Source organism: Strix aluco, chromosome 13 (genome assembly GCF_031877795.1).
Source record: "Strix aluco isolate bStrAlu1 chromosome 13, bStrAlu1.hap1, whole genome shotgun sequence".
NCBI classification, from domain to species: domain Eukaryota; kingdom Metazoa; phylum Chordata; class Aves; order Strigiformes; family Strigidae; genus Strix; species Strix aluco.
The window spans coordinates 15,464,149-15,536,237 of record NC_133943.1 but is presented as its reverse complement, the minus strand read 5'-3'; positions in this window follow the sequence as shown (position 1 = coordinate 15,536,237).

Here is a 72,089-nt window from a genome sequence, read left to right as displayed (position 1 = left end):
AGAACTATGAGCCAGCAATGTGCGCTTGCAGGCCAGAAAACCAACCATGCCATGGGCTGCATCCAGAGAAGTGTGGCCAGCAGGTCGAGGGAGGGGATTCTCCCCCTCTACTCTGCTCTCGTGAGACCCCACCTGCAGTACTGGGGCACCCAACATCAGAAGGACATGGACCTGCTTGAGCGGGTCTAGAGGAGGCCACAAAGATGATCAAGGGCTGGAGCACCTCCCCTGTGAGGACAGGCTGAGAGAGCTGGGGGGGAGGGGGGTTCAGCCTGAAGAAGAGAAGGCTCCAGGGAGACCTTAGAGCAGCCTGAGAGTACTTAAAGGGCTACAGGAAAGCTGGGGAGGGACTCTTGATCAGGGATGTAGGGATAGGATGAGGGGTAACAGCTTTAAACTGAAAGAGGGCAGATTTACATTAGATAGAAGGAAGAGATTATTTCCTGTGAGGGTGGTGAGGCACTGGCAGAGGTTGCCCAGAGAAGCTGTGGCTGCCCCCTCCCTGGCAGTGTTCAAGGCCAGATTGGACGGGGCTTTGAGCAACCTTGACTAGTGGAAGGTGTCCCTGCCCATGGCAGGGGGGTTGGAACTAGATGATCTTTAAGGTCCCTTCCAGCCCAAACCATTCTCTGATTCTACACCTGCAGCTTGGTTTTAACCATGGCATACCACAACTTTATGAATAATCTGGAAAATCTATTTTAAAGTCACATTACTTGGTGCCCCTCCAGTAGAACAGAGGCTGTAATCCACTGTACATACAGTTGTATGTGAGATATTTCATCTGGCATATACTCAAACTCATGAATGGGTGAAGCACTTCCAATTAACTCTGAAATTTCTTTGAACTTCAAACTGTCAGGAGACCAGGAGTGTATTATGGCAATTAGTGCAGTGGTTAGGATTGAAGGACTTTCCCCCTCATACTATTCTACTGAAGATAGAATCTTTATACTTCTCAGCAATTAGTCTCACAGTGCTTGAAGACTGGGAGTGCTCTTCCCAATCGCTAATTCAGCCCCTTGCTGCTGCAGAGAAATACACCTTATAAACACTTTCATAAACATGTTATGCTCCATCTTAAGTGTTATCGACTATGCCAGTTGCAGAGAGCAATACCACTTATAGTTAGAACTTCTCATTTCCACCAGAAATTTTCATGGGGGGCTTCTAACGTTGTTGTGAGAACAATATCCTTGAAGGTAAACAGTTCATCACATCTACTGATCATGCCTTTTTTTCTTTCATTTAGTTCATACAGAAATACAACCTTACTGGGCTGGACTCCCTACATTGGTTTATAGGCATTTTCTGCAATTACATTTGCCTCTTATGCAGGCAGTCCACTTCAAAGCTTTGTTCTGGTAGCAAATGAAGCAATGAGCAAATGGGTCTATCAGGTCCAAGGTTTATATCCAGCTGAGAAGGTGCTGATTTTGTTTTCAGTATAATAAGGTGTTGGTACTGATTGTGTCAGCTGAGACTTTGTGCTTTTATCTTGGATCTCTCCCAGCTCCACTTGGTGATCAAATAAGAGCCACTGACATTAACGTGGCTATATCTTATTTAGCAACATAAGAATGCATGGTGCTTTACAAAGGGACAGAAAATCTTTTCCTTCCCCAGTGACATTAAAATCTATGGTGTGAATGTGTGAATAAATGCAAGGATAGACAACAACAGATAAGGAAAGTAAGACTAGAAATTTAAAAGTGTGTGTTATGTCATACTAACTCAGTTTTTATCCTCTCCAGACTTTTGTAACACAATATCACTAAGAATCCATTGCTACTGGAACTGAAGCTGGAAAAGCTAAATCAAATCCAATGATGTCTCTAGTATGTGAATCTCTATTAAGCTTGGTGGCTACTGTAAGCTTTTAAATAGAGCTAGATGACTTCTGATGAACAGCAAATATGCCAGAAAACATGGCTTTGGTCATCTTGAAACTCTTTAGAAACTTGACATAAAGCTGCTGAAAGTTTTGCGTGAAAATAATTAGAGCTAGATTTTTCTGAATAACTTCCCATAGCTGGTTCTCCCAGCTTTTCAGTGGGTGTCACTCTCCTGCAGTTTCCTGCAGCTGATTCTGAGGAAATTACTTTACAGATGAGTTAGGGTACTGCTGGAAGGTCTTTCCCTGACTTAGCACATGTATTTGAACCCACAAATATCCCCTTTCTTGAGATTAGGGCCCACTGTGTCGAGCAGCACTTGAAGATAGGAAAAGAATTCTCCATATGACATTGACCTTGTCATTCTCCATATGACATTGACATACGTGAAGAAGATGATATGCATGAAAAAAAAAAAAAAAATGCAGGCCCAAGTTAGGTAAGCAGGATATTCCTGGCAAGCACCCAGTTCAACACCAGTGCTATTTTCTAAGAAACTGTGTCAGAAAGTATTCATCATTTGACAGGGAAAAAACTGCCAGAAATAGTGAACAGAAAAATAAGAAAGCAGACAGAGAAGCAAAGAAAGACATATGAGTTGGAAAATGGACAGATGAAGCAAATAAAAAGCAGCAAAAATGGTCACAACTGTCTAGAAATCCACTCTAGTGAATAAGCAATGGCTCCCAGATCCCTGCTCTGCATCCATATGGGGCAGGTCATGGGAGTGAGAAAGTCTGCTAAGTGTTATGTTATGCAGATGTTGTACTTCAACAATAAGCACTTCATTTTTAGATAATAATGGTTTTGTATGTTTTTTAAAATGGAAAGATTTCTAGAAGATTTCTTTGTACTATTTCTAATTCATAATTTAACACACTTGTTCTGCAACAACAAACACTATCTGAATGTCATGAACATGGGGTTTTGGTTTGTTTGGTTGTTTTTTTAAAATGTCAACAAGGTCTTGTCTGAGTTTAAGATTGAAATCAAACATCATCTAAGTTCTCAAGTGTGAAATAACAGCAATATTTGAAACATAAGGAGGTTTTTTAACTGACACCACTGTGCTAATACCACTGTCTTTGTCATACATCTTAGACTCCCAAATATACAAGGCAAGGGTATTCATCACAGATGACTCAACTGCTCTTCGGCCAGCTTTGTGGCATATTAACCAGTCCTTGTACACCATAAATCCTTGTCCTTTACCATCAATAGGACAACTGAAAAAGCTAAATACTTGAAATCCCATTTTTTTTTAATAGTAGTATTTTTCTTCTGGGTAGCTACAATACATAATTCTTTGCATTAGGCATTGCTTTTTAGAAAGATTTTTTACGATGTATGATATCTTCTTACCTTTGATGTTCAGTCTTTTGTAGGGGCTAATCTGTGGATGAGCTTTTACAAGCCCCTACTATGAAAGTCAAATCAAGTGCCCCTATGAATATGTATGAGCAAAACAACTAATATAGTCATTTTCTATGGTTACGTACTGTGCTGGGTGGCCCTGGAAGCCAGTCCAAATGGTTTTGATTTTGTGATTGAGATTCTTAATGGTAGTAATTATCTGTTGCAGCCATGCAGTACCAAACGTGATGGGTGATAGAGATACTTAAAAAAAAAAAAAAAATTCAAAAAAACCCCAAACGAGCAACCCTGAAGATGCTAATGCTCACATTTTAGTTCCTACAGGGCAATTAGCCTCTACTAATGATGTTTATATTTATATGCAAATGTATAAAAAAGAATCTTAACAGACACTTCATACTTATGCTCCTAGGATATCTGACTATCCCATCTGTCTGTAGAAAATATTTTCCATTATCTGTGTGTGTTGCTGATTTGGCAAAAAGAAATATTTAATCTCTAGTAATTTCTTCTTGAGTTTATGTTTTTCCATTTTCTTCAGCTCTGTTGTAAAAATGTCTACTTGAGAAGATGAGAGTTGCATAGTGCATCAGCAAAGGTTACTTGTTGAAAATGTACCTAAAACAAGTAATGCATTTTGGTTTCCGTTTTAATATTTTTTTTTTCCTCATTTACTCTTTAATAATAATAATAATTCGGTAGCCTAAACAACCCTTTTAGAGCCACTCACTAAAGAGTTGGTGCTTGCTTTCTAGTCATCTCCATTATATGCAAGCAAGAGTGACAAGGCAAGCAACATATAATACAGGATCTTTTAAAATGAGATAATAGTTATACTTTTCTCCTTGGGAGCTGGTCTTCTGAGACCAACCTTCTGAACATGACATAATGTAAACCCATGATATCACAGCAAGTATTTTATTTAGCCTTGCACTAATCAGTCACCTAAGTCTCCTAGAAACCAAGTAAATACATCCCTACACAGTAATCATCTTACTGTTTTACATTACAATGATTAAAGATATTAAAATTCTTAGAGTTGGATATGTACAAGTTATCGAGAAAAGTCTGTCAAGAATTAAAAATCTGAATTAAGTACCTCAGCCCAATATAAAAAGTTGTCTGATTCATGCTTTGAAAAGTTTTAATGAGAATTATTCAAGCAATAATCATAGGAAGATAACCTAAAGATCTTTTCAGATCAAATGATTTTATTTTTTTTTTCTGGGAATACCAATATGTAGAATAACCAACCAGCTAATTTCAGGGAGTTTTCCACCATCTTCAGTAGACCTCCTGCATACCACACATTCCATCATTCATTTCTGTTATTAAATCAACACAGTATATGTTTTGTATCTTTCCTGAACTTTGTTACTTTGTGTGTGGGCCGACCTAGAGGACAGCTCTGAAGCATGCAAAGCTAACTCTGAGCCTACCCCCATTTCCTGTGCTCGCCTCCACCAACTGGGCTTTCTTACACACAACACAACACAGTGTAACCCACACACTTGTTGTTGAGCTTTTTTTTTTTTTTAATTATTAATCCATATTCTAGGAAAACATTAACAGCCAGCTCCCAGTATTCCTAAATAATAATAAAAGCAACAATAATAAGAGAGAAGAGGGTGCCTCAGCTATGGCTTTGTTACACTGCAATGTAACTGTCTTATTTTTCTGTTATGAATTCTCTATATACATGTCTACTAATCACTAGAAGATGATTTGTTTCTATTTATTATCCATACTTTAGGAGCTTAGGAAAAGCACTTGCCTTGCAGGTCCCTCATCCAATATCTGAACAATCAGAATGCATGACTAATTCTCATTAAGCTCAATGGCTTTAGCTGCAATTCCCCCACCTGTTCCAAAGTTTAAGACTGAGATTTTTATTAACTCTTCCAGCACAAGAAACAAGAGTAGCTGTTTATTTTTTCCTGTATTTTAATTACTGAACTGTAACAAGTCAAAATGTTCAAATGCTATCAAGTCTGTCTCTCTTCCCCTCCCCATTGCCCATTGTTGTCTTCACATATTAGAAGGAAAAAAAAAAAAAAAAAAAGGCAGAAAGATCTTGCATGTGAATATGTCCTCTTATAATGCTTTTATTCAGAGGAGCCATGGTCTAATTTTCATGATCAGACTTCTCAAAGATTTCACCTTCACCCTGAATATAGCTGTGACAAGTAAGTCAAGGTCCAATGATTCCAATTAGAGAGGTTTTCTCATGAAGGTAAAGCATACTGCATTTCCTGACAATACTGTATTACAGCAAAATTATTGTGAAAGGGCTTATCTTTAAAGAGGGCAGTAGTAGCTACACTCATCTTATTCAGTGACTTAGAATTGTGACATAAAGCAACGGATAGCACAAAATATGTCCCAAGCAAAATCTTTTTCTTCTAGCAGTGTTCCACAAAGCAGAACAATTACTTTAATTTGTTTTTACTCTTAAAAAAAGTGGAAATGGTGACACATTTTCAGCAACAACTAGAATAATAGTTTCCAATATTGTTTGCAACTCTCTATACCTAGCTTTACCTTTTTTAAGATAAAGGACCAAATATCATTTAATAGTGATAAAATATTAATTGATATAATACAGACTATACATGGAAATATGTCTGTAAAACTGGAAGATTAAAATAGGATTACATTTCATAATTACAGTGGAAGGATTAAGGAAGCAAAGTAGCAGATACTGTCTACACAACCACGTTTAGCATTCAGTTTCTATACAGTGCCATCTGTAGGCACAGGATAACTCTCAAATGACAGGGTGGTTTACAGATGCATCAGCTTTAAGTTACAGAACTCAGTTTACACTATGATAAGTCATACAAATATCAGATTCTTCATAACTGCGGGAGGTAGGCAGAAAACTAATCACTTTTAAGCCAGTGAAACATCTTAAAGAGCGAGAGATTCATGCCACAACCTTAGGTGTAGTGCCCAGGTCTACGTCAAAGCTTGAAGTCCCTAGTTCACTTGACAGTCAGTGAAGATGTATTCTGTGTAGTTAATGGACTGTTGGTGTCAGTTACCCTATCAGAAGTCTGCATTTTCTTTAGGGTGAGATATATGAAGTCCTGGATCAATTCTCAGAAGACTGCATTAATGTCATATAAACCCCATCCTTGAGAGACCATGGACCCTAGGCTATTTAACCAATCAGGTTTTAATTTATTAATTTTGATTTTCTATCTCAAAACCAGTGTATTGATCTCATATTGATCTTTTAAAGCAGATATCATGCACCTGCCTTTTATTTTGGTAAAAACCTCTAAAGCGACAAATCGCAAGAGACACTTTCTTAGGCATGTTAGTGAGAGAACTAATCCCAAATGGAACAAGAGAGCAAGAAAGATGACGTGGTCAAGTCATGACACTTTAAGAGAAACATCACGTACAAAGAAAGATTTTCAGTGGGGATTTTCTCTGGCCAGAAGAGGCACCAGAAACATGAACACAAAATTCCCAGGAATAACTAACAGTATTTATAAACCAAAACCAGTTTTAGTGGATACTGGTCTACAAGGGAAGAAAATGTTGCTTTGCCATTTATCCAAGGAATTAAAATTGCCTGTTGAATACTAGGAAGAGTTTGCTTGCACTTTAACTAGTGGCATGGAGCACTGAAGAAGAATTGAACAAAACCCCTGAGAAATGGAAACTAAGGTAAATGGCAGCATTAAAACTCTTCAGTAAAGGGAACACTCCACTGCAGAAGAGAACCATTCAGACAGCCATGCCAGTGTCCCCTTTCTTAATAATCCATCAAATCAATCATGTTGCTATCTGAGGAATGACTTTTTTCATTATTTCACTAGCACTACAGTTCACCAAATAACAGGACTTGAACAACTACAAATAATGTAGTGATTGCAAAATCAGTGTTTGACAAACCAACTTCATCTACCATTTGAACAACTTCATGGATGTCCAAGGACTGGGATCCTGGACTGTTTGGTAGCTAATTGTGATGCTTCCTATGACTTATTTGAGATTGCCTATGAAGATACTCTAACTGAATTGCTTGGAAGAGTGCTTCCATTGCAAAATATATAGTAGCTTCTATTGTAAGAGATTGAAACTACAGCAGCACCAGAACTGTGAACCACTGTCAATTAATAATAGGAATGAAATTATTTTTCCTATTTTATTATAAATATGTTGTCAGTGATAAACCTCAATGGCTATAAGCTGCCTTTAAATGACAGAATAGAAGACTGAGATATTATGCATAGGTTTTCAATGACTTTCCATATACACTAAAGCCATGCTAACTGGAAACATAAGCTTACATTTTCCAAACAGCTACTTAAAATATAGTAAGACTTCTTCACCCAAGAGGCCTTTTAGCCATGTATGCTTACAGAGGAACCCACAAAAAAGTTACATAGTCATTTTCTGTAATGTTTGCTTGGTCAATACTTATCTTTGACAGAAGAAACATAGGAATCAATCGTTTTTGTAAGGTTGCCTAAATCTCTTTTATCTAATGAATGACGTGATACCTCTTTCAAAATTATTCTGAATGTCACACGTTACTTAAAGCTTAGCACAGCTTTAAAATGTTATGGTGCCTCACTCTGGTTACAGAAATTTTACTGAATTCACTGGTATGATTACTGCTTTGCTGATATTTAATGTAGAGGAAGATCAAGGTTTTCAATTAGATCAGTGTACAAGTGTCTGCATAAGCAGATATGTGTATTATGAACGGTGTTTTCTATTGCAAAGCGGGCAAAAAGTATTTTTCTCTTGGGCTTTTAGTTGCTGAAATTTCTGTACAAGCTTTTTCTTTATGCAAGCCCAGTACAGTTAGAAATAAGGAGGCAAAAATCTATAACCAACATTCACAAACTGGAAAAAAAAAGGCCCAAAAAATTCCTGTAGTATGTGTAATAACAGAAAACAAGTGTCACATCTTAACAAATTCTTTAAAGCTTACAAACACTATATCCTCTATTTTCAGTGGTCCTGTATATAACTTGCTTACACATTTGTAAAAAGAAATAAATGACATAACCCATTTTTAAATATTATTAACATACTACCATTCACTGCTTTGTTTAATCAACATGCTGAAAGCTGAAGGTTGTGTTCTAATGCACATGGATAAGATGTGCTTATTGTAAATGGAAGAGTATAAACAGATATGAACAGAGGAAATAAAATATTTTCATTAATGTGGAAGAAATGTATTGTTAAATTTGAGGTAAAAGTTTACCTGAAGATTATCTAGATTTTTTTTTTTTTTTTAATCTTTTCAGTCTAAAGAACATACCATTTACCACATTACACCTGACCCAAAAGAAAGAGCATTCTTTCAGGTAACTTTCCTGTGTATGATGGATATGTAATAATTGGTATTTAATAGGAATAATTAATTGTGTGCCTAGTGTACAATTTCTGGAGCTGCTAATTATTCATTTCCTTGTTTTAAGTGCTCAGATGTTGTGTATGATGTGACATACTGGTAGGCAGCAACATTAATTTGCTTTTAAACAATGCTTTCTGAGAAAGTGAAGCTTTCCAATTTTAAAAGTTGGCTTTATTTCAATTTCTCTTCTGTACTAAATTAAGGAAAAACTTTGTAAATCTATAACAGAGGGTATTAAATTCCAGAAGGAATGAGTAATGCTGGCCAAACTCATAATCATAGCTGTAGAGCTGCTATTCTGTTCACTCATAACTAAAAAAATACACAGCTTCATCACTTGAAATATCTACATATGCAGTCAGGACAGCTCTCCTCCCAGTACAAAACACTTGAAAGCATCACACTCAAGATGAAAATCCACGTCTTCCAGCTTCATAGTCAATAACTACTCCCTGGGTCACAGCATTTCCCAAATAAATCACTCAGATCTTCCTTCCTACTTACCCCTCCAGGGAAGGAAAGAACCAGTCTGTCTTTGCGTAGCATTCACATAGTGCTTTCTCATATGTAGACCTCAAAGCACTTTACAAGGGTGGTTAAGCTTTATTAGCTGGATTTTACAGTTGGTCTAGCTAAGTAAAGAGATTTTAAGCAATTTGCACGAGGCAATGTGGTCTACTGGATTAGACATGTGTCATGTACCTCAGTCTTCAAAGCCCTGTTCCCAGCTCTGTATCAGACTTCTTACACAACCTTTTGTGACTTAATTTTGCTTTCTTTCTTTTACCTTGAAAATGGACTAATCCGTGTTTTTTTCTAGGGAAACAGAAGATATTGGTAAGAGGGAAGCTTCAGTTTGATTTGAGGGTTTCATCTCTTCTGGGAAAAAACAGCCTGACACAGGATAATAGTGGCACTATTTTCTCACTATGATTTCTGTACTTCAGATTTACTGAGAAAATTGTTTCAGATGTTATTAAAAATTATTATAAACTCTTCCACAAACCAATGTTAAAAAATGGATATACTTCAAGTCTTGTAATATGTGATGTGATCCAACAATTCAAGAGATGCACAGAAATATAACGTTCCTGGCTGATCCTACACATCCCCCTAAAAACCTCCACAAACCAAAACAAAACTAAAATTTATCACAAATTGTTTACTTGGCATATTAGCAAACTACTGTAAGGGCTTTGAAACTTCAGTCTAGATACTTTAGAGGATTAAATACCCAAATAGAGTGAAACTGACACCAAAATTCTACCTCAAAATGAAGCACTGATTCTAAAAGTATGTGTTGGCAAACACCTCTGTAAGAAATCACATACTCTTGCTTACTATTCAGTTACAAACATGGAGAATAGATCTCATATTCTTATTAAAAACGCTATAAAGTTATCAAGTAACTACTTGTTAGTCAAGAGAGGAATGGTATATTTTAGTTACTGCATAGATAAAGATACAGGATTCCCCCAAATACATGGGTACCAAAATAAGATAAAATTTTTAGGAATTTCTTGCTGTGGAGATCTTGTGCTCTTGTGCAGAGGGATGAATTTCAACCAGAAAACTTGCACAGGGATATGAATATAAGAGATGACATCTGATTTTATACTTGCATTGTTTGCCCGCTTTTTAACACTTATTGGCAGCTCTTTGCTACAATGCGATTCAGTTTTTTAAAGCTAGTATTCAACGAAAATTGTGTTATAAACAAAATAAATTCCATGCCTTGTATACCAAAATTAAACTATTTGGACTGAGTCACAAGATACCTTTAAGGCTGCTACTTGATTGTAACTGTTGGGAAAGACATACTAATATAAATTCAAACATCATGTAATCAAAGTGAAAAACAAGTTATCAAGATCAACAATTTTCATAAACCTCTCAACAAAAGCAACATTAAAAAAATCCTTATTCAGAAATTGAATTGCTTTAAGTAATCTTCTGGAAACTTCTCAGTTTGAAAAACTTCAAAGTCCAGTGCTTATGAATGGCAGGTTTTGAGAGCAAGGATTATTAAATACTCCCACTGATGCTGCATTCCAGTCATGTTCTATGGAAGCCATGGGGATCCTGCACTGATAGTTCTGTGCCAACTCCGACTTAAGGCAGCCGCTGTACTAAAGCTGCTTTGAGTATAGTTGGTGAAACAGCTTGTCATACTAACAGCACTTGAACCTTCTTGTGACTTTTCATAGCCTATGTTTAAAACAAGAATTAAAGAAAGCTTCCAAAGACTGGCTTCTAATTTATTTGCAGAATAGATTATACATCATGATGCCACAGTAAACATCCATGTTATTCTTATCAATAGTAAGCACATTTCCCTTCCAATCTAGCTAATAATTTTCTTCCTGACACAGGTTGCTCGAATGGTTTCTGAACATATTTTAACATGAAACTGAACAGAAAACTGAACTGAACACTGGTAATCAAGATAGGCAGAAAGGTAATCTGATACTAAAATAGCTATTGTAAAATAAAAACTTTTCAAGCACATTTGAAAGTGCAAGGTGTTTAACTAATTTATCAGAAAAAAAACCCAAAAAACAACAACAAAACCCAGGAAAAACTTGGAGTATAAATTCTGAGGGCTTTCAGCTGAAAAGTGCTGGGACACTTACCATGATTTCTTAGATCAAATTTAGACTCTATGTAAGACTTTATTCTGCTATTGGTTTGCTATTTTCATATTTGACCCTGTGTAATTTGATCATGCTTTGTTATTCTTTTCTTGCACTTTCTTCAAAATATAAACATGATTAGGAACATGAGACTGACAGTATCATATTACCACTGGCAAACCTGCTGTTGCTACTTGCACAATATGGTCTTAGTGCTTTTCCTGCTATTCTCAAAACATTCTTGCTACCCCCTCCCTGCCTGCACTTACTGTAAAGCAGCCCCAGGTATGCTAGAACAAAAACTGAAAGCCTCTAACTGTGAGCTGCATAACTCTCAAAAATGCAGCATGGTGCTGGAACACAGAAATAGAAATCAAGTAAACTCCCATCTTCTTAATTGTGCAGAGTGGCCAAATTATCCCAGATAAAAGCTTCTGTAAGTCTTCCCAATAGCAGTCCCTGTCAACCTAACATAAGAGAAAATTCACTCCTGACTGGTGAACAGTTTATCCTTGGGCATTTGAACACAACATCCCCACCAAACACATGGGAAATTTCTTTACATTGTGAAAAGCAGTACAATACCCTGCCCACAACCTAGCTCAAATTAATCTCGAAAGGTCAGAAAAAGACCAAAACCCTCCATAAAATTAACAGAGCACAATGATCAAGATATTTCTTCTTTTTCTCTACAAAGAAGCAATTATTTTCAAAATACATATTGAATGTTCAAATCATTGCATCACAAACTTACATTTCTAAGGCCAGTTTCACTCCCACCCTCTCATACAGTCTCACACAATTGTTCTAAAACAATTGGGGTTTCTTGTGCCAATTTTGGTTCGGAAGGCTGTTCCAGAATTCTTTTCTTCTAGTGATTAAAACCCCTCTCTAATTTCTAGTCCAACCATACATATTACCAAATGAAATGAATCTATTTTTTAAGGAATACTCATATTCTTCTCTCAGCTTTCAACTTACTAGTCTTTTCTCTGCAGAAGTGTTCAGACTTTCTTTGGTGTAATCATTGTTGGCAGCCCTTCTTCTCATTTGTTCTGGCTTCTGAATTCTTTTTTCTTTGTCATCTTTTTTTCATTTTATCATATGAGTGATGACCAACACTGGGCACAATATCCTAAATGAGGTTTATACCAACGCTTAGTACAAACAGCTTTTGTTGCTGAAAGCCTTTTATATGCGTGTCATACTGATGCCTTACAGTTACCTTTTATAGCCATTGACAACCAACAACAGCTTCTTAGAAAAATTCTTGTTAGAGATTCCTTAAAATATGCCTGAACTCCACTATTTTATTTCATTCAATTTCTATTACACCCTTTTAGGCAGCATTTTATATGAACATAGTAATTGTTTTTACTTCCTCTTATGATACATACTGAACACTGAACATTGCATTTGATTAGCCTTTATGTCTAAAGTTGGTCAAATGATCATGTTGCAAAGAAACATGGAGACATAAAGACTTGTGGGAATAGGATTCATTTGAAAGAATGGCAATATGAGAGTTAATGAGAACTTAAGTTTATAGTCCATGCCAGCAGATAAACAAATTAATTAGCATTAAGTGATGTCGTAATTATGATGCATTAAGTGATGGTAATTGCCTGGAGAAGGTAAGAAGAGGCTGTTGAATGGTGATAATAAAGAATTTTGGCCTGGATTAATAATATTGGTAGGAAAACTGGTAGATTTCAGGAAACCTACATCACTGGCAAATCTTACTGTATTTGTGACTACAGTGAAAGAAGATCATTAATTCAGTAAGTACATTTTTATATTATCGTAATTTTTACTCGTAGATTTTTATATTATCCATGTCTTAGAAATGCAGAACTACCATTCTACAGTTGTAATAGGTAGCTTAGGCCATCTTGACCTAAACTGTCCTTCCTGAAAATTAAGTTTTATCATTGCTTTTAAGATATTCTTACCAAAACAGAATGGTAATGAATGATCAAGTTGATACAGGACCATAGCATAAGAGCAGGGAAGAAATAACTTCAAAAGAGGAATTGGGATTGAAGAACCACTGTTGGAAATCTGTCAGACTGGAAACCACTGCAAGTCCATCAGAACATTAAAGAAAAAAAAAAAGTATAGTACAGTGAAATAGAAAAAAAAAATCCAAGAATTTTATTATCACACTGCTTTGATTTCTCTTATTTTTCTCTTTCTGTAAAGATTTGAGTCTTGTTATTCTTTTAGATCATTGCTGATTGTATTTTTCTTGATTTTAAAAATGTATTTTACTTTTGCCCCTTTTGATTCTTCAAGCTAGTCCATTTCTTTATATTCAGTCCTACACAGAAAATCACATGTATTTTCTGAATTAAGAGATATGATAAAAAGATACTTTGTCTTAGCTATGGGTAGGTGACATTAAAAGGGTAATTAAAGTAAATGAGGCATATAAAAAAAGCCTAGAGACATGTCCACTGGGGAAAGTCTATCAGCATATGGATGTCTAGAATATGATCATCATCTAGGCCTCTAGCACATACTTGGGCTGCCAAACACATCACATGTTTGATGACAAGATAAACACAGCCTCACTAATTAATTGCCTTGATAATTTCCACAAGAGGAATCTTAGGTCTCTTCTTCATTGCCCTTCATACACTTGCTCCTTGAGTGTGTATAAACCACCTCAACTTGTGTAAAATATTAACACATCTAGTTACCCTTCTTCCTGTGCAGTGAAACACCCACAGTAGCAGCAAGGTTGTAGTACTCCCCATAATTAATTGCTACATATACTTTGTATCCCATTTTGAGGAAAAGACTGCTGTCCCATGGTACCCACATTTTCACCACAATCCTACATCCAGTCATATTTTCATAACTGGATTATTTGCAAACTTCACATTTACAGGTCACAAGGTGTTGTTTCAGAACATAGATCTGGCAAAAGCCAAATAAATAGGTATTTCATTACAGTTTTGAGTTCCAACAATACACCAACTTTTTACTAAACTTACATTAATATAACTATCACATGCAAATTAATATTAACAAAAATACCAGTAACTGGCAGTAATGACAAGATGCTTTACTAACTTCTTGTACTTATAAGTGACTATGAGGAAAGAACTGAGTAAACCTACATGACTAACCAATATTTCATAATTATCTCCCTCCCTGTTTCACAACTGCATTTCCAAATTATTGCAGTATTAAAATTGATTGTAAGTATCAAATAGTAAAATCAATGTATTGTGCTTTAAATTTTAAGCACCACGTGGTGTTTTCTGTCACTTAAGTTAAATTTTATTACATTTTATGACATGCAACCTGACACATAAAATTTAAATGAGTATAAACAACTTAGCTGAACTGTCTGAAACATTCAAGGAAAGAAGGGCAAAAACTTGATTATTTTCCAAGCAGATAATACAAGTAAGTCTGAGAAAATAAGCCTACTTTAGCTGGAACTGAGCAAATCATTCACTGTGAACATGAAACATATTCTGGCCAAATTTTTGATGCTCAGAGATTCTTTTGCTTACACAACTGTTTTTCTATGATTATTCCAAAGTGCTGAAATACATTCCACAGAAAAGCCTACTGCTGCAGTATAGAACTTTGAATCTGCTTGAAAACAGTAAACAGCAGATCTCACATGAAAACTTGCCTTGCCAGAAACAAATTGAACCCTATATGAACAAGAAGTAGCCTGAGTTATACACTTATACTGAACGACATGATGTAGACCTCTATGCCTCCAGACAATTTAGACTACATAATGGGATTATTAAGTTTATGCACAAAGATGTAATAATTTAATAAATTTAATTGCAATTTTCATTACATCTACATGAGATATATTTGCAACTTCAGAATTAATTTTCCTATAGACATACAAATCAATATATTGAAAGATTCTGAATAAATATTACAAGTAAAACTATTTGGCGGAGTAGTGATAGAAGGGGAAGCTCATTTGCCACTTAAGCAGACTGTATAAAAGAAGTTGACTATATCAACGTTGTTTCTGCTTAATTTTTTTTCCATGACAACAGGAGATCTATACTTACTAGCTCAGAGTTACAGGTTTTGTAAGCTGAGTTTTAAGATTAGCATCTTTTTTAAAAGGCTTCTGACCAGTACAATTAGTCAGAGAAGTCTAAATGCTCTTTTTGAATTGTGTATCTGTTAAGTTAGTTATAGTGTTCAGAGATGAAATTTGTTAATATTCACTGTCATCACTTCTACCTTACCCCTTCCCAGTCTTCCAGTATCAAAATCACTTAAAATGGTGTGTGTGTCAGAAAGAAATGAAATAATTTGACTGCCACCAGATTACTTCCACAATTGTTTGCGTAGTACAATCTAGTAATGCCTCAAATTCAGAATGAAGATTACTTTGAGGTATCAAGGTATTAAAAAATCATGTGCATGCCAACAAAATGAAAATGTAATATTTTTATAAAATTCTTATGATCCCTTGTCACTCTAGACTGTCCTGAAAGCAATGATATAACAAATTCAAAGAGAAATACTATTGTACAAATACTGAAGTTTCAGCCTTTCATTCTTGGCATTTTGTAAATAAACCTAGACATGTACTTTATATGCCTCTCCCAAAATATCTCTCTCATTCTCACACACATACATTCTCTCTATGTATATATTTATGCTAAACTGAAACAAAGCTTTAAGTAACTTTTTTTCTGCATCAGGATTTAACATCTTCAACACATAGCTGCAGCTTTCCCCAATTCATTTTGCTGTGAACATCATGTAGAAAAAACTTCAAGAAGTACTTCTGCTTACATGTTTTTACGTTGACTTTGAAGGAGAACTATCTTTTGCCTATCCATGATTCTTTATGTTCTATTTAAGATTTCTATTATCTTAAAGAAAAAGGTACTTCATAGCTTGGATAGTAGGAAAACGTTCAACACATAAATCTGTGTTTAGTTCATGGGTTTTTATTGTAATTGTTGTGACCACGCTTGGATGACATCATCCTTCATGCAATGATCTTAACACATAGCAGAAGTTTTCAAGTCTCTATATTCCACTGCAACAACACTAGCAGCATTGAAAGCACCAGCATAGGACGTCCTCTGGTGTCCCTCTGTTATATATCAATTGCACATCCAGGAAAGATTTCTTCTGTAGCTGCTAACAATACAAGGTTTCAGGAAATCTCTTTGCAAGGGTAGCCAAAGTCACAGAGATATACAAATGTCGTTGGTCAGTGGCTATAGAAGGCAGCTGCAAATGAATAACCTGTCTTCTCGAAATTGTCACTGAGATGCTAACTGTAAAATTAGACAATTAACATGAACTCATTGCCTCTGTCCCCCTCCCCACAAAGGGTGAATAGTATTATGACATCTGTAAAATATTTTGAGATGGCTGGATGGAAAGATGCTTTATACCTTTGACAAGACAAGACAAAGTACTGTTCTCACCTTGGGAAGATGGAAGAGAGAGCAGGAACCACACGTGGCACATATCCGTCAGGCTATCGGAGGTACTGCTGGAAGGCATTCAGTGCTGAGACTGATTTAATGATCAATAGTGAAATATAACCAAATTGCCCTCTGCCAACATATAACTACGTGATTGCTTAGTGCACTGGGCATAACAGTACTACAGCCAATATTGAAAAACACTTCTCTTGATAAGCTTGTTTTAGAGCAAGTAAAGACAGAATTAAATCACAATCCATAGACATCAGCCAGGTGTCACCTACTAGGCAAGATAATCTTCCCCATGAGGAGCTGAAGTACTCTTTCCTTGACTGAAAACCATTTTACAACCATTTTTGCATTAAGTTGCCCGTGTTTAAAGAGGTTTCCTCACTAGTCCAATGGGGATTCTATAGTCTACAATGTTTCATTTCTAATTAATTAACATTAATTGTAAATACTAAGGAAGCCTCTTCTTTTCTTATAAACTCACATAAATGCAATTAAAAAAAAAATGAAGATGTGCAAACTTTTTCACCAAGAGAAAGACCAGAAGATAAAGTGACATTTCCAGAAACTAACTGTAGAAGGCATTAGTGGCAATGAAGCTGAGAAAGATTTATCTTAAGATTAAGTTTGAATGTGTTACAATCCAAGCTTACTTCCAATTAGAGTTATTTTCATAGATTTTCTAGCCCACTACTCTCATAAAGAAGGTTTGAGAAAGTCACTAAAAATACTACATTCTAAGTGATATTCTGATACCTGGGTGCCAGATGGTAGCTGCCTTTGATATACTTCATTTTTTTTAAGATTAGTCATTGATTCTTTTTGCCCTTGCAACTGCACCCAGTAATCATGTTGTAGAACATAGAGCACTTGCCTGGCTATACCAAGTCATAAATGCTACAGACATCTACTGTACTAGGAGATACTGACAAAAAGCCTTTTATAATACACCTTACACCTGCAATTCAACACATAAAATTATGTTCCTCTGATTTGATTTGAAAATGTCCTCAATGAAGCTGGCAAACACAAGAACTGCCCTTCCTGTGAAACTATTTTGCTCATGCAACACAGCTGCATCTCTTTCAAAGTGACCTATCTTAGGATCTCTAACAAATTCTGATGTCTGTTGAGGATTGTATTTTGCCAGTCCTTTGTGTTACTTTGAGTCATTTTCAAGTGCTACTTTTCCAGCTTTTGTGGTATGGGCTGACTTAACTCTGTTCCTTTTAATATCCTACACAGGGGCAAGAGAAAACAGGGAGAGGAGAAGAAAAAGGAAACTATTCGTCACATCTCGTATTTCTAATGGAAAGAAGTCTATGATGCTTGCACTGAGTATTTCTAGTGCTATATGCAAAAAGTCACTGGTAACATTCTTCTGCACTCTGTGAGGCTCCATTTCAATCTCTCTTTGCACACTGTGTAATCATTGTCTTTCACAAAGAACATCTGCTGGTACCTCCACATCAAAAGCTTCTTATCCTCTTGTAGTTCTCTCATTTGAGAGTACCCCATATGATGTTGACACTATATTTTTTAATGTCCTCTCTGATCTCTTTCCTCAAGGTCTCACATAACTCATTGTATTTGACCCACTCCCCTCTTCTGTTGTAATCTTCCTTTATCTGCCCTCTTCAATCATATGTGTTTTGTTTCAGTAGAATGTGGCTTTTCTCTACAGCCTATCTGCTTACCTATGATTTCCTCTTTTGTTTTAAACATTCCTTTCTTTGATTTGTCATTCAAACTTTATGTTCCTTCAGTCAGAGCTTAAAATCTCATCTGGAACCGGGGACCAAATCCTCTCATTATTGTAGAGACAAATTTTGTTGCTGTTATGTTTGTGAGGTTTGTCAACTTTACTATTGTATAAGTCATGAAAACCTATATGTTGCTGTACTTGCATCATATTCAAAAATCTTGAAGGTAGTAAGGACTCTTTTTTTTTTTTTTTTCAAAAACCATGTCACTATATTAAATGCAAATCAGGTAATCTGTTCATATGTTTGACATCAGTGACAGATAACTAATCCATTAACTAAATTATTTAGTTAAATGCTTTGATTAGTGCTGGTATTTTCAGTATTAAAGAAGCATTAATAATCTGTTGATACTTTCATTTAACATAAGATTCTGTTGTCATTTTTATTATAATCCTATTTCTTCAGCAATTCATCCAGTAATTTTAATTTGCTTTGGGCTAGTTATTTGCAATTTTCCTGTGATTTTCAGCAGACAGGCAGACACTTTTTTTCCATTTACAACAAAACTTAACTAGGAGATCTTGCTATGTGGAAGGTGTTGCTTTAACCCTTCAGCATTTAACTATACTTAAAGACAGGTCTGCATTAGTATCAAAAATCAGATATAGCTGATTCCACATTTAAATAAAGAAAAACAGTTAGAGGTTGGTGACTCTGCATGCATCGCATGGAGAAATGCACCTTGGAGAACTCGATTGAGCTTGTATCAGTTGCTGAAAAGTATTTGTTAAAAACTAAGGGACTTTTTTGTCTCAGGACAAATAAACATTTAATCTGATTTCAAGCTGATTTTTTTCACCTGGCAACAAAGTTAAAATCATTTGCATGAGTATTATATTCACTTGGGTTCTATCCAAAGTGAGAATGTCAGAATTATGAGAAAGGATACACGTGTATTTCTTTTCTCATATTCATTTTCTAATGAGTGCCTTGCCTGGATTGTATGAGAAATTTTGTATTCTCTTTTAAAACTGAGGTCTTATTAATCATGATTTAGAATGACATCAGGAAAATCCTTGACAAATTCTCAGCATCTTTAAACCACTGTAATAGGAATTTATTCTCAACAAATTTGTTTGGCAAATTGCTGTAAGGGAAGTTTGCCTGCTGTTTTCAAATCACTTATGCTTACAGCTATCTGTGATTCACCTGGCAGATATCTGAATTTTCATGAGAGCTGTCCTGCAGTGCAATTTCTCTTCATGCACATCTAATGATAACTCTATAAGTGAGAAAGAGTAAAAAATTTAATTCCATTAGACACACTGTCCTGTGGTTGCCTGCTACCCTGCAGAGCTACATGATCAACAGGTGTTTCCTCACAACACTGAAAAACCCCACTCCCCCAAAAAAACAACCTATGCAGCATATACCTGCTATATAAACCATTGAATAGTTAGGAAAAAAGTAATTTTCATGCAAGTCATAATGTTTTCTTAAATGCAAGCTATTCCAATAGCATGTTCTTCAAAAGCTTCTGAACTGCCAACCATTACACAGTATATACCATGTCTGTACTTAGACTACAGGCCTAAGTCCATGTAAACATGTATCCAGACACTTTGTAGGTACTGTTGAGGGTCATTAGCTGTAAAATTTCAATGAAAAAACTATTAAACACAGCTGTCACCCTTGAAACATCCTTTTCACTTAGGATTCAAGTTAAATCCTAATGAAGTCAAAGGAATTCAGTAGGAATTTGATCTGCATAGTTAGGATTCATAATGAACCATGCCTAATACCTTAAGAAATCTCCCTACAGTTTATCCAGCTGCCTTATGCAGCTGCTATTTCCTCCACCATGTAAGACAGGAGAAGAAGGAGAGCAGGGGTAGGTTTCTTGCATTTACTCAGCAGACCAACCCATGCCAACGTAAAGGGAAAAAACAAGGCTCAGAATATTATTTCAGAATTCACAGACGTGTTCTGCCCTTCTGGTATTCCCAACAGTCCTCCCTTCTCAAGTGACACTTCACATTTACTTAGGGCAGAGAGAGCCAACCTGTCTAAGCGAGCAGGCTTACTGTAACTCCACAGGAAACCTGTACATTTCCCTCTTTTTAGCTTTACTGTGTAAATTACATTGTTTCTAACTGAGTATATATCTAAATGTCATTAGATATTTTGCAAAAAATATTGATAAAACAGCTGTGTGCACTTCTCATTCATATTAATAGTTAATTAATTGTGAAATAGGCCTCTCTTCACAGACGTCATGTGCCTTTTAAATTAACGTGTTTGATCTCTCATTTTGCATAGAAACTTTCATTGAAAGTAAAAATAGTTTCATTGGCTTTGGAAGAAAAAAGTTCAGAGGTCAGTCTTTGCGCATACAGTTAATATGTTAGCGATAATTATAAAATCTCTCAAACTATTAATAGAGAGCTGATTCATTTTAGAAACCTAAAGCTCTTTTTTGTTATTATTCAGCACACAGTATGTGAAACATTACACAGTGCTCACACTATTACTGGGACAACCATGGCATGGTGTATTTGGAAGTGGCACAGAATAGAGAAACAAAAGGAAACTCTGTGAACCTGAGAGAGGAAAAACATCTTTAAAGGCAAGGAGAGTAATCCCTCCCTCTGCCTATTTTTACTTATTACCCTATGCCATAAGGGAAATGGACAGGGCCAATGACGATACATGCATGAATCTAAAATACAGGAGGGGAGCCTCAGAATAAGACTCATCTCCTCTCCCTGTTACACATTCAGATCCACACCAGACAGGTTGATATAAAGGAAAAATTCAAACTTTCCAGCAGAATCGATTCCTGCATTTCTGAGAACTGGCACACATTTGCCACTTCTTTGGTCTACTCTGCTCTTTTAAGAAGCAGCTCTCTTGCATGCACACTGTTTTGCTCCCAAGCATACACCATTGTTTAGTTCACGTAGATAGAGTTTCTGAACTAATTTACTGACTGTTATGCTAATGACATAAATGAACGTGCTCGTAACAATGTAGCTGTAAAAGAAATTCAGTTAGCAAAATGAAGCATTTGAGTTTTATGCAGATCAAAATCTGTACCATGTTCAGACTTTATTAGATAAATGGGGGTCTGTGAATCAATCAAGGAAGACAATGAAAACAAGGTGGGGAAGAAGACTGTGAAACCAACCCAGAAACTGTATCATAAAGGTAGCTGGAAATTCATTTTCTTTTTCAAGCAGTGAACATTTAACCCAGCAAAACAACAACAGAAGTTAGCCGGAACCCTTATGCCTTTAATAGAAGAGAAGCTCTTATCGAAGGAAATTTAATGTGTATTCTGAAGCTATCTTAAGTGACAGAAACAGTGTAACACTGATCTGGTCTTTTATTTATATCCCAATTTTGTCAAAAATTAAATCAAGGAGATAAATCCCATTGAAGTTAGAAGCACATACAAACCAGAGTATAAAGGAAGAATGTAAGGGGTTCTTCTGACAAGTCTGTAAAACTGTGCTGTATCTCTTCCTCTAAACCATGAAGTTGCATATTGTTGTTTAATGTTTATGCTTAAGCTTACATAAAATGGAAAACTTAAAAAAAATTATCTGCTTTTGAAAGTCAGACATTTATGCTGCTAAGTCACACTGGTACATTTAAAACTTTTGTGAATATTTCACACTTGCATATAAACACAAGAGATTGATTTCTGATGTGAAGTAAGTCCACATTAATTTTGACCTGCGCTTTGGCTCTCCAAGTTTATGAGAGCAGAACTTCTTTCTACCGTGTCAAGCAAAAGTGTCAAGTAATATGTTAAAGACAGTAGCTGCTGATATTCCCATTTTTATGTTTTGAAGCACTATGTGTAAATACATCCATTTGTATCACTGCTACTCCCATCTTCTTACTTGGTTCTTCTTTAGTTGTATAGCTAATTTTCATGTCATATATTAAATTTTGGTCAAAAAAAGGTCTTTAATATCTCTGTATAAGTATTTGTTTACTCGTAAATAATGTTTTACTCATGCTTGACTCAATTATAAGTTTTGCTTCAAAAGGACTCCAAATCAAAAAAAAAAAAAAAATCAGCCCTTATCTTCTTATCCTAAGAAGCCAAATAATATAATACTCAAGTTAAAACAAAAGAAAAACAACCATCTCCATCCCCTTCTCCTCCTCTTCTCCCTCAAAGCCCCACACTTGTTACAAGGCAGTAAATCAACAACAGCAGCTGGTATTTCACACCGCTGGGTGGATCCAGGAACCCTGCCTGCCATGAATGACTGTCAAATATCAATTAGGTCTACACAGGAGTTGAGGACCACATGCTACAAGGTTCAGATTCGGCAAATTTAAAACTACCACCTATGTATTCAATTAAATCAATCCCTTTCCATCTTAACACTTAATCAAAATCTTGGCACAGAAATACCAGTATAAAGCATGAATAACCAAAACTGAGAAAGCATTGGATGAATCTCTTTTCCCAGTCTATTTCTGTTTTTTCTTTTTCAGAAGAAATTGGAAAATAACGAAAAATCGGGGTTATAATTTTCATAGAAAGGAAAGCAGAATACCAGAGAAAAAGGAGCTCAAATCCCTTGACTGTACTTCCAATCTAGCTATTTCTTAATACTGTCAACATGAGTAACTAAAATTTTGCTCTATAGTATGACAGCCACAAGGGATTCAGATTTGTAATTAAATATCAACAGTATGAAAGAAATACATTACAAATAAAGGTCACTATCTAGGGGAGAAAAAGAAGGCATTATGCATTCCTGAAAACTGTCCTTCAAAATCTGTTATCATAAACAGCAAAAATATGGAACAGCTTGTACAGATAGAGCTTGAGAGATAAACCTGCAGCCCTCTGAAGTCTTGGTGGTGACACCCCATGCTTTAAGTGTACAAGGATATGCAAGTGTATCTATGTTCATGAGAAGTCAGTGCTGCAGTGTGGAACTTCACCTTTAGTTGCAAAACAGAAAACATTTGGGTGTTCAGGATTAAGGGGGGGGGGGGGGGGTGGGGTGGGAAATCAACCCCACCCAGCTGAAATTGAGCAGAAAGGCGGGTTAATAGCAGACCTGGGATGCCAGCTACTGGACAAGAATTTTGCATTAATTTTATTTTTTGTTTAAACCCAAAAGGCTTTTCATATTACACTATACTGACAGGTTACTGTGATTTTGGTTTAGCTAAACTTTGTATAAACTCAAAGGTAACATTTAAAGGCTACTTTTCCCTTAGACAGCTATCTTATCCTTAGCCTGTGCTGCTTTACATATCAGCTGCGAAGCCCATCTGTATCTCCAGTCTATTCAGATTTAGTTCTAGCACTAGTATTATGTTCTCTGGTTCATATTTATTGTTGTCTTCTAGCAAGATGTAATATTATTTGAATTTGCCTTTTCATATAATGGGCAATGCTATCAAAAGAAACAGAGCAAAAATATTTACTCTCAACACTTCAAGATGGAGCTTAGCAAAATATCTTTCACTTTCTCAGGACAATTTCTAATGCTTGAGGGAGGTGGGGTGTACGAACCACTATTTTTATGGATCTTTTTAACCAACATGTCTGTTTTCATCTAGTATGTTAAAACTATCACTCCAATAAGAAACACGGTGGCAGCCACTATAAACCTTGACTCTCCTGTTAAGGCTCCTATCCTACATGGAAGAATACATTTTCCGTTTGTAAACCCGAGCTAGTATTCATTACCTCTGAACATGAATAAGTTGCTATGCTCATATCCCAGATCTTTCAAATTCAGAATGGTGAACTCAAAATCATATGTCTGGTAGTCCCAGAAAACTGCACATGTACGTAGATGGCATTACTGAAATACACGATTCCAAAGTTGTACCCTTTTATTTGCAGACATTTTTCAAAGTATACATGTTTCTGTATTTCAATGATTGAAATTCATGAGATGATGTATGTGTTTAAAGAGTTGCAGGTTAATGTTCTAAAGGAACATAAAGGTGTCATTGATGTAGTGTATGCCTTCTCATGCAGTAGACATAAAAACTACAATGTTGTGCTGATCAAAAAATGAAGGCTGCTTTTGGGGCTTTAGGAATACATATGAGCACAGTGGTGAACTATAGCTTTGCATGGTGATTAGTTAGTATAAAAATACTCAAAAAACGCAATAATCCAATATGATACCTTTCAGGATTTCTTTTCATTTCAGCTTAAGCAGAATGTAGTGTGGTATACTGCAGCAATATTAAGAGTTATTCACTAATATCCTTAGCTGCACAGATGAATCCTCCAATTGAACACAGCACAGATAAACCTTTGAGACTCTGTAGACCTTTAAGGGGATGTAATGGTCTATATATGCAAGACCTTACTGAATAATTGGGACATACATTATTGATGAAAACAGAAGTAGAAGGGTAAAAGGATGCATAGAACAGATGCTATGGAGAGGAAGGAAGGAGAATTAATAGACTGTATTAGTACACTAATAGTGTATGTACCTGTAATAGCAGTTTACCTCCAGGTGGACCTCCTTTGCAAAGGACGTTAAGGGAGAAGGAAAGCATCACATGCTTGATGACAAGTGCTGTTTCATATCACATCAAATGTGAAATTCTGTGAGTACGCTAGCAAAACCATTTTGTCATACATGTACTTTCTGTCAATCTGTGCATGACTGTCTCTTAGAAACAGACTAAAGTAATGCAAACACCAGGGAAGGGCGTTGCTTGGGAACAGAGACACTCATTCAGCATACCTTAATAGAAATGTGATTTTATTTTTTTTTTTTCCAGAGTCGTATAGATACTATAATTTCAAAAGACAAGCAAGTATATTTATAATCAGAAAAATGTTCTTTACTCTTAAAGTATTAAAATATTATTTAATAACATTTTAAAAATATTCATATCCTAAATCAATACAAAGCTTTATCACATTTAAAATTTCCTTTTTAGACCGAAGAATAAATATCACTCGGTAATCATTAGGTAATTGTCTTCCTGTTGGATGATGAAATGTACAAAAAGACAAACACTCATTTGAAGACTCTACAGAATAGCAGAGCCTTTTGAAACATTAGACTTTACTGAAAAGGACAGTTATACTACCTTAAAACACAACAGCCTTGCATTTTTATTGCTGCATGAAGTTGAAGTGATTAGTTTGCAGTATCACCTTTTCTGAATCTGTGAATTGCTGTAAATCAATCACAGATATTATATTCAATAGCAGACAAACAGAGTTTATGAGGTGCATATGTTTATATTTACAAGCACAGTAAGGGGCCATTCAGGTACTCAGGCACTGTTAGAAATTCCTCCCAGAGCATAGGAAGTTATCCATCAACAAAAGGGTTGATTCCCTGCATCAGTCTTTGCACTAAAGATTACCTTATACTTACTAAAAACATGTCCTATATACATTGTAGCCTTACTTCTGCTCTCTGTTTTACAATGTGTATCAGAAATTGCTCCAGTAAACTTAGAGGAATAATCAACACACATGTATATATCTGCCTTGACTTTGGCTGCTTTCTGGCTAGAAAATTGGCTTGGAAAAAGTAGCAGCAAGCCACGGTAAAAGATCCCATTTAATGAGAACTAAGACTAAAAAGAAACACCACCTCCCCTGCCCACTCCTATGATTAACAACAACAAAATTATTTTTTTTCAAATGCTCATATTTTCAAGAACACTTCCAAGAGTGACACTAGGGAAAGAGAATATCTTTCATAAGAGTAACTGATACTGCAGGAAAAAAAAAAAAAAATCAGGAAAGGATGAAAATGGGTCCAAGAACAGGTTGATGATACTAAGGTGGTTAGAGCCTTTCCATACTGTTTCAGCACCTTATTCATGGTTCTTCAGAGACTCACTTCTATGACAAGGCTTACAACATTAATAATTTCTCCATTTGCATCATGTAAATAAAATATACTGTGAATGAACTTTGCTTCCAATTACATTATTTAACTCAACGTGGTGACCACAAGTGATGGTATTTTACATGAAACAGAATATTTTGGAACTATCTTCCAAAATCCCTGTTGAGACCTCAATACGAGAAGAAATCTGCCGTTTAAGTATATAACTCTCTGTCATGATAGCATCTCTCACTGCAAAATGAGCAAATTAAATCACTTGAGAATGCTACAAAAGACAGAAAACTTTAAACTAAATGCCATTCATAATGCTACAAAGCAAAGCAAATGATGTGTTCCCTTTGATATAGCAAAACATACTTACAGCATTATCTATCATTAAATAGAGGAAACTGTCAGATACATTTTTGTCAGGATGATGGGTCTTTCCCAGTGTTAGAATGTGCTGTTCAAATAATAGTACACATTTATATTGGAAATTTAAGTTTATTATACCTTTTTTGTGTCCTATATTAGCTAGCTAAATGAAGTTCTAGTTCACTATTTTTCAGCAACCACCAAACTGGTTATTAACAGGCTATCACAAGACCCTCAAGCATTTCTGTGGTTACTTTCAGAATAGCTAAGTATTGGTCAACCTTTTTTGAAGAGATTCAGGATTCAGTTACTAACCATTTTAGGTAAGTAAGCATGCCAAAGGGCTCATTTTTATGTGCCTGGTCTCCAGCTGCTTCTTCAGAAGATGCTAATCCTGCTTTCTATCCGAGAGGCCTATGCAGATATCTTGGATACCCTGTGGCATCTCAAGATGCACAAAGTGTTGAGGCATAAAAATTCCTCCCTTTTTGCTTTCACATAGAAGACTTCATTCCAGCAGGGGTCTCTACTAAAGGTAATAAATACAGGTGACAGTGGGTGACCCCAGCCTAAGACTGCAGAGTTGCCACTTGTGTGGCACAGACCATCGTTTCTTTGCTAAACAATTTGAAGAGTGGCTTGTATAGCAAGAAACTGCTGTTTTCTCCAAATAGAAAAGGTACCATGTCTAAAAGCCGTGCCTCACTTTTTAAAATATTGCATACAATCAAACAGCTTTTATGACCTAAATTATCTTTTCTGAGTCCTACCTGGAATTTCTGTATCCCACCTTTAAAACTCCTACCACGTCCATCCATAACACAATTCATGTCAGAACTTATAAGAGATGCCTACCAAATGTGAAAGGTGTTTTGGTTTGTTTTGGGTTTTTTTTCCCCATGTTTTTTGTTTGTTTGGGGTTTTTTTGGTTTTTTTAGCAGGCAGCTTTGTAGCTTTTTCACTGTGTCCCTGCTGGAGAAACTGTGGTCCAATTAGATTCAGGGCTTTTAGAGCTCTTTGAACTAATGTGCAAAGCAGTCAGAGCTGGAATGAGGTTCTGCTTTTGCACCCTACCCTTGATTTTATCCTTGGCTATTAACTTTAGTAAGTCACTTCACCTCTTTGTTACAGAGAACAGAGCTGGTATAAGGACACTTTTTGTAAAAAAAAAAAAAAAAAAAAAAAGGTTTCAGGTAAAAAGCATCAGGAAAATAATTAAAACCAGGTAACATTTCCTGAAATACAGTATTTGTGTTGAGATAAAATTTCAGAATTACCAGATTTTACCCTGCATATCTGTATAAACTCTGATAGCTTATTCTTCCAGCTGAAAACAACAGGATGAAGTAAAAAGTAACAGACAAGAGATATTTTCTGAACCTGACTTGATAACCTGACTTCCATTTCAGTCTGTTAAAACAAACTACTTTTCCTTCTTTCATAAGTTTTTTATAAGGAGTATCCTATGTTTTTTTAAGGAAAAATAAACCTACAAGTGTCATTAATTTAATTTCTTGGAATATTTAGAGCAACTGATGAGTGACTTCAGGTGATGTCACAGCTATCAAGACAATAATAATATTGAACAGATATGCTGCATTTCTGATAAAGCTGTATTCCTCAGCCAAAAGTCAGTTTTCCCCAAGAAATGTTTTCCCAACATCCAATCTTGGGAACACAATGTATTGTAGAAATACTGATAAAACTTATCTAAAATTTCAAGACTCTCCACGCTGCTTCTGGCTCCCTGTCAGCAAAAAAGTCCATACATATATATATATATATATATATGTGCCTACTATTAAACTAGACATATATATGTCTATTACTAAACTCGGGCACAAACTGGCTTGTTTAGGATTTTATTTTAATACAAGCTTCCTTTGGATTGGCCTTTTTCTTTGCGCTATATATTTTTTTTTAATGAGTAAAATAATATGTGCAATATAGATATAAGCATTAGTGTGTGAGAATTGTTTAGTGGTTGATCTAGTGAGAACCTTTTTCCTGGTCCCTTATATTAGTTCCAGATTTTTCTGGGAGTTACTATAGCTGCAAATCATTATTTGCAAGTCAAGTAATGAATAAAGTAATGACTTTTATTAACTAGACCAATACGAGTTCTTCTGACTGGGCTGAAGTTAAACAGTTTCACCACTGAATCTAACTTAATTAACTGTGGTAAACAGAGAAATCTGAATCATTACTGCCTTCAATCTGTGACTGTAGGTCCTTTCAACAGTACATCTCAAAGACTGCAAATTTTAGCTTGCTATTATTGCCTACTTGCTTGCATAAAGAATTCCAATTAATACATATACTGTGCCCCATCAATGTATTAATTTTTGTTCCCCCAACCAATATTAGGATTTTCGGTATATTGTATTTTCTAGGAGCCTGCAAATGTCCAGAGCCTGTAAAATTGCCAGAATATCATTACCCAGTAAAGGTAGGCTATGCACACAGTACCTCCTCTATAGCTTGTTGCGGAGGTCTCAGCTGAGTGAGCTCAGGTCCTCCAATTCAACCCAGCCATGCAAGTATATGTTTGTTTTTGCTGACCAGGGAGACAGAAACAGCTTAGAGAGTCTTAACATTTTAGACAAGTTTCATGAGTACTTCTATTGTGTTCCCAACATCGGATGTCAGGAAACCATTTCTTTGGGAAAAGTGCACCTAGGTTGTAGATTCTAATGTTTACAGGATAAAGTTATGCCTTTGGATGTTCATATATCATAGAGCAACATTTAGTTCATATATACTTAGGAGTTATGTGTTACTTTTAAGCAGGTGAACCTGTTCATTGACTGAAAGTTTTTAGAGCAATATTTTTCTTGAAACAAATTCACAGTATTCCTTCACACTGAGTTGCCCAATTATGCATTTACTAAATAACAATACAGATGTTTATTTTCTTAGTACAGAAAAAATGGTACCAGAAATTGGGGGGCAGAAATTTCACACAGGACCCATGGTCTTGCACAAAGGAGTTCAATTAAATATTCAAATTGGTGTCATGCAAATGTAATCCTCCTTTTTTTCCCCATATGTTATTTTCCTTTCAAAAATCTTAAAAAGAATAAGTATATACATGCTCACATATACTAGAAAAGATTGAATAAAACAGAAGTACTGCTTAGCGATAGATGACAGACTAGTTAACACAACCATATATCAATTTCGTGAAAACTAATTAAGAAAAACTCATTTACAGAATGTTTGCTGTTCATACATAAACAGGAATTTGACTCCAACTGTATTATATTCAGAACATACTTGCAGACTACATTTTGCCACAATTTTTCAAGTTCCAATTTTGAAACTGAAAGGACAGTTACTGGAAATTAATATAAAACGGGCCCATATAATAAAACATTAGAAGAACACAGTCAGAATTCAAATATATTCTTCATTGAGTAAACAGCCTTTATATCCATTACCATTTATAAACTTTTCAAATTTTTAACAGCCAGTGCTTTAAGAGAGAAAGCAACTTAATGAGAAAAGCTTATAAAACCAAGACATTTCTAAGTGATGTACTAGCCATACCTTTTTCCAACAACACCATTTTGGAACTTCTCAGCTCCATGATTCAGTTTTTACTCCCATAAATAATTTATAATAGCCACAGTGAGCCAACTTCAAGTCTATGTGGGTCAGAGGTAAAATTAGCTCCAAGATGAGGGACATCTCTCACAATGAATGACAGTTGAGAAGTTTGCCCTAAAGTCATTTGGATTTCTAAGCTATCTTCCAGGGGTTAGAGCTTATCTTTTCTAGTTACATGCATGTGCGTTGGGATTTGGCATGGACTGTATGTCTTATTCTGTGGGATCCTGGCCCTGGAAGTGTTTGCTTAGAACGGCCAATAATGTTTGTAAGTGTTACATGTGTATACTGAGCAAGGAGTAAATATCAGCAATAGCAAGACATGTAATTCCCCCTGCGCCACTGTGGGGAGGGAGGTAGAGATATTGGGAACAAAGCTGAGCCCAGGAAGAAGGGAGGGGTGGGGGAAGGTGTTTTCAAGATGTGGTAATGCTTCTCAAGGTCCTACTCTCTCTGTTACATATTGTTGTTGTTAGTGCCTGCATTAAATTTTATGTTCTTTGTTTTCCTTCCACTAATGAGGTTTTTATTTTGCCTGTGCCTTAAATGATTAAGTCATCCCTCTCTGTCCTTATCTCAAGTTTCTGGGCCTTTTGCTTCCCTCCTTCTCAGTGCTGGGGGGGAAAGGGGGAGTGATAATCTGTGTGGTGCTCAGTTGCCCTCTGATCTCAAACTACAACAGGGGCCCTACAGGAAAGATGGGAAGAGACCCTATCAGGGAGTGTAGTGCTAGGATGAGGGGTAACGGTTTTAAACTGAAAGAGAGTAGATATACATTATATAGGAGGAAGAGATTATTTACTGTGAGGGTGGTGAGACACTGGCACAGGTTGCCCAGAGAAGCTGTGGCTGCCCCCTCCCTGGCAGTGTTCAAGGCCAGGCTGGACGGGGCTGTGAGCAACCTGGTCTAGTGGAAGGTGTCCCTGCCCATGGCAGGGGGTTGGGACTAGATGATCTTTAAGGTCCCTTCCAACCCAAATCATTCTGTGATTCTGTGATCATTATATAGCAGAGCCAGCTATATAACCTCCAGTCAGAAGTCTATTCAATGTGCGAATTGTTAACTGCAACCTTCTTCTTTATAAAGGACTTTAAACTATGATTTTGTGACTCAGATACCATTTTTTTCCCCTCCATATTCTAAGTAGCCAGGCAATTAGGTTAACAGTCAAGCTACTTGGGCATAAGAACATCAGGAAATACCTATGTTCCTGTTGTATACTATTACTGTGTTTGTGATATGTTTGGTAATGAGAAAAATAAATACCAGAAGCATATGATTATTTCTGCAATTTAACTTGCATTTTTCTAAAACCACTAATAACTAGGATAATTTAGATCTCATAAAAGAGATAGAGATGTGCTACTGAGTCTAAAAATCAAAGACCATGAAAGCCTTTTAATACAAGATTTAATCAGACATGTTCAATATAAGCATCTGCCAACTGAATCTTATCATTCTTATTCATATTTCCTTTTCGTCCACTTAGCATCATTGGATGCAATAATGCAGAGAATGAATCAGCACAAACCAATTCCATTTTGCCAGATGTGTTCTGTGACGCTTGCTCTAAAACAAGAATTTAGCCTAGTTTGCAGTAAAATGTAAAAAACAATTAAAAAAAAATCCCTACCCCAAATCACAAACAAATCCCCTCCAAAAGAAATTAATGACATCACCACCACAAATTAGCAATGGCAGTTTATGAAAGACTAGAAAATTTTCACCCGTGCCTAGCAAATATAAATCCCACATGTGAAGTCATCTTCCAGATTTTCATAATTTTTAACCTCTATGTCTGTAAGATGAATCCAAGCCAAGATAAAAGTTTGTTGACTCAGGGTGAGGCAAGACGTGGAAATTGTAAAATGAAGTACAAGTAGTGTTTATCTCAACTCTCAGCTTATGAAAGTTGGTTTATAGAAGTCAAACTGGAAGCATATGAAGTATTTCTTTTATAAGTATACTCTATTATGAAAGCAGCAGTAATCATAGTTCAACAACCTCTTGGTGAAAGGAGCACAGCACACCAACCAAATTTTTAGATATGTACTTCCCAGTCAAATGCACTGTTTAGTAGTTTAAGGCCCTGTGACAACTTCTTTGATGCCAAACCTGGTGCCTTCATATATCCTGGCAGGGAACCCCATAATGCCACAACACAAAACATACACATAAACTCCAGCTCTATGGAAAAACCTCACTCATGTTTTTTTCTTTTGGGAGTCTGATTAATTTTGTCATTAGATGGTCTTCTTAAAACAAATTATTTAACAGCATAAATAAAAAAAAGCATTTCAACAACAGCATACGTTTCTCAACTCCAAGCCTACTATTCCTCAGTGACGTCTTATGCAGGTCTAACACCTCTTCAGACATGCTAGTAGATGTTTATACCAGAATGAACAGTACTGCACAAGCAGTTTATCTCCTGAAAAAAAAGACTTCATTTTCTGACTAGGTAGTTGCACAGGTATGAGAAACAGAAGAAAAAAACATACTGAAGAAAACCAAAGGTCCATGTAGCTCAATGTCCTGATCACTAATTATCACCTAAGAAAATTAAGAATAGGATAAACAGGTACCTCCCCCTTGCATGTTCTTCACGCAGGACTTACTGAGATGGATGGGCTTTTTTCTATATATCAGTTCTCAATTGATTTCTCTTTTATGTCTCTATCTCAGGTTCCTTCAAGATACTTCTAGAATTTTAGCAACATCCTTTGGCAATGATTTCTACAGCTCCTGTATCCATTATATAAAGAACCTCTCATTTCTTCTGAGCCAGTTCGCTACCCACTCTCTTCTGATTTCAATTTTTACTCATCAGTTTTCCAAGTTGAAGAGTCTCAGCCTAATCAGTCATCTTCTGTAAGGAAACTCTTCCAGAGAACACTTTATTCCTGCTTCTTACCTCTGAAGCTTTTCCAACTTCAGTACCAACTTTCTGTGTTCAGGGGACTAACCCCGCACCCAGTAATCAAGATGTAAGCAAATCCTGGATTATTCAGACATATACTGACATTTTATCCTTTATTCCTTTCATAATAGTCAACCAGGACTTAATTTGATTATTTTTACTCCTATTCAGTCGTGCTGGTTTTGGCTGGGAGAGAGTTAATTTTCTTTATTGTAGCTGGTATGGGGCTATGTTTTAGATTTCTGCTGAAAGCAGTGTTGATAACACAGGGATATTTTCATTATTGCTGGGCAGCGCTTACACAGAGCCAAGGCCTTTTCTGCTTCTCACACCACCCCACCAGCAAGCAGGCTGGGGGCGCTGTGTTGGGTTTGTGTGTGGCAGGGTTTTGATAGTGGGAAAGGGGACCACTGTGGTCCCCTGTGAAAGCTTCTTGAAGCTCCCTCAGCTCCAAGTCAGACCCACCTCTGGCCAGGGCTGAGCCAATTAGTGATGGTGCCTGCACCTCTGTGATAACTTATTTAAGAAGGGGAACCTGAGAGAAGGAGGGGCAGTTGTGAGGGAGACACCTCTGCAAACACCAAGGTCAGTGGAAGAAAGGAAGAGGAGGAGGAGGAGGAGGAGGAGGGGGGGAGGTGTGCCAGAGCAGAGAGCCCCTGCAGCCCGTGGGGAGAGGGCAGGGCTGTGCCCCTGCCCCCAGGGAGGTCACTGGTGGAGCAGATGCCACCTGCAGTCCGGGGGTGACCCCATGCTGGAGCAGGGGGATGCACTCGAAGAAGGCCGGGACTCTGAGGAAAGCCCACCCTGAAGCAGTCTGTTGCTGGGAGGAACGCAGCCCGTGACAGGGACCCACTCTGGAGCAGTTTGTGAACAGCTGCAGCCCATGGAAAGGACTCACGTCAGAGGAAGTTCATGGTGGACTGTCTCCTGTGAGAGGAACCCCACACTGGAGCAGGGGAAAAGTGGGATGAGTACTTCCCTTGAGGAGGAAGGAGCAGCAGAAACAACATGTCATAAACTGTCTGCAACCCCCATCCCCTGTCCCTGCTGCAGGGGAGGAGGTAGAGAAATAGGGAGCAAACCTAGGCCCAGGAAGAAAGGAGGAGTGGGGGAAGGTTTTTTTAAGATGTGGTTGTATTTCTCACTGTCCTGCTCTGTTTGATTGGTAAATTAAGTGGTGGTGGTGTTCAGATTAAATTGATGTTCTTTTTCTTCCCCCATCAAGTCCAATTTTTGTCCTTGACCATAATGAGTGAGTCATCCCTGCCTGTTCTTGACTCAGTGCCTGAGCCTTTTATTTTCTCCTCCCCATCCCTGAGGGGGAAGGAATGAGGGAGTGGCTTCCTGGTGCTCAGTTGCCCTCTGAGCTTAAATCATGACAGGTGCACGAGAAGTTGGGAGGGGACACAGCTGGGGCAGCTGACCCCAACTGACCAAAGGGACATCCCAGACCATATGGCATCATACTCAGCAATAAAGCTGGGGAAGAAGGAGACGTTTGGTGTTACGGTGTTTGTCTTCCCAAGTAATCATTACGCATGATGGAGCCCCGCTTTCTTGGAGATGACTGAACCTGGATTTTTCATGGAACTACCTATTATGATTCTGGAAGAAGATATGGGATTTTTTATCTACTTGAAGGCCAATGCTATATATATATATATATATAAAAATTAGAATCTCTTCCTATGTGCACCACTCTAGTTATGCTGAATTTCACCTCCATTTTATTGGCCTTCCACTCAAACTCTTCACAGCTACTGCTCACCTTTACTACCCTGAAACAAGCCATAAAACTGTTGCCTCACTGCAGACCCCCTTCCAGTTCCTTCATGAATGTACGTTACAACACAGGTCTTGGCAGAAGCCTGATGGCAAGCTTGACCAATTGTAAGAATAACCTACTGAAAGAACTGCATCATATGAAATGCCCATTTACTCCTGCTCTGCCTTCCCTATCTTTTAATAGCTATTTATCAAGCTATGATCTTCCCTCTACTGCCCTGGCTGCTCAGTTTCCTTATAAACTTTTGTAAGAAGTTTTGTCAAAGCCTTTAGAAAATCCAAGGAGGATATGGAATCAGAGTGCATTGTCTGGCACCTCCTGAGACAGAGCTAAGAGATACCTCAAAGAGCAAAGCCATATCTAAACTCTTCTGCAATACCTGATAATTGTTCTAATTTAGCTGACTTGTTGGGGGAGGAATAAGCACAGTCCTTTGAGAGAGAGACTGCACCAAATTTTTATTTAAGTTATCCAAACCTTCCTGATAAGGCTATTATTACTTTTTCTTATGTCTAATTGCAAAAGACAAAGGGTGCCTACATCATACATATAAGGAGACAATGTCTTTTTCTGCTTCTAGGAGCAGGACAATCCAAATTTAGCATGGCTACCTGAAAGAGTTCCCCAATTGCTTCACAATTACTCTGGTCTCTAGAAACAGAGATGGAACTAGGACATAAATAGAAGGCATTGAAGAGTGGTACTTTGTAAATGTTTATTTTAATATTATAAATATTTGTATTTCTTGTGACTGTATGCATTATTCTTTTACCACTGAAACCAACAATAAAATTTGTAGGTAACAGAGTCTTGCTTTGAAGCCACATTAGAACAGCACATGGCAAGGGTTCAGCTATTAGTTTTAAATTCATCTTAGGTCTGTGAAATGCAGTTAACTCATTAAAATGCAATTATGCAATGCAAATTCAAAGAGAGTAAAATGATCTTCTTTTTAGTTCACTTCCATGTTAAATTGAAGATCTTAACGTGTGTACTATGAATATCTTTATTACCTAAAAAAATAAGAATCCTAATTTTCAAAAAAAATTTCCTGAAAAACATTACAGGCATTGAATAGTTTCTTTCTGCTGATTTAAATACAACTCCTTACCTTTCACTTTAATTTATAATAGTTCTGGAAATTGCTCATCTAAATCTTCTTATGTTCCCAAAAATGCTATTAGTTTGGGAGAGGGAGTTTAAATGTGTTTGTGGGGAAAAAAGCATCATAAGTTATCATTGGACAAATCTACCAAAGCTCATATTTTCCATATATAACATCACTACACATATGCAAGTTCAACATACCTAACTTATCAGCATGCTCAAATATTACACCTCAGAAAATACGTATCAATGTTTGTTCTCACCTAACCAGCAGCATTTACACAGAGACAGTTAACTTTCCTGATACATTTGGACACAACCAGTACAAGTATATGGATCAAGCAGTGCATAATTAACTCTGCCTGTTGGAGAAAGCTATTGGGCCATTACCTCTTCTAAAGAGGTTACAGCCATGGTCCACAAAGTATTGCTCACAGACTAATGGCTAAGGACCCCATAACAACATTGAAATCAAACACTCACCCCTGGCTCCAATGCTGTGCTTACATTAGATACTGCAGTAGCTTCTTACTGCTAAGAACAGCAAGCCCTGCAAGAAAAGTAACTGTTAGAAATGTGAAAGTTCACAGCTTTTCACACACACAGGTTTAACCACACACAGATTGAGATTGTTGTGCTTCAATTAGTAGCAATCTCAGCCCTACCGATATATTAAACACAAATCCCTCATGCAATGCAGCTGGAAAAGGCACTAAACCCTTAACGATCAGCTGGCTCCTTTGAGGATGTCCACAGTTATCAAGTCCTTTACAGCTGTATTCAATAACTTTTTGGCATGGAGGCAAGATCCTTTTCTAATGATGCCAACTGTATGTTCCAATTGCCTACTCTATTTCTTACCTATCAATATGTATTAGTAGTATTAACAGTAAGACAAATTTTCTTTCAAGTTCAAGTACAACATCAGATGGTCTCATCCTGAATATTTAGTTCAATTTCATTAGCAAACACTAAATAAGATTATAATTTCAGAGGTATGATGCTAATAGCATGTTTCAGCATACTTCTACTACATAGTTTACTCTGAACAGGCAATCATATAAAATAATCTCAGAAATATTATTTCAAATGTTAGTTCAAACCACATGCTAGTTAAAAACAACAATTATTTTTAAATTTTGGGGTTTTTGTTTTGCTATATTTTCTACTTTCAGATACATGCATAATCTGTCACTATCAGTAGTATCTGAAATGATTAATTATTGTGAAAATGTTATTTAGACTCAGACTCACTAAAAAGAAGTCAAACCAAATATAAAAAAGAGACATTTCCATGACAATTTCAACCAAGATTTACTGATGTGGCTCACTTACAAACCAGTAGTAGTTCCAATACATATGCAAGTATTTATTTGGATCTTCATTTCAGTGGGTAAAAGCTGCAGAGAGGTCTATGGATTTATCTCTGCTTAAGCAGATGTCAGTGTGGCCTTGTGCCTCTGGTTTTGCCTGTTTCAGAACTAGGCAGTGACAGCTATTTTGAACAGGACATTAAATCTAAATGGCCATTAATTGTTAACAAAACGTTTTTGCTAGTAATACTGAAGAGGACATAGTGAGCACGTGGCTGTAACTTTGCATTTGGTACTTAGAAACTGCCAGTGTTTTGTAATCCAGGTAGAAGTTCAAAGAATATGCAGTGTATTGTCTTCAGATTTGCACATCCTTAATGAACAGCACATGCCCCACCAGAAACAAAACCCAAAACAACAGCAACAAAAAAACCCAACAACCAAACAAACAGAAAAAAGAAAGAGGTTCTGGAATAAAGGAACAGTGCTGAGGAAATTAAAGTAAGCTATTATTTTCTTTTTAATAAAAAAAATAAAATGGGAACCATTCTAACATAACTCTAATTCTGCTTCTGGCTGGCAGTTAAAATCCTATGACCTTGTTTTTTATTTTAGTTATATGCTTTCATCTCTTGAAGCAACACGGCACAAACTACGGGTACCAGCTTATTAAAGTTCATATCATTGTTAAAAGCAAATACCTACTGAGCACAAGCTGATGCAAGTAAGAACTCTTTAAATTGTTTACAAAGAGTACCTGTACCTGACCAAAAAAAAAAAAAAAAAAAAAAAGACTGGAAATAAAACTGACTCCTACTTTATTTTCAAATGTTTCAACTCTCTTTTCTAGGAAACAATTAGTTTCCCAAATTGTTTGAGAACAGAGGTGATACAGCTGCATTCTCTCACATCAATGGAGTTCCATGGTTCCAGGTGTGTGGAACTGGCAATAGAAATTGCATTCTAGTATCTGAAGTTATTCCTAGCTACAAACAAAGCCACAGGAAGATTTGCCCCTTATCTATTGCCAATGTATCTGTCCTTCATTTGGGAATAAAAATCCATTGGGTTATGGCTCTTGTGGATTCCTTTTATAAGAGGAATGTTTAAGAGGCATTCTTGTGCCATGATGAAATAGTGCTTCTTTGGTTTACATCATTCATTGTGGATGTCTGTTCTCTTGAAAGCATTTCCCTTTTATGCCAACAAAATTTCTGCCAAATTTTAACTCTTTAGTTCCTTCTTAACAAGGAGGAAGGTCTTGTACTTTCAGCAGAGGACAAACTCAGGAGTTCAGAGCTCATTTTGAACCTTCTCAGCATCCTCATGTGTGGTCAACCGGAAGCAATTTAATTTGTGTCTTTTATTTGGTGAGTATTGATGTCAGCATTTTAGTTTGAATCAGTTGCTTTTAAGGCCAGTCTCCAAACTATACCTGTTTTCATGCATTGCAGAGAAACTGCAGAATGTGTGGAAACTAAAGCAGACAATGTGCACTGGGAAGGTACCTGAAGTGGTGCTGGCAGGCGTTCAGTTCACAGAACCAAACCGGTCTGAAGTAAACCCTCCAACACAATTACTGGGCTGAATGTTGAGTCCTTTGCACCAAATATTCTCACTCTCATAATGAGGCAAATGTTAACAATGCAAAATTTCTAACATTGGTTAAATTGGAATTAAAAAAACTTGCTGAACTGCTCATATATATACTATATATATATATACTCATAGCTGAATCCATAAACCTTGACTGTTAACCTGCAGCTCCTGCAAGCTCACAAATAAGAACAGAAATTTATCTTTCTTAAAAGTGATTATTATTAAATATATAATGAATCATTTAAGAGCAGTATTTCTGTAGCACTCCCAAGTGCTTAATTTTCAAGTACAAATTATAATTCTGTTACATGACTGCATGCTGAATTTAATCTTATGGTCTTTGGTGTCACAATGCATAAGCAAGTATTACTGAATAATCCAGGTAGTATTAAATTCAAGAACAGGTAGGAATGATTATAAAAGATAGAATATTTTACAAAATCAATTGGAATAATGATGAGCTAGGATTTTGACACAAATATTCTGTCAGAGTTTTGATACAGAAGTATCAAAGATTTTAATACTATGGAAAGTCAGTTCTGAAAACAACCTAAATCATTGACAAAAGAAATTCCTCCATGTTTGCTCTGCATATCCTGCTTTCAAGTCAAAGTACAAATACCAAAAAAATTATTAGGTGTCATAACAAATATTTTCAGCATATCAAATGTTTCATGATACAAAATGTACTCTGAGTAACAGTCTTAATCCATTTAGAGATCTGATATTCACAATTTGGGTGTGCATTTGGGTGAATACATCTCAGGGACACCCAACCTCAAATTATACACAGGTTATATATTTCAATGTGTAGTAGAGGAGAGACATACGAAGTATATGACTGTAAGGATATAGGTTATTTTAATGGTGAATGTATTTTAAAGTGAGACATCTATGAAGCATTAAAATAGCATGAATTATCACATCATTCCCTTCAGCTGACAAAGAAGTCTTTAATGTGAAGTGAAACATCCCCATAAAAAAGGCTTTTAGGCGAATCTCTTACTGGCTTTGTCCCACCTGCTGGATAGTAGTCTATAGTGTTGAACACAACTGGCATTTTTACATAGTTTGAGATGATAGCCACTGTGTTTCTCCTGGCCTATTTGCAAGATTTTCTTATCATCATGAGCAGTGATGGGGTGTTTCAATTCCTCTTCCCTCTACATCATCTTTATAAAGTATTTTTGAAAAAGCAGAGAACAATTTTGCTTTCATACTTGCTATTTCTTGTTCAGTCAGTTGCTCATGCTCCTCTGCAGTACTGCCAATGTCCTCCTAAGATAACGAGCATATATCACTTCTGCAATGCACCTTTTCTCAAACAGGGTGGTGCCTCAGATTCCAAATCCATACAGAAAAACCTCAAGTCTCTGTGTAGCAACATGATGCTTCACTGCACAAACCATGCCACAAAGTAGAAGTTATCAGGTTATTTCAGAGTTCCAGTAGGTAGTAATGAACTGCATCTCCTGGGGAAGCTCCAAACAAGAACTGAGTCAACATCTCTGAGGAATGTAGTATTTTAATGTAGAATTCGAGTGTCAATCAATCAGTCAGCATTAAAGATTAAATAGAAGTAAAAAGATGATAGCTAACAAAAAGCAACTGAAGTATATCACAACCTTTTCTGATTTTTTTAAAATCAATGGATTCAGAGGAGTAAAACCTGTAATTGTTGAAACAAAACAGAACACAGACTGTAGAAGCCTCATCATGCAATCTTTGTGTTCAGTTGTTTATCTCAATGTAATTTCATTATAGTTTTTACATATTTATTTTTTTTAAAAGAACACAGGTATGTATTTGTCAATAAAGAAACATCTTTAAATGTTTAAAAAAGCCTAATTAAGGAAATAATACTTCCTTCATAATCATATGAAACATTTTGACATAAAACCCCTCAATTTCTGTAGATGTCATTTTATTTATTACCACTGTGGTTTAAATATTTGAGCTTTAGCTTATAGCTTTTGAAAGACTAAAATATTGTTATCAAGTATGACTGTAAGTTAAAAAACAATAGCAGTTTAGCTAGTGCTAGTCTCAGATGATAGATCACTTGAATACAATATAAAAATAATCTTTTTTGGGGATTTGGGACTTACTCTTTTTTCATGTAGGACACTGCAATTTGTCATTGAACCATAGTCAGGTCAGTGTAGTGAGGTTGTGCCAGACAGCTATGAGAAAAATAATTTCTTTTTAAAAGGAAATTGGAGATCTCTATCTTCTTTGAATAGGGTATAAACAAGGTGCATTTGTTTCTTCTAAAACACAATTTCATTTTTGCATTAAATACTTGAGTAATATAGTCCTGGTATCTCCTGTTAGAGTCAGTTCAATACCATATAATATGGCATTATTCATCCGTAGTTATTATTTAGTACCAGTGATTTAATCTGTCCTATATATTTAGGAAATGGTTAGTAGGGATCTTATTTTTTAGGTGAATAGCAAACAAAAGCCACATGATTCTTATTTCACTTATTTTTTTCAACAATCCTTTAAAGAAAGAAGAAATATCATGTGATTTAGGTAAATAATCATATGTCACAACTAATGACAGTAAACAATCATACTGCAAAATTTGCAAACAGACCACAGGTGTAAATAATCTCCATAAATCCTTCAGCTAATCATTTGATACACCTAACAAACAAAACCGCCAAGACTACTCATAAATGATTTGTGACAGTAAATTAATAGGATTTGCCATTAATTATACTTCTCAGTTTGTCCACTCCCCCATAGTTTTCTAAACCAGGTCAACCAGCTTCTGCAAAATCTGTGTTAATATTTAAATTATGTAATCTTTTCTAAAATAAAACTCTAAGTACTTAATTTGTAACTCATTTATAACTAATTTGACAGGCTTTAGTCTTGTTATGATATCATATATATATATATATATATATATCAGTAACCTTTCTGTACAATCTCACAAGATGATCAACTCATTGAACATCATGAAGAGCTGGAAACCATGGAGGACAGCCAAAGAAGAGAAGCAAAGAATCACACAAACACCAGAGAGCTAGGAAACAGACCATGACAATAATAAAAGATGAAAATGGCAACAGAAGAGAACTCAACGAACATTAGGAAAAGCTTGAAAGGGCTTTATTGTTCTTGATTTTTTCTGCTGCCTTCAGTTATACTATGGGTCAAACCTCAGAAGAGTATGACTTAGAAAAATGGGAAGGGAATGAGAAGAGATTAAATTTTAAAGAAGAAACAAAATGGTTTATATAGATATGTTTGAAGCTGTTTAGTTAAAGAAACTTTTAAAATGCATTTTAAATGCATCTCTTAAGCAGCTGTGGGAATTGTAAAATAGTAGCACTATGTTCTAAAGGAGACATATAAAAGATTTCAAAACTTCCTGGAAGATGGAAATTAACAAAACACACTCTTTGGTCTACGTTGTATCCCCTTGTCAGTAAAATGAACTGCAACATGCATAAATCCTGTACAGGTGATTGGAAGCTGGAAACAGTAGATGTATTTTGAGTGATTGTATGCTTAGACCATGAACACTAAAGGTCAAAAAAGAGCACAGTTTCTAGAACACAGAAAAAGCTTGAAATGTATTAAAACTCTTATTTTGGGTTTTTATATTAACTTTTAAAAAGCACTCTAGGCTTAGGTACTTCAGATTTTACACATAAACAAAAATCTCTCCATGAAATCAACTTGTCCAAAAAATAACAAGTGATCGCTATTTGCTTATGACTGCTACAGTTCCAATTGCTCTGCACTTCCACAGTGTATTCCAGAGAATCCTTGATTTATTCACAGCTAATTTCTTAAATGTCACAACAGCTTTATGAAAGTCTGCAGCATCACTGGAATACCAATATTTTTGCAAAAGCCTCTAAAATGCAGAACATTAACCATTAATATCAATATGAAAAAAGTGATTTAAAAATTGCACATTCCAGCCATAAACTGCTATACATCCCTTTATTATGGGTTACCTTTCTTTTCTCTTATGGAAATATTTTGAAAAAAACAAGACAAAACTGAGGAAAGAACTAATGTATCATCTGCAAGATATTACAACTGCATGTGAAAAATCTTCTGAGGTACCACCTTTCAAATGGCTAAAACTGCAATGTAAAATGGTTATAGGGAATGGAGTCATGATACATATGTCTCATCATACAGGTCAAAGAACCTTGGGTAATGATGTCTCACTGATAAAGCATTATTAAGGTGATAAGTTTCCAGCCAATTTTAGATTATTGCAGCAGAGATCTCATGGAAAAGTGAATCCCAATAAGAGGGATAGTCTGGCTGGCTTACACTTGTAATGGTTACTCATGAAAACAACAAATCTGTCTGCATAACAATTTCTTATGCTTCTCTCTGTGCCCAGCCTCTCCTGCTTACTTTTATAAGTAGCTCATTCTTGAATACTGGCAATATGTTAACATGGGAGTTGGTTGGCTCAGCAACTCCCAGGTGATGAGGGGAGAACAGGCATACATAAACAAGGTTATTTTGCCCATATAGGGATTTTGAACATGAGTATTTCTATCTGTAAGTCAAAAATGAAGTGTCAAATCCTAGATGAGGAAAATAGATCCTAAGACACAGATTAATTTTTTTCCATTAGAATTTTTATTTTCCCTTCTAAAGGTCATTTCATGACTACATAACTAATGAGAAAGGATATAATCCTTGAGTCATCTGAGATCTGGCACAGCACATCTGACCAAAGGTGTAGCTACTGAACTATGACATTCCAGACAGATGAGGAGTGCAGCTCTGCAGCTCATATCAAAGCCTGTGTGGCAGTTCATATTTGCCAATATATCTTTCAGGCTAAAAAGATGTAATTTCCTCCCTGGTGATTTCACAAGTAACTTTCATCAATAGTTTGTTGTAAATTTGGCATGGCAAGGGTTTGCAAGAATATACTTGCCAAGACACAGAGGTTTCCTTTATGAGACTATATATGTTTTAGTCTTCTCTGGATGATAATATGAACCCTAAGTAAGTATTTCTGAATTTATTCCTCCAGGACTCCAGAAAGAATAAAAAGGAAAAGAGAGCATGTATCTCTGACTTGCTTGCTAATGTGTGCATTTATAATACTGCACTCCCTTCAGTCATTTCTGAGTACTTTGCCACTTAAAAATACATGTATTTAAAATGAAACAAAACCCAGAAAATCTAGAACTTGCTATTTTGCTGTGCCATATAAATATTCAATTAAATGATGCAACTGAGAAACGACACTATCATCTTCAGCATTCCCAACACTTGTAACTCGCCACTTAGCTATTATTTAAAGCCTATATTCTATACAAAAAGCAGCAGTTTTTTAAAATTGTTACTCTAAGTTGTTTCCTGTCATACTTTAAAAAAGAGACACCTTCTACTCCTAATCTCTGTTCAGAGTAACCCTCACTATTATTTTCTTCTCTTGTTTTTGTGCTATATTTTCTCATCTGTTTTAATAGATTTTATTAAGGATGCTGGAACTGTAATAACTTATTTTAATTCCACTTAGTATTTTTTTCTGGTTACTATGGCAGTCTTCTTATCCTGTTTGAAAACTTTTCAAAGAAATATGCACTACACTACCTGCAGAAGCTTACCACACTCTGGTACTGATGAAAAGGAGGCAAGAACGACGGATTAAAAATCACCCTGTGCTCTCAGATGGCTGGAGATTTCGGATTTAGCAAATGTCAACAGAAGAATCCTTGCTGATTCTAGCAGCTGCAGTGCGCTGTGCTGAGGGCTGGAGGAGATGCTGCTTACTGGGTTGAATGTTGTTCATTCAACACTCTTTTCTCACCAATTCGGTGAATTTCCCCTTGTCATCTTACACTAAAATCTAAGCAAACCAAAAAAGTCTGCTTATGCTTACCAGGCAGGTTTCATCCAAATTTTACAGTTATAATTGAAAGCTACATTTTGATTAAGGAAATTATGAATTACAATAAAGTGCAAGGAACATGCAAAATGAATAATTAACATTGTATAGACTTCAGCATCATAATTAAGATTAAATACTACATATATTCAAACTGGATTAGCACATCCACTGAAAGCTGTTATGTGCTCAGTAGGAGAGTCTATGCATTCACAAAATAATGTTTTATGAGGAGTATTCTAGCAACATTAAGCATAAGGTTGTCATATATAAAATGATTAACGTGTTATATAAAAGAAGCTGTAATTCCAGTAAATGAAGTCATTTCATCTCCCTGCTGCTTCTACCTTTAGGAATATACTGTAAATGAAAAGTGGCTCAATGTGAAGTCTAGTTAAACAGAATATGAATCCTCTTGTTTGAAGTTAATGAGACTTGGAAACCTGCATTTAAAAAAAATGTTGTGATTTTAAATCACCAATTTCATTAAGATTTGCATTCAGCACATACATTCTTGTTCTATTAATGTTTCCACATTCTTAGTTACATAGGACAGGATGTCACTTTGTTTCTCCTGATCTTTGCAAGGTGTCCACCACTTACAGCTACTTTTCAATAAGTCTCAACTGATCTCAGTCCTCCAAGACCACACACATGGCTTGCATGAGCTACAAAGAGAATACTGTTTGAATTTAAGCACACACTTAAGCAGGTCTTGTTGAAAGCTAGGAAGTATCTCTATTGCTTGTAAGACTATTGTTCACCTTCAAGGACTTGTTTCTTTGTAATGGGGAGGATTGCTTAAGAGAACCTGCAATAATGGGAAGTAGGTGGAGTATGAATCTGCAAGAATGCTCAAACACAACAGCAGTAAGAAAAGTGACTCCTTGGCTACTGATTACGCAGTCACTTTGTCAAGGCTGAGTACGTACAGATTGCTGGGGTATTACTCTCAGCAGTAAAATGTCCATCTGCAGAAGGGGTGCTGACAAGTTGCCAGCTGCTCCAAGCTGACAGATCAAAGGAGAAATGGACTGTAATTTTCTCCTGAAGAGAACAGAGGATGGCAAGATTAAATCATGTCTACACAGAGGAGTAACAAGAATGTCAGCTGTAGATAAGGCAATATATATATTGGTATTTATTGTTTTAAATCTGCTTCACCTAACAAAGTAGCTGCTTTACAGGACACGCTGATTTCAAACTGGGAAACCCAGATCAAACATAGTGGGAAAAAGATTATGCATTATGCTCAATGCCATTACCTTTTGACTAAAGTGATTTCGGATCTGAAGGCACAGAAGAGGAGATAACTCACTTTATATCACAAGTTAATAAACTATTTGACAGACTTTGCCCACTTGCCATTGTCAGACAAAAAGAACAGGTTGTATGGCTGGGTGTAGGCTCTTCTGGAAGAGATTATGCAGCACAAGACTGCAGCCCATGGTGCAGCACACAAGTGATTCTTCAGAAAAAAGCTGCAGTCACTCTTCTGTTGTTGGTGTTATCTTACACATGAGAAGGGCTGGCTGGGATCCTTGCTGGGCCCATACCCAAACAGAGATAATTAGCATTGCTGTCAGTGATACCAGACACACTGTCTTTAGTTAACCTCAGTGGGCCTGACCAAAACACAGCTTTCCTGTGCTGTTCCTGGCACAGTAATGAACTCTTTGTAGCCTTTACCCACTTACATTTTCTTCTAAGTGGAGAAAGTATAACTAGATTTTTATAATAAGAATCTTCAAAGAAAGCAGATTTTTTTCCCGTGAAAGGGAAATGGAAGTGATTTTCCATTCCTATTCTGAATTTACAGCAGTGCCTCAAAAACATTTTTGGAAAACTTCCACACCTGCTTAACCAAATGAGAGGATGCAGTTCCTGAGGAGCTGTTTTCTCATTTACATGCAGCTGGATTTCACAGAAGCACAGTTTTACGTCCTCCTATGGAGCAAACCTTCCTTCTCATGGTAGTAAGAAAAAGTCTATGCAAACACAAACTAATAGATTAAGAAGTTGAATTGTACAGTCCCAATTTTTAAAATATCGTCATGTGGTAAAAAATCTTGGCAAGATGCATATTGCTACTGTCGACACAAAAAAAAGATTTGCAGCTCCCACGCTTGCTGGAACCCATGTGTTAGTAAATAAGGGTGACTAAGCCACAGACCCAAGAAACAGTTGGTTTTCAGGTTTTAGTTGCACTCATTAAAAAATAAATAAATCACTGGCTATGATACGGATGACTATTGTTTCACTGTTTCGTGTGGTATCTGTCCTCTGCCTTCTAGCTAGCATGTGAGCTTGCTGGAGTACAGACTTCATGTTTGATCCTTGTGCAGTGATTAATATAGCTTGAATATTGTCTGTGACGGAGGCCCCTAATACAATAAAATCTATAAACGTATTTTCATGCTAAGGCATGCCAGGCTCAGAATGGCCTTTTTGATGAAGGATGTATGCAGGCACAGGTAATAGGATATTAGGTGAACTCTTTTACTCTATTTCTGTGAAAGTGGGGGAGGCAGGAGCTGCTGTCAACATGCAGGAAAGAAACACCGATTCATGGAAACCTGTTAGTACATGAGACAGTGGCTCCTGGTCTGGCTGTGGCTGCCTGGGAGCAGGGTGAGGCAGGGAGCCTAGGAATTGCCTTGGGATGCTGAAAGCTCTGTTCTCCCTCCTTTCAGTGGAGCTCGTGGGCACTGAAACTGGCAATGGGAAACAGACTGACTTCTGAGTCATTTTATGCTATCAAGTGTCATACTTGCTTTTAATTTTAAAGACTGAGTTCATTTGTTTAAAATAGCCTGGTAACTTTGGGATATAAGGAAATCACAGGTGTAGCCACTGCTTTATAATGTGAAATATTCATACAGATACCACCACATCAGCCTTATACGTTGCATGATTTTGAGAAATCTTCCTTCAAAAAACAACGTGTAAGCCTGGAATGAGAGAAAATGACAAAGTGGAGCTCATGTCTTGGGGGCCAACCACTAGGAAATCTCAGTGTGGCTTGTCTTACAAGTTATCAAGATTTCCTGGAGTTGAGGAGTAGCTTGTCAGCTAGGATAAAAAGTATGCCAAAGAGCTTGGTAATTTTTTTTTTTTTTCGCCCCACTGGAAACCCCCTATCAGCCCAAAGGTATACAGAAAGGATTCAAACAACTGCTCAGACCCCTTCCTATGTACGAGCACTCCCAGAGCTGTCAGGGAGGCCTGTAATGGTATAGAGCATGTGTGCTGTTCTGCTATGGCTATCCTACCTCCCAGGGAAAGCATCAGGTTTCAAAGGGCAAAAATAAAGTGACAGATTATCCTTCCACTATAAAATTATAAAATTCCTCTGTCCACTTATACACTTATTTGCCTGTTAACTTTGCTAGACAAAAATAATATTTTAATATGTACAATTACATACATGCAGTGTAATACATCTCTTAGAAGAGGGAATGAGTCTGTCTTAGGATGCTGAAAAGTTCTGCTCAAATCTCAATATTCCTAAAACTTGAACCATATTTGACTATCAAATCATTTTAGATACTGGAGTGCAGCAGGCTACAAGGAAGATGGCCTCCAATGACACATGATATAACCAACATTGTGTGCGTGAACAGAATGGAAGTTGTTAAAACCAGATTTTAGGATTTATAACAGTGGGGGTGGAAAGAGCATCCACTCATGCAATAACCACAGAAATGTCTTTTGTTTTTCTACTTGTATCATAATTTTACGTAGCTATTTCAGAGATGATGAAGGAAACTTCCAAGAGACTTTTCAAAGCACACGAAAGATTTTGATTTTTAAGAAGACTAAAAAGAAGCATTGGATTCAAGATTATTCTTGATCATGAAAATTTACTGACCAGTTCCTGACAGAGAAAGTAATCAGAAATAATAGGCTCATCCAGCAGCAACAGTGGGCGTTAGTATAATATTAGGAATAAATCTCACTTCGCTAAGAAAAAATCTGTGAAACGTCTCTAAAATAAGAATAAATAACAAGCATGGTCCCATTTTGGAAGTTATTACTGCATTTCTCAGGCTGCTGAATGCTTCAACTACGTATCTACCCCAGGCAGTATTACCAAGCTATAGCAACAATGAAGGATACAGACAAGTCTATGGAAAATGTAATTCCTGCTGGTTCTTGCAAAGGTTCTTGAGTATTTTTTTTATGCTACTCTAAAGTTGTTTTAGAAAGCATGGAGAAACAAATTCCATGAGGCTACAGTAAATATATAGCAAAATTGAGAAGGGCAGATTGAGAAAATCTTCAGCTTGGAGTGAAAATTACTTTTTATTTAGAAATGCAGACTTTGTATGCACCAATACTTTATGGATTTACAAAATGTGTTTAGATCTCAAGCTAAATGTCAGAGACTACTATCATAACTATAAATTAGTTTTATAGTGATACAATTGCGAGTGCTAATACTACATAGCATTAACAGCCTTATCAATTACAATGCCACAAACTTATTTTATAGCATTATAAATTTTGATATTAATACAACCAGGCATCAATAGTAGTAATTCAAAGTTCCTGTTACATGTTTAACTTCAAATTTGATGTGAATGTGAATGTGGATTACGACAGAGAATAATTTTCACATGCCAATTTAAAATACTGTCTGAGACAAATAAACTCTCTTAAATAGAAATGCTTCAGGTGGAATCTGCCTTCATTAAATTAAACTATTTTATGCTGAAAACAGTACCAAGGTAAAAATATATTTTTTTTTTCATTAAGGCAATTGGTATTGATCCATAAATCACAGAGAAACCAAAATCTTGAACTATCATCTTTTTAGTTCAAGGGTAAGGAATTGTGCAGAAAAAGGCATAGAAATGAATGTGATACATTTACTTTTATTTTACAAAATTAGACTCTAATAGGCCCCGCTGAAGAATCCCTCAGGAAGCCTTTTAAGGCTACCTCTGGTCTTGAATTCATAGACCTCAGTAGATAAAACAAGTTGGGTTCATATTTCTTGTAGAGTCAATCCCCACTATTCCTGTATTTCCACTTCAGGCTGATATTATTCAAACTCTGCATTCAAAATATTTTTCTGCAAAAAAACCTAGAAATACAGTCTTCTGCTAAGTGAGTCTGAAATGATATCTGGAGGTTGTCACATTTACTATTTTGTTAGCATAACATAACAGATATACTTAACATTCAAAATAGAAAAATGGCTTAAGGTAAAAAGTGCTACTGTCATATTGTTTAAACGTTATCAGTTTAAAAGTTTCAATTAACTTGAAGCTATCTAGGTAGTGATCGCACCCCGAATGGAACCGTGCAGACTAAAGCAAAATCTTTTGTCTGAGCTACTTTCATCTTGACCTCTGGTATTGTACTAACACTTTTGGTAAATTTACTAAAATGGACTGGTATGTTTATGCTTAAGGTCTCCTCAGCTTACTTTAAAGGGAAGGGCATACTATCCTGACAATAATGAAAGGGCAGAAATGTCCTCACAGTTGACAACATTCTCCCCTATGTTGGGTCTACTCTTTAATTAAGGCCTCAACCTAGTTAGAATGAATACTGATTACTACATTGTCACTATAGCAGTAGTTAATTGGAGCTGTAAAGCCCAGTTGGGCACTTGGGTGTGTTCCCAGGCAAGTTACATGATTTGCACTGACCTCTATGACCACTGAAGTGTTGATTATTTTTTTCTGGTGGATTGGCGACTCACATCAAATTAGATCAGTGGCACATTACAGGTGAAATTTGTCACTGTATACTAGCCAAGAATTTTGCCCCATTTATTTTCATTCACATATTCTCACCGAATGCAAAGCATTCTTTTGAAAATGGCCTTCAAGTCTTACGTAAGTTGTATCGTTTAAATCTGCTTCAGCATGGAAAGAATGGAAGATATTAAACATGATATATTTACAAATTAGGAATTCAGAATTTTATAAAGGAGGAATTCAGAAAATTACAGCAAATCATTTCAGGTAGATTGGCAGGAATGTTTAAAGAGAGTACAATCAGCAGACGCATGGATCTACGATTTAATGGGAATAAGTAAGAACCCTTGTGGGGGTAGTGATACTCTAGAGTGCCAATATGAATTTCCAAACACATCACTAATAGGGAAAGTTTATGATTGGATATCCAAACAGTTTTCATTACCATCTTTTATAAAGAACTCTTGAAATTCAGCTGCCATGGTATACAAAATAAAGCCATTGAATGGATTTGTAAGCAAGTAAAAGACCTGACACAACATCTAGGTAATAAATGGCCAGTTTTTACAGTCAAAATCCTGCAGAGGGACCGTGCAGCAAAACATGTTCATAGATGGCCTGGGGATGAAGTTTTCTAATGATACAGATTTATTAATAATAGTAAAAATGAAAGGTGAGAAGACTCTCAGAATGTGGTGTTTAGTGTCTCAATGATAAAAGGGTAGAGGTAAATCAGTGTTGATAAATGTAAAATAATGTTTACAGGGAGAAAGAACTATAACTTAATATATAAAATAATGGGATCTAAACTAGCTATTACCACTCAAGGAACTCTTGAAGTTATGATAGATATTTCAGTGACAATATTTGCTTAATGCTCAGTAGGAATCAAAAAATGACTAGAAAGCTACATTTTATTTTTTTTTTTTTTTTCCTGGAAGTGGATAGCTGTCAGTATAAAAGAGAAATAAGACACAGTCAGGATATCTGCATACAGGAAGATCAGCCTATCTCTGGTAATATTTACCCAAATTAAAAATGGATTTCTGAATCTAAAAGCTCAGGAAACTGGCATCTGGTGCTTCATTACAGACATGGATCTAGGAGCACAGAAACACATGGATGGAAGGGGTCCATCAGTCAAAAGTTTTAGCCAGCCAGGAAAAGATGATTTGTCCAGAATGAGCCACAGAACCTTGTCCCATATTCCACATGGCATGGTGCATGTAGTGTTCTTTAACAGGCTTATGACCTTACGGCACAAATATAAGAATCTAAAAATCATGTATGTGCTAAAGGAAAAGTGTGATATTAAAGACATTACTAGCATTCCTTGTCCATACAACAGTAGAGAATTTCTTAAGGGAAAAACATGCAGATTATCCAGGTAAGTGCTCCCCAGCTACAGAAAAATGCAGATTTATTTCTTTCCTACCCATTCCAGATCCAATAAACTACATTGACATGGGGAAAATCTTCTTCTGGGAAACAATCTAGTGACCATTTTAATCCTGAGCAAAAGAGGGTATATGAATTAATCACTTATGAGATTTCTTAATATCTCTAGGCATGTTAGTGCATCCCTTCAGCATCTCTTTCTAGCCATGTTAAGTCTCTAAGCTGAACCCTTCAAGCACGGATTTAATTAATGTCAATATAAATTCAGTACCAGCAACTATCAACAAATGACAACTCTTAGCAGCCCCCTCTTGAGGATACCAGCAAATCGAACACCCAAAGACAAAGGTCACAAGTTTTAATTTTTAATTCATTAATTTCTTAGTTATATCATATTACACTGTCTCCTTCATACTCCACCTTGTCTGGAAATGTTTCTGTACTCCCCTTAGAAATCTTCTTCTGGTTTCAAATCTATGTTTATTTTTGACAGATCTGAATATATATGATCTTGTACCACTAATATCCTCCTAATAAAATTTATTTTATCTGATCTCATCATCATAGATTTGATCAAGATCCAATGCCACCCTCAGAATATTTTAAGTTTAAAATGTACTCCAATGATTTCCCTTCAAAAAGAAGCATTGGCTATAAAGAAAGCTTAGAAACTCTGTATGACTTCTGGAACCTAAGTACAGCTTGGTAGTACTGCACACTTCATTAAGATGACATAAGTTGTCTCTGGTGCTTTAATCAACTTTGAAAGCCACTTGTTGATACCCTCGTGTCCAGAGTCTGCAGAACCCCATTCCCAAATAACTGGTTCCATGAAGAATTGTAATCAAGAGAAATTTGTGTAAGGTGGCATTTTTTTTCAGTCTATCAGACATGTAGGTCAATCTGCCTTATGATTAAGATTTTTGCCTAATCATGTTAAAGAGCATTAAATTTTAATTACTTGCAAATGGGATGAGAGTTCAAAGAAGCAAAATCTCTATTGACAAGACAGAGCTGTTTCCAGTCTGCTAGTGCCATTTCTGCCCATGTGCCTAGCTATAACAATATTATATATGCTTATTTGTGGCCTTATCATTTGACAGATCTAAACACTGACAGCGAAGTGAGACTGGGGTGAATATAGGGTGACATGGAACAATTACATGCTTAAATCAAAGGACTTTCTTTTGACACATCCAGAAACTAATATTTTTATTTACACCTAAGTAGGCCCATAATCAACAAGTAAACATATAGATTAATGAAACCATCTCACAGAGTCTGGCTATACAAAAAGCTCAGCTATATATTTCAAATTCGAGTAGTACATACAGCTCATACAGATGCATCTGAGCTAGTTATAAATGAGCTTAGCAAGGGTTGTTGCAAATGCACAGCTACAGAAAACTCAGGGAAGAAATGCTGCCTGATTCTGGATGGCTTTTAAAATCTATGCTAAGCCATGGACCACCAAAGTTACTCTTGTTTGTATCCGAGGTGTTTATTTTAGAGCCTGTTTGTGTAATGCAGGAATTACAGTGTATGTGTGCTCAGTGTGATACCTGCTGAAACTTGATCATATTCTGATGCACAGAATCTTCGCAACATTTCACTGACTCCCTACACTTTTTCTATTTAGGACAAATTTTCATGAAGAATATGCAACCTGCAAGCAAAAATATGTATGCACTGGAATTCCTCCCAAAAAAGAGGTTCACTGAATTTTTGGGTACATATGAATGCTGATATAACTGACTTGATCTGGAAATGTGTCTATGCATAAATAATATAAGCCAAGTAACTTTGGTAAAACAAAATCTGATATCATAAATGGAGACAACTGGAGATAGAAAGAGCCTAGACATGCAAACCCCAATGAGTCAGGAAAAAAAAATAAAAAAGAATAATAAGTTCTTCATGAGGTAATTCACAGTCTAGAATTAGATGCAACAGCTGTACATAATCAAATCAAGGAGGACTGTGAAATGACAGAAAGTTGGACAGTTCTGGCTGAAGTTTAATGATTGTATTGAGGGCAATTATTGCCATGTTTTTTCTAATTTCTCACTTCCCATCCCTGCATAGGCAATTAGAGTTTTTTGTAACAAAAGCATTAAGGCATGATGCTTGCCATCTATTTATGTGCTCCCTTCTGAAGTTCACTAGCCATTTAATCTTGCTAAAAGTAGAACTGGACTATTATAGCATGCACTCTGCTCTTTGTTTCCTATGGTGTGCACAATTTCAGTCAGCCTTGTATTTCTTCACCACATTTTGTGCGATAACAGTTTAGTTTTTCAGTAAACCACCCAGATGACAAAAACCCAAAACTAAACAAAGCCAAACCTTGTCAAAGAAAGAAAATTACAGATATATTAGAAAATTCTCTATGAATATAAGACGCATACAGCAGATTTCTTAGATTTCTTATCCCAATTGCATGTTCTTCATTGTCTGAATACTCTGCCAATGCATCATCTTTTGAAAATAAATATTTTTCAGATTTTGTAGCATTGGAAACATAATTATAACAGGTATGTCAGGTAATTAATGTCACTTTCACTGTTAAGGTTAAGTCAGCTTAGCTAGGAAGCTAATGTACTTCTTCACCTTGAAGATTATGATTCACTTCTACTGTTATCCTGAAATTAAAAGTTCATATAAGTTAGCATCAGCTCAGCGCTTTCTCCTTGTAGTTCACATTGTCCTAAAGCATTCTCTTGGGTCCTTTTGCTTGAGAAACCATTGACATTATTCTTACTTTTATTTCTTAATAAACCAGCATGGCTTGAAACAGGTGAAAAGAATAAAGAAATCATGATGAAAGCAGGCAATTGAAGATTTCAGGATTGCATTAACAAATAAAGACCTGAGAAGAAAATATCAAGCTGGTACTGAAAACATAAAGTGCTATAATAAACATTTATGAACATTTTATGTCTGCATTCAACTAAGGGCAGCTATTTATAACTGGTGCTTACTTGCTATGAACAATAGAAACTCCCATTTGGAAAATCTACACTGTTTGTAATTTACTGGAAAGTTTTAACCCATGATTAATGAGGCTATATGCAAGGGCACTCAGCAAGATAAAGAAAAGTTGAAAAGACCTGTTAAGAGTGTCTCCAGGAGGACTAAATATACTAGGTGTCTGTTTCCATCTAAATATTTAAAAGATGAAAAATGTTTAAAACCAGATTTCATTAGTCCAGACCTCATGTCTTCAGGTGCCAGGTTCAAAATGATGACTTGTTTCCAATGCCAGTAAAGAATCCTAGCAAGTAGTCATTCCACAGTTTCAAAAGATGTAAAGATTTCATGTCTGTGTGCCATGACAGTTGCACACATGGGCCACTGAACATGTTCAGTAAACATGAGTAATCTCTGATAATGGAAAGACTAGAAATAGCCGTGGGACTGTATTAGCTGAAGGTTTATGCTAAAGAACTGTAATCACCAGACTTCATATAGGTAATGATAGGCTTCTGAACCTAGTCCAACTTTATCATAATCAGGGGTTGAAACAGGTTACATTTTACTCATCATGTAATTATATTTTGTACAAGACACAACTGAGTGAGAAATCAGTCACTTGTTAACTGTGTCATCTTGTATATCAGGGAGCACGAACCTCACCCTTCTGCGGCTTGGAAATGCTGCACCAAGGAAGCTGATACTGCTGGTACTTTGCAGAAATGTGCATGTGGGAGCACTGCAGAAATCAAAGTGCCCCTTGAGATGGGTTATAACTTCCGGGATTAAGGCACAGTGTTATACATTTTGTTGAGTTGTGGCACTCTTTGAAAATTTTAATGAGGAGATGGCCAATGGTTCCTGGAGTGTGAATCGGGTCTTCACCTACTCTATAAAGGGCAATTGACATTAGGTAGTACAGAAGTAATTGGTGGACAGTGTAAAGACACCGGCATTACAGCTGCTGGCTACCTGCACTGTAATAACTGTGAGAGGTGGACAAAGCTGATTTTGGTTGGGAGAATCCAAAACCTGTCACAGGCACAGTAATTAAATAACCAGAGACACTGAGAGAGTCAGTTAGCTCAGCAGGTTACTGTCATGACTTCTAGCAAGTAAGAGGGCTTGTTACTGAAGAGTATCTCATTTCAAATGTTTACAGTCAGTGATAGAATTGCTGTTTGCATTTCAGTTCATCAATGAAACTAAATCTTATTTATATGATTTAATAATTAGATGCATTTAATTATTAATGTAAATATAATACCAGGAAAATCTAAATAATTAATGATATACTTATAAATAATTTCTGTTAGTGAAATAGATTGAGAAAATTATTTGTTCTTAACAGTAGACTTATAAATATTTAAAAACAAGTCCCAACAATATAGTTTACAGACACTAAGAACCCTAATGCTCCTAAGCCATTTATACAGTGTAGAATACAGCTATTAAATTTGAAGATAAAAACAACTAATGATCTGCCTGGTCATAAGCTTTGATTTACAGCCAGGAAGTTTGAAATTATTTTAAATCTGACTTTCCACATTGCTGAGTGTTTTATAGATAAGATGCAATTGATTTCTAAAAAATCCTTACCTTGAATCTGACTATTTGAACACAGATGAACTAGGCAATGCTTGAAGTCATAGCAACTGATTTTGAGTTTTTGTGTGGTAGGTGATATGACATGCAACTGAACCTGAAGCTGGATCTTTATGTTTAGCTACACTATGATTAATGTAATGTAAATTGGGGAAAACATGACTTTCTGGTATATTATAATCCCCAACCACCTGGGGTAAATGTCACCAGCATAAATTATTACAGCCTTGGGACTGCTCTGATTTACTCTTAGTTGTAATGACTATAGAGCCCATTTTGACAGCCACCATCATTCACATCCAGTGATGCATTTGGGTTTCTGACTTCATATTGACTTAAATGGAAAAATAAATTGGAACCTATCTAGGAGTAAAGAGCACAAATAGCTGTTGGGGCCTTTTGGATCTGGATCCACCAATGTGTTCTAACAACTACAAAGCAATGTGAATGCACTGCATCCCACTGCAGCCAACCAGTGGTCTTCTTTCTGCATCTTTAGGATTTCATAACTGAAATACATTAGAGAATAAATTTATACTTTTCAGGGAAAAGAAATCCTTTCAAGAGAATTTTCCAACAACCTATTTATTGTAACTCCTAGATTTGTCAGATTACTCAAAAACACTACAGGAGACTAGTATTTTGTATTCAGTTCTTCACTCTTAGAATGATTTTTATGTGATGCAGTTAAAAATCTATAAAATTCTATTGGTTTAATCTCTTTTATTTCTATAGATCACTTCCATAATAGATGGGATTTCTTTAAAATCATCAGGTGGTAAACCAAAATCTCACGGATTACTTTGAATTATTGATGATCATGGAAAACATGATCATCACGTTGGTCTAACTGGTCAACTAATCAATTAGAAAAATGTTTTTATTACAGTTCCCATAATTATATCCACATAGCTATCCTTGATGGTGCCTGGCAGAAACTTCACCCTAAGGAAATTTTCTGAGATTCCGTATGAGTGCATTCACTTAATGGTAAAAACCATAACAGGCTACTTCCATATGTACCCAAGTTGTTCAAAGAGATTTCAGTCAGTGAGATTTCTGTCACAAACAGAAAAGCGTTTCAAATTATATTTCTTCAGAATTAAATGGCAGTGTTTTCTATTTACTCAGGTATTATTTTGCTAGGGGAAGGGTGTTAGAAATATTAATCCCTCCATTTCCCTGCTCCTTTGCTGCGGTATCGTGTGACTTCCCGACAGTACCTGCTTGAATCTGGCAGATGCAGAGAGCTATGCCATAGTACCACTTGTGGGCACTGTGTGCCATGCCAGTACATTTGCTCCTTCGGTGACCCGGTAAAGGCCCCTGGCATGGGAAATGCACAGACAAAGAATGTGTGTAGCCTGTTATATATGGTAAACGTTCTTTTCCTATGGCTTCATGGAAGGAAAGGGGTCTGGCTCATTCATGCTGGGAGTATATTTCTGCGTTGTTACTCTAACTCTCTATGCAGTAATGATTCAGCCACTGCTCACTGGATTAACACTGTACTAGGCGGAACAAGGAGAGTCCCAAACTTAAGTATTAGATGAGACATGAGATATTTAGCAGAATAGCTTCTTAGCAGAAAACCTAAGAAATCTGGGGATAATACCAAGTTATGCTGAACTGCAATCATATTCAAGTGTCTTTAGAACAGAAAATGGTCTTAGCATTTCTTTTTATGTTGTAAACTTTTCTGAAGTGCATAATTATAAGATATCACAATTTGTTTGTGAGTATATATTAAATTAATACCCGTGGCAGAGTTTTCAATAGCTGGATTTATATATTCTAGCCAGATCCCTCAGTAGATGCAGTAATGCCATCATTTCTTCAAGAAGCAGTGTAGAACATACCACCTGAAATAGTTGTGCCTCAGCTGCTCTCAGTACAAAAAAAATGAAACAGTTCCTATTTGACTCTTTGGGCCTCCCTTACCAGTCACAGTGGGCAGATGAGGACTAAGGCATTTATGATAAAAAATGAGGTTCATTATATTTATGGATTTTAAATGCATCTGTTTTATCCAGCAATAAATGCCCAGTATTTTGGCACACTATTTACTCATATTACATTATAATAGTTTAAGACCATTGGGCAAATGCTTATTGAGGGACTTTTTGATCTTTACAAAATGTAATAGTTCTTACAAAGCTCTGAGAGCCTTTTATTCCTCTGGTTTTTAACTCCTTTAATTCTTTTCTCCCTCCTTGGTCAGTGACCTGGTACAAATATGAACTTTACTGAAGCCAATATAATCTATCATGCTAACCCAAGTACTATGAACCAAAAATGCAGTGAAAGACTATCAACATACGTGAAAAGAAACATACAACAAAACAAACAGTATCTTTAAACAACATCCATTATTCCACTTTTCCCTGTCCTGAAAATATACATTAATCTGTTCCAATGTACACATAGAAAAATCTTCATTAATTTCTCGTTTTCTTATCCCTTCTTAACCTTTTCAGTTCTACTTTGTTATTAAGCAGTAGGATATTCAGAAATATGACTTATAACCTGCTACATTTTCTTTATACAAGAGAAGTGCTTTCTGTGTTGTTTAGAAGCAGTACTTTATGAGCCACCATGCTGCTGAGGAAGCACTTTATGTTTATAACAAATAGGTCCTTCTATTCAGAGATGTGCATCAGTGCAGTAGAAGCACTTGATTTTGTTTCTATTTTCTTACAAAGCCCATCTCCTTGGCTGAGTGTCATCATCTATAGGACTCCATCACCCCCAGATCTTCCTCCCACCCTACCCTGACTCCCATTCCACGTTCTTAATTCAACAACTCTGTCAGAGACTTGAGGAGAACATTCAAGAGTCATGCTGCATAAATACACAGCTAAACAGATCTTTGTTTCTTTGCGAAACACACAAATCCTTAGATATTTCAGTGACAGGAAAGCAAACACTTCAGGATACAACCAGAAAACTTCAGCAAAAGTGGTAGACAATACAAACCCTGTTGTGTTAGTTAACATTACCCTCTAACCCTTACTGAAGTGAACATTATCCCGTAACCCTTACCAAAGTGAATCTTCCGCACCATTGTATACGTACTGCACAGGTAAACAATCCTTGTGAAAACTCTTTTGGAATGAGAAACCAACTAACAGTGGTAACCAGTGACCATTTAACTGGTCTAGCTCAAATACGATGTTTCATTGAATTTGAACATCTGCATGCAGCAAAACAGTCGCTTTTAATTTAAAAACTAGATTTTTACAGTCATTGATCTGGCTGCATAACATAATGCCATGGTGTGCAGACATATAAGCACTAGCTCTGAATAAAGGATATGCGTACCTGAAACAATATAACCTTAGTTCTGTCTTTCCCTTCATCTAATTAGTGCTGCCAAAAAGCAGACAGTGCCCATGCAACTGTGCCTCATGCTAACACAAACACCACTCCCAGGAACTGTCCCAGTCAGTTGTCAGGTACCTCTGGACAGCACTGCATTATTCCACACAGTTCTCATTTCAGTCTCCCAACAAGTCTAAAAGGCAGCTGACAAAGCACAGGAGATGAGACTTCTAGCCGATACTTTAAAGTGTTAGCCAAAATGTTAAGTCCTGAGTTTTGATCTTCATGGGTTCACAGTAGGCAAAAATCACAGTGTGAGTATCTAACTCTTTCTCAAGAGTGTCAATACTCTGGGACCACTACATTCTGTGATATGTCAGTCCATACTCTGACATGTTCCAAATTTGATGTGAGTTCCTGTTTCACAGCAGAAAATTCTACGCAACCTGACATGTAAGTTTAAATCAATATATTTCCTGCAAACAAGGTTCTGCATTTGCTTTGCGGATTTTTTTTTTTTTTTTTTTTTTTTTTTTGGAGTCCTAGCTTTGAGCTAAGCCAAAGAAAAATGCTATTATACCATGGTATGAGTGTTTAAAAGGGTGTTATTCCAGTAGGAACACATGGATATAACTAGTAAAATTCTCCTGGGTAAACAAAATACCTGAAAAATGTCAAGACCTTCTTAGGAATGCTCTTTATGATTTTAATAAAAGAAAAGTTACTGGCTATGTATCATTTTGTGTATAAAGTGCTCCCATTAAGGCTAAAATAGGAATATGAAATCCTGAATCCTGGAAATCTCTGTTTAGTTTCAAAATTTCTAGTGATTTTGAATCTTCTAGTGATGTGAATCTGGGACACAATTTAAAACTGAGCATTGACCTCTTCCGATTGATCCCCATTCCAGCTGCACTGTCTGTGGTTTAGGAATTTTATGGACAACTTTTTCTCTCCTACATATTAACATCTTCAGGATATAATTATGTTTTCTGAGGTTTTGAAATTCTTGAAAGCTGTAGGATTACATTTGGAGACACGCTGAATAAACAGTTACTTTGTATTAATTTTACCAGCTGCTGATAGCTCTGATTACTGTATTTTAAAGGACCCAAACACAGTTCAGAAGGATGGTTTTTTAAAAATATCTTCTACTGAAGAAATTATGTAAAAATAAAATCTTTGAAGTTAAAAGATGGTTAATAAATACATTCCATGCTGGGTGTGCTTCTTTTACGTAAGTATTTTGGAATGTATTTTAGCAAAGTCTTTTTATTGTGTGTAAAAACACCAAAACTGTTTTATTAGCATTGAGCCAAAGAGCATGAACAACATGTTTTTCTTTACTAACTTTGTCTTGATTTTCAGTCATTTCAATACTTGAGTAATTTACTATTTTTTTTCCTCCCAAGTAAAGGAGCTATTTTCTATGCATAACTTCACATTTGAGATAACACAAAAATGGTATGTCCTCTAAGCCTTGTTCCTATGGTAGGCATGACCAGTCCTTTGAGTTAAATATTTCTCCTCATCTACAAGAACAGCTCTAAATGATAAGGATCAAAAGATTTTTTTTTTCACATTACAAAATCAAGCAAAAGGTTTTTATTTATTCTGACTTTCAGATGCAACTGGTGCCATTGTAATATTTGAAATTAAGTACAATTACTGATATCTGTGAAGTTGTACATGTAGGTTAAGGCTTTTGCAAGACTGCTGTTAATAAGACATGAAGGACTATTGGTCAGTGGTGATCACAGCCATACAATACAAAGCCCCTTTGGTGAGTAAAAGTTGTAAACCTTGACTTCCACTTATTTAAAGAATAGGGATTAGGGAATTAGAACAAACTTTATTATTAAAATGTAGCAATGACTTTAAAAAGTGTGAGAAGGAATCTGTTTATATAAAATAACTAGTGAGACAGAGTCAGAAGAGCATGTAAGTGTAAACTAAAGCATATGACAAAATGCTTTGTGAAACAGTCTCAGTTAATAAGGTACCTTGAATATACCAACTGGCATATTTTCACTGTTGCCCACAGTTCTATGAGTTGGAATTCTATGAATTTCAGCTTTCTTTTCTCCCCTCAGTTTCTAGTTGCAACATGATGGAGAAGACAAACAATTTAGAACACTAAAACTTCATGTGATTGCTAAAACTGAATGTGTTCTTCTGTGATTTAGGAATGTAACTCATTTGATTTTGGAGCTTCTATGATGAGATGCCTGACTATTAAAAATCAGATACCTACTGAAAACTCTAATGTAGCATTTATTTATGGTATATTTATGAATTTGTAATCTAGATGTGCTTATAACAAATTTATTTGTAAAAAGTCATACTTGTAAGGAGAAAGCTTGTAGATGACGTAGTAGAAATGGAAGATACATATATTTTCTGATTATCAGACTTCAGTCACTACTGACAGCAAAAGAGAGTCCTCAAATTTTAAAAAGCTAGTTAAAGCTCCCCCTTAAATTCTTGTTTACAAAAAATACACATTAGCTAATACACTGACATAGATATTTGTTTAAGTCTGGTCAAATTGCAGCTTAGTTGAAAATGTTATTTAGCTCCAAAGGTATGAATTTTGATTATAGATAATATATTTCCTTAGAAGTTTGTTCTGCACTAAAAGCTGAATACAACTACTTTTTAATTCAACAGTACATTTAAAATTGTTTGTTCAGTGTATAAAGGGAACAAAAAATAGCACACATCAGTTTTAGAATGACATAAATGTCATTATGACCTTCATGGATTTTCATATAGCCTAAGTAATCCCTGTAAACCAAACTGATTCAAATGCACATCTTCAATCATTTCACTGCTGTTTTGCCCTCTGCTGCAGTTTTATAAATCTCTTTCTAATACATCTGTTCAAAAAAAACCAACAACAAACCACCCACAAAAAAAAAACCCAGTTGATGCTGTTAAAGCTGTAAAGCTAAAAATCAGAGAACTTGTCAAGGAGACCTGCTTAGATACTGACATTCTGGAGTTCTGTTATTTTAATTATAGTGTATCCTTGCCTTTTGTGCCACTTTAGTTAAGGTTGTGTCAGCATTTCCATTATAAAACCTGACTCCTTGGGGGTTTATAACTCACTGTTAAAAATTCCCTAAAGGCTACATCTTGGCATACAAGATTTCATCCTAGAAGTGGAAACTTATCTATGCATCTATAGATATATAAATAGGGCCTTGGAGATATATAGAATTTTCACATAAGGGTTAAATTAAACCATTTCAAAAACTGAATGAAGACAAGAGAAGTTTTGTAGCTTTATATATTTTTCTCTTTTATGGACAGAAAGCCAAAATAGCTTCCTCTTAATTAAAGTTTTGCATCTGCCAATTGCTTTTGTTTATCCAAGGGAAAAAAAATAGAAGTAAATAGGTAAGTTGACTTACAATGCAATTTTCTACACACATGGTGTTTTGTTATGAAAATGTGGAACACATGTTCTATATATATTTAGTGCACCATGCTAATAAAAAGAGGTTTTGAATACACTTATAGTGCCAAATTTTGGAGCTGGGAAAAGATATGTGTCAGAGGAAAATTAGGATTTTCAAGGTCTTAAAAAATGCTCTGTATACAATACTAGGTCTAAACTGAAAAATGAGGAGAAGAAGAGGAGGTTTCTAGCACATCTGAAAGTAAAAGTGATGATTAAAAAAAAAGGATGAAAAGCTCAGATATATTCACCTCAGTCTGAATAACAAAATAGCAGGAAGTGCAGTGGGACTAGATTCTGCAGGTATTGTCAATCACAATCTATACGGAATGTGCTTATGGAATTTGTTGTATATCACAGACCCTTTTGCCATGTATTTTCAGCTACAGGTACTCCCTCTGTTTAGTTTAAAAATTAGGTCAGAAAGAGTGATTTAAAAAATAACCATCATTCACTCAAGTGGGTGCTGCAAGCCTAACCTTACGTTGCTGTTTCGACCTACAAATGAATGTTACAAAATATGCTAGTGATATGTTAGCATACAGTAATAAAGTAATTAATGAATACTCACAGCCCAACTTAAATTTGAAAATGGCAGTCAAAATATGTTTTATTATTTGCTAAAACTATCAGCATTTTCTCAGTTTGTAGGTAGACACATAAGAGCCCCACGCTTATATGATATATAGGGAAGGGAAACTCTGGCTCCAATAAAACTTCATAGCCATCTTTAAATCTCTCCTTTTTCTTGCATCATGCTGTATGATTCTAGAAAACTCACATTTTACAAATGAAATTAACATTCTTTGGTAACAAAACTGAGCTGTTGGAAAAGAGAAGAGACTAGCTTTCACTCCTGTCTGGGACAGAACACTCACTCCAGAGGGAGCTTGGGAATCTCTTCACCTTGCTTACACTGTACAGAACACACCCTGTTCACAAAAGGGTTGCTCTCTTTCTTAATATATGTCAAAAAGCTGATGTAAAAAAAATTATTTTAAAAAGCATATCTGTTTGATTGGAGGGAGAGCTGGCAAGCTTGTTTTCTTGATTCTTTTAAGTGATTCAGTTTGACCTAAATTAATTTCAAAGCTATACTTAGTCATAGCACTCAGATTCTATGTTCAGCACTCTATGTACAGACTAAGGAAGTATTAAAATAAAAGCTCTGCTCCCCTACTCATAGCTCATGTTCTCCAGCTGTTACCTTACTCCATTTTACTGATCATGTCACAAGTTTACTGTTAGTTATGCAGAAACCGCCTTTGCATTTAAGAACACAGCAACAACAATATTAATATACTGATCTTGTGTACTGCTTTGTCTTTTTGTCCTGAAGTCAGACAAGAACTGGTACAAAATATTATTTTATCAGGGTAAAAAACTAATTAAAAGAAAAAGCTAATGATAAGAATTATAATTACTATTCACTACAGATGCAATTATAAGCAGATAACTTCCAATTACAGCAGCAGTGGTGAAGTAGAAGAAGAAGGACAATTAGTTCTTCTTTTTGCTGCCTGAAGACTGTTATTATTTAATATCCTGTGGGGCAAGACAGCATGGGTAGCTATAAAATCTGAAACAAGTATGAAAAAGGACAAATATACTAATTTTCTAGGAGTTTGAGAAAAGTTTTTTCCTGGTGGCTGACTGTCGATCAGCCAGCATCACTCCAAGTAATATTTGAAACTTACTTCCCCATTACACCTTTCAGATTCTTGTTCCAATTGCTTTTGACCTTATCTTAGTCTTGATGTGTTAAGTAGAAAACTCTATACCACTTGCCTTGTTTATAGAGCTTTTAAAAAATGAAAGCCAGCCTGAATCTATAACAAAAGCAAGAAAAAGGTATGTCAACTTCAACAGTGAAATAAGGAGGTGCAATGCCAGTATTTCGCAGAAACTCATGAGGGCCTTCTATAGCTTCAGAAATAAAAAGGAAGATAAGCTTGCTATTGTTAGAGGTAACCAAGGGTATTTTAGCATTAGGTAAAAATTTTGTAAGAGTAATATATTCCTAGGAAAGATATCACATATAGACTGAAATTTTTGACAAATGCTAAATTTACACTTTAAATGTCAACTTTTGAGTGGCGTATTCCCGACAACATCCAGCCTTTGGGGACCAATGAAATGGCCAAGCAATAGACAGCTCTCTTTCCTTAGCTACAGGACGTATAACAGAGATGCTATTTGTAGATGGTGAACACTGAATTTTTAGCACATTTCAATATCCCCAATTGTGGTGAATAACAGCCCTGTTCCGGAAACAGGTTCCACCATCTTTCCCTAAAGGATGTACATACCTACCTCATAGTGCGTATGTTAGTGAAAGTAATAGATGTTAGGCTCTGGAGGATTACAGCTCTCTTCAAACAAAACCATATCAGTGCACAGACATAACTGACTGAAATGTTTTTAGTGCCATCTACCAATGGAGAGAAGAAACTGACTGGTGTAACTCCACTGGCCTTTTACGGTTCCTTTTACTGTCCCTTTTCAACCCATAGAGAGAGTCCTTGCTCTCTTCTTTTCTATGCTACTACTACATGAATACAGCTCTCATGCCATAGCCCCACTGTATGTAATCCTAATCCTGCATCTGGAATATTATGTTCAGAATTGATGTTTTCAAAATACATTTTTCACTTTTTCCATGCTAATACATGCACGCATATGTGAAATATAAATGGACTGTTATGGTGTTCATAGATAATACATAGGTTCAGTTGGGAGGCTCATGACAGAATTAGCATGAGAGATGCCATGCAAACTAATATGTTGTACTGCTCAGTATTGGCATATGGTTAAGTATCACAAAAGGATAGCTATACATTGATCAGTGAGGGTGCCTGGCAATGTCATTAGTTTGTATTTCACTGGTTGCATTTGCTTACTGAATGTGCTTTCCAAGAACATAGATCTGTAAAGACAATACTTAGAGAAGAGTTACATTTTTATGTAAAGAAAAACCAAGAAAGAATCTGGATATTTCTGAATAGGAAAAAGACCCATGCAAATATATTTTGAGGACATGTGGTGAATTTGATGAGAAACTTCAGTACTGTAAGTATGGTTGCCTCCATAAACATAACTATTCACGTAAATAGAACTAACTGCTCTAGTAAAGTAGGCCTCAGAATGTATTTAGATTTCTTTCTTTTTACAGCACTCTGCCACTATCTACCTTTTAAATCTGCCTGTATTAGATAAGATTCCACTTACATGTTCAGGACCAGATATGCTAAAGCCAGTAAAGGAAAAGTGTATGCTCCCTGGGCTCAAAGGCACAATGTAGGCAGAAGGAATATGAAACATCAACATTTGTCTGCAGTATACCTGGAGAATCATCAGAATTGCTATATTTATTTTGTGGAGAACCCTGGAGATATTACTACAGGTTTTTTAGCACAACTCACACAATCGGTAGATGATATGCAAAATTACTCTTCCATTGTCTTCCTTGGACTGTGATCTAAATCAATGGGAATATATCACCTTGATGAAGCTGTTATATATGCTGTCATGCACTGGGGACACTGGCATGGATCACGCTCCTCTGAACTTGAATGTCACCAATTCACCTAGCAGAGCACTGTGGTTTTGCACTAATCCCAATACATCATTATTCTAACACAATCAAGCCATAAATTAAACGAACTACATTATGTACATACAACAGCTGTGCCTGTCTAGACATGACTTTACCTGATTGAAAGTGAGCTCTGGGATCAAATTCCACAAATGGCTGAATCTTTACATCTCACCATGTGTTAAGTGTGTCCAGATGGCAGGTGATACACTAGTATTAACAATCTACTTTCCCTTCCCTGAAGTGTCTTTATAGCACATTGCTGATGTTATTGTAAAGTTAGAGGAGACTGAATATGCAAAATATTTTAAAACAATGCTTGTGAGAAAAATGATATGGAGTGCATTCATGTGCTACACATATACACACAGTGTATATTGTAATGCTGCCAAGGTAGTCATTGTCCATTTACAGAAAAAAAGTAGAGATAAACAGATGTATAATAGGAACATACTGATTTGACCGCTTTGTGTTGGCACGTACGCTTACTCAAAGCTATTCTTTTACCAGCCTGCAGAAAAGTACTCAGTCTTTTTAGCTAGATTTTGAGATATTCTCCTCAGAAAAGTAGTGTGCATTGGAAATGATTTGTCACAAAACTTGATGTTTGTCCATTCTTCAGCATAAATATCTGTTTAACATGAAGGCATGTAAAAATTATTGCCCCACTGCATTTCCACTGGGTATCTCAGGTACCACAGTTCAGTCGTTAAGAACCCTGTAATGGCTATTGAATCATCAGCCCAAATATATTTAGAACAGGTGTTTCTGTAACTGTGAAAGCCTGGGAAAATCTGTAGAGTTCATTGGCCTTTAAACTCACACTTCTGCACGATGTGATGTAGTGGTCTAATGTTAACATGCTGGGCTGAAATATCAAAGATTACAGGGTCAAGATCTCCTTGGGGTTCTTTTCTTTCTCTTTATCCACATGCATTTGCTCATTTCAGGTTTTGGAAAAGAAGTGTATTTAGGAGGACAAGATAGCAAGTTTTTTTTTTACAAGAGCTAATCTAGGTGCTTAGTGTTAGTGCTACTAAAACCAACAAAAGAAATCAGAAAATATTTGGCACACAAGTAGTTGGAGACTGCTTCACTTTTTCTAGCTTGTATAATCTTTGTAAAATAGCCTCATATGGTGAAAAATTAAAAGTATAGTCTATATGCAATCATTTGATTATTCAGGAATAGGTGTGAGGGTGTAATTCTTGCTTTTCTATTTTATAATCCTTCCAGTGTCTCCCAGAGATTCCAATAAGGTAAAAAATATACATAATATACATAAACTAGCACCTGGCAATAATTTGTGGTCTGAGCATGACAACAGCAGGCAGAGATGGTTGTGCAAGAGCCACCAATTCCTGGCCTTCATAGTGTTTGTTTCCTTGTGCCTCTTTGGGGAAAGTGCCCAAAAGCCTATGCATTGGTGGGCTCTTTGATCGGACAAGAAGGATATAGTTAAGAGTCCAGGCAACCAGTAATATCTGTGAAGACATTCCTATAACAGCATTTGGTAGCGTGGCACTGATACTGTGAATTGAGATTATGGGTATGACCCCATTACATAATCAAAGCAAAAAGGGGGAGCGTTAGCAACCTGCTCCAGTGTCATATGGCATTCATCCACCTAGAACGAAATTTGCTCCGTTACTGATCTGTTACTGTCTATTATTCCACCCTATGCTCTGTTACTGCTAGAGTAACTACTTACAAAACAATAATATTCAACAACTTTTTCTTTCATTTATTCTTTTTTTTTTTTTAACTCTACACCTTTCCTGTTGTTCCTAATAAGAGAAAGTTACTTACCTCACTTTCTGTTCTTGTGGGTTCACCATTTCTAGGTGTTGTCCTTCCTCTTAGTATAACTCCCTGACAGCACTTCCAGGTGGTTAGCACACTTCTCACCTCAATGCCATGTAATAGAGAAGAGCACTGCAGCCTTAATCAATAGCTGTCATCAGGGAGCCTTTTGTAGAATTCTGTTTGGAAAAAGTGTGTGGAACTTAACCTTAGATTTCAACAAGCAGGCACTGCTCTCAAGTTTTATTGATTGAAAAAATAATATAAAGCCACATGAAAATGCAGGTTGTAGGGCAAAGGAAGAGTTTTGTAAAAATGAGGCACTTGACAGGTCGAGTTTCCTAATCTGAACTCAGGTAGTGATACTTCTGTTTTTATAAAATCCTCTGTAAATGACATATTGGAAAAGGTGCTTCCCTCCACCATGTACTCAAACAGTAGTTGACAATATGGGTCACCATCTACCTATCAGTTCTACTTTATTTGCTTAACACAAGCAATGGAGAACAATGTACTGGCCATGATTAATGAGAAAAAAAATGTGAAGAATGGTTATTTTATTGAGGTGGGCTAATGCATAAAGCTAATGTATCTAAATATCACTGCTGTACACATGCTAAAATATTTCCTTGAAATATTTTGATTGAATCTGTCATTTGGGAAGTGGTGAATGCAGCTATGATTCAGTGAGATACAGTGGACTCTTTCTGATGAAGAAATTCGAAACAAAACTGGTTTTACTGGGCAGCTCTTAAGCAGAAATGATAAATTTTACTGCGGGCTGTCAGGATTTTGCAATATAACAAATTTGGGTCCAATATGAAAACATAACATTTATGTGCATCTATGAACTACCCAGGAACTAAATATTTTACTGGTTAAGGACATAAATGTATGAACACACTGAATGTGAGAATTTTTATGTCATGAACATACTAAGTGCTGTAAAAAAATGCTGCGTTTCCTGCCTCACACATATATTGTGGTTATACTGGTTGTATAGAATAATAACAATAATATAACAGAACAATTTTGTACTTTGCATTTCCCGTGTCCTCTTTTTCTGACCTGCTATGCACTTAAGAAACATTAACACATTATGCCTCACAATATCTCTTTTGGTTTACTATTATTATGGCCATATTATCATCATCATCATCATGTTAAATCTATATTATAAAAATATTATTATACTTCTGCAGTTAACTCTCTGAAGTGATTAAATCACATGGCTTGACAAGCCAGCAGTAGAACTCAAACATCTTCATTCCAACTCAGCTGACCAGGAATACACAGATCTCTTTTTTGGAAGTGAAAAAAAAAATTAATAGAGAAATAGATTCTTATTTCCCATCACACTGCTGTCACCTCCTAATCTAGATTCACACTGACACTCTCCAGGGTAGGATTAGAAGTTATAGAACAGCTTCTGTAACAGCAGCAGCTATGTGAGCTAGTACTGTCCTGTCTGTCTAAGGGAGGGATATAATAAAGGTCTGTAAAATCATGCCTTCCATTGGGACGATGGATAGAGATAAACTACTCACTATTTCTTCTAGTATGAGCTCTAGGAGGGAGCAAATGAAACTTGTCTGTGCCAAGTATAAAACAAACAGTGGTGTCCTTCATGCAGCACAGAATTGAAACAGGAGCTTCTTGGCCAAAGATGTTGTGAAGCCTAAAAGTTTACATTGGTTCAAGGGAAGATTGCACTAATATATGAACTATATTACCATTTTCCACAGTGCTGCTTATCTATCTCATAAATATTATTAAGTATCAGAGAAATGAAAAGTGACAAATATGACACTAATTTTTAAAAGAGCTCTGGGAAGTATCTGGTTAATTACAGACTGTTTACCAAGTGACGTGCTGATGCAGGAGGTGTAAAGTGAACCAAGCTCCGTGTCACATTATGTAACTAAAAGACGGAACTCATTGTCACAGGAGTTTTTGAAGGCATCAGGCTCCAAAACAGGGAAGGTAAAGAATTAATGAATATCTCCACTAAGGACAGCTTCAAATCTCAGAAATTATCTGAACTAATGACTGATAGAAACTGAGAAAATACAGCTATGAAAAATCAGTCTATATCTACCTTATTTTCAACAGTCTTTCCCTAGTCACCTATTATCATCTTCTATGCTGTTAAAATGCTGCTAAAAAAAATTTGCAGATTCTTCTCTTTCATTTTTCAAAGAAACAACTACAATCATCCAATCCTTCCCTCCATTCGCTATTTATCCCAAGTTGATTCTATGTCCTTTTCATTCTTTCTCCCAGAATTTGCATGGTTGTCAAAGATAAGCAAGGTATGCCATGTCAGACACCAACGAAAGAGGTGATTTCCCCCCACTCCTCAGTTCAGAAGCATAATGGTCATGTCATGGGATCCTGCTCTAAGCAAACTGTGGAGAGCCAACATGACAAACAGCATTCTTTGCTCCAAAAGTAAGATGGCTACCCTGTAGCAAAGTCAATTTAAAGAAGATTTTTGTCACTGAACTGGAAAAGAAAAAGATAGGCTTGTCATTTTTTCTCATTTTTTTAGAGGAGGAGTATGTTAAAGATTTCAACAGTGATATTCTTAGACAACTTCAATTTCACATGAAAGGATGTTTCTGCCTCCTCTGCCTCTCCTGTACCGTATTGATAGGTCTTTGGTTGTGCCTACTATTGCGAAGAAAATTAGCTCTTTCTCATTTCCACTTCAAAATACTTCCTGGCAGGACCAGCCTCTTCCTTACCTAAATGCATTTAGTTTAGAAAATGCCTTAGAGAAAAAGGCTGGTAGAAGTATGAATACAGTACATGATTTCAGAAAGGAGTGAAACTATCTTTGCATACACATGTATGTATTAATGCACGTACACATATGTATATAAATATTTTTCATATATGTATATATACTTGTAAATTTAAGTGGGGGATGTGTATATATATATTTCTACATATACACACAGGCACACATGGATTAAAATATATAACTAAACATACAAATCTCAATGCATTGTATAGATACCTAACCTAATAATTAAATTCAATTAATTTGGCAACCAGACGCTTCAGTGCCACACATACGCACACACACATGCATGCTTGTGCACGCACATGTCATTTTCAGCCCAAACCACAATGACTGTATAAATTCATAGAAAATTCTGTGAGAGTAAGAAAACTAAAGATTAAACAATTAATCATATCATAATCAAATTTAAGGATGGAAGGATAAGTATGCTGCACGTGCATTGAAAACTCAACTTTGCCACCGAGGACTTCTTTGCTCTTTACCCAAATGTCAATGGTTTGAGCCAGCA